This window comes from Neomonachus schauinslandi, chromosome 1, assembly GCF_002201575.2.
Source record: "Neomonachus schauinslandi chromosome 1, ASM220157v2, whole genome shotgun sequence".
In the NCBI taxonomy this organism is placed as follows: Eukaryota; Metazoa; Chordata; class Mammalia; order Carnivora; family Phocidae; genus Neomonachus; species Neomonachus schauinslandi.
The window spans coordinates 111,458,696-111,530,784 of NC_058403.1; the positions used below are offsets into that span (position 1 = coordinate 111,458,696).

Sequence of the window (72,089 nt, forward strand, 5' to 3'; positions counted from 1 at the left end):
AGGATTATTTGTTCCAGCTCTGTGAAAAAAGTTGGTGGTATTTTGATAGCGATTGCATGAATGCGTAGATTGCTCTAGGTAGGGTAGACATTTTAACAGTATTTGTTCTTCCAATCCATGAGCATGGAACGTTTTTCCATTTCTTTATTTCTTCCTCAATTTCTTTCATGAGTGTTCTATAGTTTTCAAAGTCCAGATCCTTTGCCTCTTTGGTTAGGTTTATTCCTAGGTATCTTATGGTTTTTTGGTGCAATTGTAAATGGGATTGATTCCTTGATTTCTCTTTCTTCTGCTTCATTGTTAGTGTATAGAAATGCAACTGATTTCTGTGCATTGATTTTATATCCCGCGACTCTGCTGAATTCCTGTATCACTTCTAGCAATTTTTTGATGGAGTCTTTTGGGCATTCTAAATGGAGAATCATGTCATCTGTGAAGAGCGAGAGTTTCACTTCTTCTTTGCGGATTCAGATGCCTTTTATTTCTTTTTGTTGTCAGATTGCTGAGGCTAGGACTTCTAGTGCTATGTTGAACAACAGTGGTGAGAGTGGACATCCTTGTGTTCCTGACCTTAGGGTAAAAGCTCTCAGTTTTTCCCCCATTGAGAATGATATTCTCTGTGGGTCTTTCATATATGGCTTTTATGATATTGGGGTATGTACCCTCTATCCCTACACTGTGAATAGTTTTAATCAAGAAAGGATGCTGTACTTTGTCAAATGCTTTTTCTGCATCTATTGAGAGGATCATATGGTTCTTGTCCTTTCTTTTATTTATGTAGTGTATCACACTGATTGATTTGCAGTTGTTGAAACATCCTTGCAGTCTGTGGCAATAATTTTTTTAAATGTTTTTTTTAAAATGGCAGCTACTCATCCACTGAAGATAGGTTGATTTTAGTAATGTGGTAAGTAAATAAGCCAGACAATATATTTGAGAATACAAACAAGAAATGAGGTTTGTGTTTTTGTCTGGCCATACTTTATGTGGTTCTACCATCAGCCACAGACACTCCTCATTCATTATACTGCCCTATTTTATAAATGTCATTACCCCCCTAGTGATTGGCATAAGGCTGGGCACATAAAAACTCTCCATAAGCATCCGCTGAATGTTGAATAAATGAGTGAAGACATGACTTCCTATTTATGAGTGTCATTCACATGCACCGTGAAGTAGAAATGGCTCATAGTTGGTAAACAAAAGGGGCAAAAAATTTTTTTTCCAATACAGTTTTCTATTAATCCCACCATTTTATATCTCAGTATTTCTGGCCAGTTGAATATCTCTGAGCTGTACCAGACTCCCTCAGTCCCTCCCCCACAAAAGTCCTTGATTGCTCCTAAAAGCAGGAGTGGGGGCTCTGCTAGTTTTGATTAATCTGGCTATTTAAAATTGTTCTGTTTTCTTTGAAGAACTTTGATTTACAAAATCACTGTTTGCTCATTCTTTTTTTTTTTCAAGATTTTTATTTATTTATCAGAGAAAGAGAGAGAGAGAGCACACAAGCAGGGGAAGCGACAGGCAAAGGGAGAAGCAGGTTCCCTGCTAAGCAAGGAGCCTGATGCGGGACTCGATCCCAGGACCCGGATCATGACCTGAGCCGAAGGCAGACGCTTAACCGACTGGGCCAACCAGGCATCCCTGTTTGCTCATTCTTACAGATACTAAGGGAACTTGGACAGGCGGACTAGCCAGCACTGTATTATCATAGCAGGAAAAAAAAGTTTACTCATGCACAGTTGTGTGATATTTGCATCTGAAAATAGGAAGTAGGAATATTCTGAAGGATCTGCAACGTGGTGTCCACAGAGCCACCAGGTCCTAGTTCCATCAAGTCCTTATCTTATAACTTAGTCTGAAAAGCATCAGCAAAGTAGATAAAATAGTGAAGCAGAGTGACATTCAGGTTTGTGGATAAGGAAAGATCCTTTAAAATAATCTGGCACAACAGTTTGTAATGAAAAGGAAAATGCTTGAAGTACAGAGAGGATAATCCACTTTCTCAACATAGCACATTGTGAACTTGAGCTCTGGAGACCAAATACCTGGGTGTTCAAATTCTGGCTCTGTCTTTCACCAGCTGTACAGCCCAGGGTAGGAGTCTTTTTCTTTTTTTTTAAAGATTTTATTTATTTATATGAGAGAAAAAGAGAGCACAAGCAGGGGGAGGGGCACAGGGAGAGGGAGAAGAAGACTCCTGTTGAGCAGGGAGCCCGATGCAGGACTCGATCCCAGAACCCTGAGGTCATGACCTGAGCTGAAGGCAGATGCTTAACCGACTGAGCCAACCAGGCGCCCCCTGGGTGGGAGTCTTGCCTTCTTCCTGCTTTAGTTGTCTCACTTTCAAGGTTATAGAGATTAAATGAGTTAAACTCATAAAGTGCTTAACACATAGAAAGCACTCCAAAATTGTCATTATTGTTGCTGCTACTGTTTTTCCAGGTCACATAGCCAGTTTCAGGGTATCCTACCATGCATTCATTCAGCAAATATTCATTAGGCACATACTTTGTGCCGAACACTGTTTTAGGTGCTAGGGATACATCAACAAACAAAACCAACAAAATTTTGTGCCCTTATGGAGCTTACATTTTAGTATAAAGAGACACACAATTAATTATAAACCGGATAAAGAAGAAGATTGTATAGTAAATTGGAAGATACGTGCTGTGGACAGAAGGGAATCCCACGTGCTAGGGAGAAGAGAAGTGGAGCAGTTGTTGATATTAAATCATATGGTCAGGGTAGCCCTCATTGAGAGGGTGACATTTAAATTAAGACCTGGTGGAGATGAAGAAGGGAGCCATGAGGATACCGGAGGGGAAGTGTTCAGGCAGAGAGAAGAGTCAGTGCAAAAGCTTTCTGTTGCAGGTGTGGCTGGTAGGTCCGAGGAGCAGCAAGGAAGCAAGCCGGGTCGGAGCAGAACGAGTGAAGGAGAGAAGAGTGGAGATGGGCAAAAAGAGGTAATGGGAAGTGAAGTCATTAAGGAGCTTTGAAAGCCATAGAAGGGATCTTATACTGCAGGAAATAGGGAGTCATTGCAAGACTTTGAGAAGAGGAGTGACCTGATGGAATTTATATTTTTAAAGGGTCACTCAGGCTCCTGTGTTAAGAACAGACGGGAGGGAGGCAAGAGTAGAAGCAGAGAAACTATTTAGGAGGCTCTTACAGTTCCTTGGAGGGACACAACTGTGGCTTGAACCAGGGAAGTATCAGTAGAGGTGGTGAGAAGTGGCTGGATTTTAGGTTATAGTTTGAACAGGTGGCAGACTGGTTGTGAAACATGAGAAAGAGAGGAGCTAAGGATGAATCCAACATTTTTGACCTGGTTTTATTAGAAGACTGGAGGTGCCATTAACTGAGATGAAGAAGGAGGTGAATGGAATGAATGGCTTTAGGAGGATGAGCAAGATCATTCCAGTTTAATAATTCTTATTCTTGTTTCTCTGTAGAGAAGATACTTTCCTCTTCCTAACTTCTTTCAAGATTTTCTCTCTAGATTTGTTCTTCTGTAGTTTGAATATGATATGCTTAAGTATGGGGCTTTGTTTTTTGGTATTTATTCTAGCATTTGTTCTCTAAGCTGCTCGAATTTGTAGTTTGGTATTTGTCACTAATTTTGGAAAGTTCTCGGTCCTTATTATTTCAAATATTTATTTTACTCCATTTCTTTCATTCTTCTCCTTCCGGCAATCCAATTTTGTTATATCTTTTGAAATTATCCCATAGTTCCAAGATAGTGTGTGTGTGTGTGTGTATGTGTTTGTTTTTGTTTTTATTCTTTTTTCTCTTTGCATTTCACGTTTGGAAGTTTCTATTGACTGCTCTTGAAGGTCATTGATTCTCTCCTTGGCTGTGTCTAGTCTAACGAAGCCTCAGAAGCACCTTTATTCCTATTACAGTGTTTTTTGATTTCTAGCATTTTCTTTTGATTCTTTCTTTTAGAATTTTCATCTCCCTACTTGCATTACTTCTCTAATGGGTTTAAGAAAAGTTGTTGATTTCCAATTTGTCCAGTGCTTCTTGTTATAAGGATGTTGGAGCTCAGAATGAAAGTCTTAGAAGTTCATATTTGGGCATGTTGAGTTTGAGGTGTCTATTTGGTTGTTGCTACGGAGAGTATGGTTCATAGACCTGCAGCGCTGGCATCACTAGGGAGCCAGCACAGAAACGCAGAATACTGGGCTCCACCTCAGACCTACAGACTCAGAATTCGCATTTTGAAAGACCTTCAGATTTTTCTGAGGATTCATCTGCACATAAGTGTTTGTGAAGTGCTGTACTAAACAGCTAAGTGAAGATGTCGAGTAGACCACCATATATACTGGAATTAGGCAGAGAGGTCCAGGTTAGAGACACACATTTCTGAATTTTTGTCATGTTGATAATATTTTATTTATTTATTTATTTATTTTTAAAGATTTTATTTATTTATTTATTTGAGAGAGAGAATGAGAGACAGAGAGCACGAGAGGGAAGAGGGTCAGAGGGAGAAGCAGACCCCCCGCTGAGCAGGGAGCCCAATGCGGGACTCGATCCCGGGACTCCAGGATCATGACCTGAGCCGAAGGCAGTCGCTTAACCAACTGAGCCACCCAGGCGCCCCGATAATATTTTAATAGTAGCCATGTTATAGATTTTTTTTCCTAGGGGAAATTAGTGTCAGTGCGCTCTAATCCAACCACAGGAATATGCCTGTAATTGAGTAAGTTGTGTTTATTGCTTGTTGCAATGAAAGACAACACGTACCATAGAGAATCACGGAGTATCTCAGAAAGAAGGTGTTACAAAGGGTTTACAGGATTGGTGCTTGTGTTAGGTGTTTTGAGGGATGTTTAAGGAAGCAGGGCTTTGCTCTGGATTGGATGCAGGAGGGTCGATTCTATGACTGGATGTCTTAAATCTTATCTATAAGTCAGGAGGAACAAAGCCAAGCTAAAGCTATAATTGGTGAAGAAGCATTAGTCAGTTATAGCCAGGATAAGGGAATGCTTGGTTATTTGAAAGGTTTGGGCAATGTTCATGTTCCTCCTGTGTGTTCAGACATTATTTTGGAGTGGACCTATTTTTGTCTTGATTCATTGTGGTCACAGTGGTGTAGTCTGATGTTAGAGTTCAGGAAATTTTATGTCCAATAGGAGAAGAACACCAAGGTCTAACTGTGAGTCCCAGGACAAGGCCCAGCTGATAGTATCAGGCCAGCTCCAAATATCAGGGCCTGCTTTTCTCTTTCCTCTTGGTCCTCAACATTTCCCACTCTTTCCTTCCATGCCTTGTTCTGTGGCCATCTGGTCCCTCATGGAGTCTACCCCATACTATAAAAGCTTGCAGTTTACATAGTTCCAACCTGAGAAGGACACAGGGCTCTAGCCTAAGAGTACCTATCTGCCCCAGCTGCCTATTGCTCTACTTATTTAAACTCTTCTGATCTGGTTGATGGTTGCTCAGAGTTGCCCAGAGTAGGAGGTGGGGAGTTTAGTAGTAAGAACATCCACCAGGCTTTAAGGTCTGTGTTTAAATTTGACAATAACACCTACTTGCTTTGGTCAGTTCTTTAAAACCCCCAAGTTCTAGTTTCCTCAACTATCAAAAGAACTTAATGAACTTTCCTTTCAGGATTTGCTGACACAATTAGAGTTACTGTTTAGAAAATGACTAAGGACCATCTGACTTTCAACAAATAGTGGTTATTGGCAGAAGAAACAGAAAGAATGGAAGTGGATGTAAATGTTGCTAACATCTTCCTCATTGTCTTTAAACTCCCCATCCTGTCGCCACGTCATTTATATCCCACTGGTCTGCTTTGTTGGAAGATAAAATTAGAGTTATATGTTCTGAGCAAAACTTAGCATTTATTAATAATGTAGAAGTATATGCACTTAAATTATGGAAGCCAATTAATAAGGTCACACAGGAGAAACATTTGATTTGGAATCCAGGGATTTCTGTTTGAACCCTGGCACCATAACTTGGAAGTGTGCATCATGCAGTGAGTTCCTAGACCTTCTGAGCTTTAGATACTTCATTTATTTAACAGGTATAAGAATTGAGGTGAAGGAGAGTGTTTTGAAGATTACATTTTGAAGAATAATTTTTTAAAGGTAATTTTTATATATTGTAAAGCTTTTTTGCAAACAAGGTACTAGTGTCATTAGAACCTTATGCGTATTTTCATGTGCTCTATTTCTGCTTAAACAATTTTCAGCTGTGGAATGGAAAAACCAGGAAGGAATCCAAATTTTCCTCCAAGGTGTTTGAACTTACACCTTTGGGCCAAATTCAACAAAGCTTAGCTAAGTAAGTTGCCTTATGCTCTTGGGCTACAAACCAAGAAAATAACCAAATAATGGTGACCAACTTGAAATACTGCTGTACCAAAAGACGGATCTATTGAGGTCTATGCAGGAAGGGAAGGACAGAAATTGTCATCTTTCCAAGCCATAAAATATAACATCACCTAAGAAAAAGTGCTGCCTTCCAGTCTCACCCATCCACCCCCACCCTCACACACACACACAAAGCCAGTTTCCCTAGTTATTTCTTGAGAAGAAGAACAGTGAGTGTTTACCAACACCATTTTCACTGTCTTGGGGAGAGGATGCTTAACTTTCTTTGATAGGCTAGAAGGTAAGTCCTCACAGCGGCCAGGAGCTTTAATTGTTACTACCTTTCTGTTATAGATAAGGGGACTTGGGTTCAGAATGATAATGCAACTCATCCCAAATCACATAGCTAGTATATGGTGGAGTTGGGAAGTGGGGATACATCTGTTTGATTTGAATACACTAGACTTTGCACTTCTTGGGGTGCTTACTAAATAAAAAGAAGAAAAAAAGGCAGCTGAATGGATCTTCTATTATCCACGTTCCAAAGTAAAATCAATGTTTCTGGGAGGATGAGGAAGGAAGTCACAGAATTTCAGGATAAAGGGACACTGGAAAGCCCACTGAAGGAATCCCTCCCCCTGCCTGCTGCGTGGTGGGTCTTTCACAGCTCCTGGTCTAGGCTACAGTGACAGGGAAGGTCATAAGGTTCTTCCATATACAGAGCTAAATATGTGAGACTAGAGCTTCCAACTATTCCAACCCATGGGTCTCCTCCTTGAGGCCAGAGAGGCTGTCTCTAATCCCTCTCTCATGTGAGACCCAGCAGGTCTGATGTGAGTCTTCTCTCCAACCCTTTCAATTGTTTCCCCAAGGGTGCCACTTGTGAAACCCTTCCTCTTCTTGATTTTCCTGTGGGCAGCTTTTCCACACACCGAGGTCCCTCCAGGCTTAGCTTTTCTGAATTCCTTCCAGCATCTGCTGGTGACATTAAAACCTGCCAAAGCAGTGGACTGTTTACCCAACTTGTTTTTAAAACTCACCTATGAATTCACAAATGTGAATAATTTTTGTGATACAACAGCCTAGAAGTTTTGATTTCTGTAGAATTTAGCAACTATTGCTTATAAGGAAGATTCAGAGTCCCGTTATTTTTTAATCCAAGAAAGAAAAAATGCAAATACTTTGTTGATTTTTTAAAATCAAGTAATATAAAAATGTATCCTCCTTGTAAAAAATAATTTAAATATAATAATCCTCTCTCTTCTCAGAGCTGTATTTAGTTTGATAGGTACCCTTTTGGGCACCTCCTTAAGTGTGTATAGACATCTGTATGTGCACCCAGGAAAAATATACTTTGATTTTGTGTGTTTTAAAAAATAAATGAATTACATTCATAATAGAAAAAAAAATGCTACCATTGGAATGAAGGAAGTAGACTTCTAGGCAGTGATATATAAAGGTCTCTAAGACACGTAGTTGAGGAATAAAAGCAAGCTGCAAAATAATACATGTTATATGATTGCCCGCCTTAATATTTCTAAGTGTGGGTTTCCAAACCTCAATCAGAATACCACTCTAACTGTTGAAAGGCGTTGTGGCTTTCCAATTGTAAAGTCTCAAACAAGACCCAATGGTAATAGGTATCCCAATAAATGATGATATACAAATCAGTGACAAAGATTCCTGTTCCTTTCCTTACGTACTGTAACTGTAGCCAAGGGACTTTATTTATTTGTTCCTAAAAATTTTTACATTTCTTCCTTGACATTTCTAGAAGATACACAGAATAAAAAGAAGTAATCTCTAGGATTTATAATCTAATGGTGGTAGAGAAAATACATGTATATTTAAACAACAGTACAAAACTGTGTAGTTAATTACCAGGCCTGGACACAGCTGGTGAATTCAGAAAGAGAGAAGTGTCTATAGGCTGAAATAATCAGGGAGGTCTTCACTGAGGAGGTGAAGTTTCAGGAGGCTTGAAAAATGGGGACAACTTGGATAAGCTGTGTCCCTAATAAGTCAACTTCCCCGAGGGAAGGGGTCCTCTAAGTGAATTATGCAGATGAACGTGGAATATCAGATTAGGGGCAGATTATGGACAGTCTTAAATTTCAAGAAATTTGAGAATAAAAGTATCAAATGACAAGGAATTTAAATTAACATCTAGATCAACGAATTATTAAAACTAACATGCAATGAAGAATTTGGGAGAACGCGGAGGCTGGAGAATAAATTGGAGATGATTCTTATAACCTAGGAACAGATAGTAATTGTTGGGGGATGGTGTCGGGGGATAATCTGGTAGCCCATCTACCCAGTAATTCAAGCAAGCTCTGATACCGGCCAAGCACCAGTATTCTCTATGGGTTGTGCAACATTTCACTCAGCCTGACTAATGAAAACTAAATGCATTTGGAATGGAAATGATGTATGTGTAGATGAAACCTGATGGGCTCTTATGCAACTCCTACTTATTATGTAAATGGACACAAATAAAGGAAGAAAGCCTGGATTATAAAAGAAAGGCAGGCATCACTCACTTAGACTCTCCAGGATTAAGGTTTGAACATGAAGGCCCTTTCACCATTGATCTTTCTGGTTTTTATTAGTTCTCCAGGTTGGGCAAAAGACAGGCACTACAGCATTGGTATTAAAGAAACCACTTGGAACTATGCTCCTACTGGTAAAAATATGCTCAATGGGAAGCCTTTTTCAGAAGATCAGTAAGTAATACCTTTGCAACGAAAAAGTCACTCTCAGAAACAGAAGTTGGTAATTGTTATTCACTGATAAAATGCTAATGAAGAATTTCCCATCGTTGACCCTTTAAGGGCACATTTGCTATTAGAACTGCTTCCCTTGTTTTCTTGATAGAAATCAGAAATTATTCTTTCTGAGAATTGTCGCCACTTCTGCCAACATGGCACAATATTTCAAGGATCATTTCTAATTCTGTGCTTATCATCAATTTTGTTTGTGTGGTGCTCAAGATATAAAACAACACTTTTCCTTCTGATATGGAGGGTATGGCAGAGATTCTAAAACTGCAGCTCTGTTCTTGATTTCTCTTTTCAAGTAATTGGGAGGGAGAAATCTAGTGGTTATGCGTGGGGGTTTGGATTTACCCTGTTTGTTGGCCAAAAAGACCCTAAGTCTACCAGCAAATCCACAAATCCGTATAAATGGGTAAACAATTCTAAGTCACTGGGATTGATCTAATGCTTGAGATCTAAAGTGACCTTCAAGTGGGGTTAGAAGCCTTTTTGTGGCTCTGTGTGGAGAGTTTGGTAAGTCTTGTAAGCCAAAATGCCACGCATATTACTTGCTACACTTGTATTTGATCCCTTCATCATAGACTCCAACGTTCTCCTTGCTTACACCACCTTTTTTGATTCCCTTCACATTTTCTCCCGTGTCTGACTTTTGTCTATCAAAATTAGGTTGTAAAGCTTCTTACTTCTAGTTTCAGTTGACTTAACATTTTTTTTCTTTCCTGTCAAACTTTATTAAAGTTCTCTCTTTTTGTTTCTTTGTTTATTTTTTACAGAGAGTTTCAGTCCTATAAATATCTAAAACAAAGCCAAGACAAGATAGGATCTGTTTATAAAAAGGCTTTGTATTTTCAGTATACTAATGACACATTTCAAACAATCATTAAAAAACCATCCTGGCTGGGATTTTTAGGGCCGATAATTAAGGCAGAGACTGGAGACATGGTTTATGTTCATGTAAAAAATTTTGCTTCAAGAATGTATAGTTTCCATCCTCATGGACTCACCTACTCTAAAGAAAATGAAGGTAAGTGGATCCTTTTTTCTTATATTCCTGAGCTGTTGCTTATGGCAAGTATGAGCCCAAGACCTCAGGGAAAGCAGGGTAATTATGAATTGGGAGTAGTTTGGGGTGAATGCAAACTCTTATTTTTGATGTCTTTAATGTTTATACCTGACAATCCTTTTTCAATTTTTCATCTTGAGTAAGTGCCCACGCTTGTGCAATTCTTAGGAAAGAAAACACACTTTTCACTCACAATAATAATAATACAAACTAATGAACATTCATGGCTTACTAGAGAAAGCATGGGCCACATTTTTTTTTTTTTTTTTTGGTAGGAGATGCTCGTGAGCAAATGTTAGGTTGGCAGAAATACTATTCTACCCCCACCTCATTTCATTTTCTAATAGATGAGGATTTGCCTCTTGAAAACATCACTGTCAAGAGAAATCATTATTTTCCAGGAATACTATTCTACCCCACCTCATTTCATTTCCTAATGGATGAGGATTAGCCTCTTGAAAACATCACTGTCAAGAGAAATCATTATTTTCCAGACAGTATCTTGTCTCCTAGACATCTACACTCACAGCTGCCCAATGGTGTTAGAAAAAGAGAGGGAAGAGAAAGCCAAAAAAATAAGGTTTTATGTTCGCCATGGAGCAGGGGGGTGCTGGGATATGGGTAAATATGAGAGGTTGGCCATGCTTCAAAGTCTTCTATTGAATGTAAGAACTTTATTCATAGTTATGAGGACTCTAGCCTCAAGAGATAAAGATCCGAGGTAAAAATTCTAGGAAAAGAAGAAAGAAGGAAGAGAAAGGCCCCAGATTCAGAACTGGGGTAAAAGCTCAGGGTAATGTAAGCTATGCAGAGGGCCACTTTTGGGCTCCAGTGGTCTACTTGGAGGACACATGAATACCTCTTGATGCCCTGGGTCCCAAGTGTGAAGAAAATATGGAAGGCCTGTCAGGAGTCTAGGTTTCTGTATCTGAGGTCTAGGCATATAGTAGATATACAGTAAATAGTTTTGGAATCTGTCAATAATGGTGATAATAGTCTGCAATTATACTGCCTATCTCATTCCGGTTTCGTCTAGAAACTAGACAAGCTGGATATTCAAGTGGAAGTCAGCTAAGGAAGAAGAGACAGGAGACAGCAAAGAGGAGGGGAGAAATGCACACTTGATTCCAAAAATAGAAATTAACATACATTCATGGCTTACTAGAGAAGGCATGAGTGATATTCAAAATACTGTTGCCCAATGGTTACTGTGACCGCAGTGTGGATTATGTTTCCTAGGTGCCCTCTATCCTGATAATACTACGAGCGAGCAAAAGGAAGATGACCGTCTGCAACCAGGGGCACGATATACTTACAAGTGGTTTGTAGAAGAAAATCAGGGGCCTGGCCCCGATGACAGTAACTGCGTGACAAGGATTTACCACTCCCACGTAGACACTCCAAGAGACGTGGCTTCGGGTCTTGTTGGACCAATTCTGACTTGCAAAAGAGGTAACATATTTTTTAAATCTCACTGTAGCAATAGAACCAGAATAAGTGGGCTCTCCCCCTGCTCTCCTCGTGGAATTTTTCTATCAGATGAGCTCCCTTTTCCTGCCTTGACCTTGATTCTTCAGTCAAGAAAGTAAAGTTGCCCTCTCAGACTCCGAGCACTAGATGGCGATGGTGAGTCCAACACCTCAGTTCAAGTCCAGGTTGGTCACTAGATGGTAGTCAAATCCAGTGAACTTCACTTTAGCCGCCTTTTCACAAAATGACTGACACCTTTCTCCTATAGAGAAGTGTTCAATCAGCAGGGTTGAAGAAAGTAGGAAGCTGAGAGGCTGTTTGCCTGTTCCTTGCATGCATTGTTCCTTAGAGTTCTGTCTGTAGGTGTGCAAGATTAAGTTGAATCAGTTAGAATCACCAGTTTATTTCATGGCAAAAATAATTATTGCAAAGAGCAAGTTTTGTTGTTCTTTATGTTTCAGGCACACTGGATGGAGACACCGAAAAAAATATCGACAGGTCTTACGTTTTGATGTTTTCCATAACTGATGAAAACAAAAGCTGGTATATCGATGACAATATTAATGCATACACTGAATCTGGCAAAGTTAATGCTAACGATCCTGACTTCCAGGAGAGCAATCTCATGCCTTGTAAGATTAAAGAAAGCTTTCTTATTCATCATACCCTATAATTCTAACTTCGGTGATTCTATTTAGTGATTTCCTTTTGTTCAAGTTTGTGTGGTTGAGTTTACATTTTCCAGTTTTCCCTCAAGGTACGCTGGTTGATATGCAAGGCATCTAGTAAATTTTGCTAGTTTGCAGAGTTTCATAGCATGTAAAGTTAGGTAGATGCATTTGTTTTCTAAAGTCTGATCTTGATCAAAAGGAGATGGTAAAAAAAAGGAAAGGTATAATTTTAAGGTAATAAAATATTATGGAAGAACAAAAACATAACTGACCAGGTATTTTATGAAAATGTGTTTCTTAAAAAAAAATGTTTCTACATAAGATTTTTTCAGAAAAGCCACTCTCATTCCCTCAGTCACCCATCCTTGTTCTCTTCTTTCCGGGACTTAGCTTCTTTTTATTCTTTTCCCCTCGTCACTGACCTCTGCCCTTCACTCACTTTTCCTCCTCTTGCCTGTAATTTCCTCCTCTTGCCTGACACTTTTAATTATATACAATATTTATGGCCTTTTCATGTTTGAAACACCAATCAAATCCCATGTTAGATTATGCATGAGAATAAAGCTGACACTGTGAGGTTTGTGTATTGAGGAAATGCGCTGAATGTATAGCATATGGGGCGCCTGGGTGGCTCAGCTGGTTAAGCGTCTGCCTTCGGCTCAGGTCATGATCCCAGGGTCCTGGGATCGAGCCCCGCATTGGGCTCCCTGCTCAGCAGGGAGTCTGCTTCTCCCTCTCCCTCTGCCTGTCTCTCTGCCTACTTGTTCTCTCTCTCTGTCAGATAAATGAATAAAATCTTAAAAAAAAAAAAAAAGAACGTATAGTGTATGGTCCTCATCTACCGTGTGTGAGAGATTAGCACACGTTTATTTTCTTGGCTCAGTCAGGAGAGCATGCAACTCTTGCTATCAGGCTCATGAGTTCAAGCCCTGCTTTGGGCGTAGAGTTTACTTAAAAAATAAAAAAAATAAAATAAAACATACATTTGTTTTCAGCAATAAATGGATACATGTATGGAAATCTGCCCAATCTCACCATGTGTGCTGAGGACAGGGTCAAGTGGTATTTTGTGGGCATGGGTGGTGTGTTGGACACACACTCCATCTATCTGCATGGACAAACTCTGATATCCCGGAACCACAGAAAGGACACCATTACTGTCTTCCCTGCCTCACTGGAAGATGCCTTCATGGTGGCCAAGGGCCCTGGAGACTGGCAGCTGGGATGTCAGATACACGGTAGGGATTTGTGATCTTTACATAACACAGCGTCAGAGAATTTTCAACGTTGCAACCCCTCACAAATACCTTCTCTTCCAAATGATAGAAAGTGATTTCTAGGGAGGTGATGGGGTTGCCTTTTGGAAAGGCAGTGACAGGATCAGAACTGGAAACCGGGTCTCTAACACTTAACTCCATAGTAATGAACGCTTCTAGGTATATAGGGGTGTTTTGTTTTGTTTGTACAAAAAACTTTTATATTTATTAGCCAGCGAGCCTTACAAAAAGCCTGAATGGCAGAGCAGGTATTATTACTGTTTGTTTTTAAGTTGAGGAAACAAGTTTCAAGAGGTTAAAACATGTGTCCAAAACCCTGTAAGAAGAATTGCCAGGAATATTGTGGGACTAAATGATACTAATCCAGAACTCAGGAAACCTTTGTATTTCCGTTTGTTTCCCTCTTCAGTCACACCGTCCATTGAATCATATGATAGCCAGTTATGAAGTCATTCATCTTTTCTATACTTAAATATGACCAAACTCTACATATAATCATGCACTCTTTTGTCTTACCTTTCGATCAAAACACACGGTTGTTATTAAAACTGAAGAATTCACTTTTCTTTTTTTATACAAAAATGGGTTTACTTCTGTGATCAAACCTGCCTTTTAAGTCTCATACTTTGGTTAGAATCATGCTTCCACTAGTTACGGAAATAACTACACAGCAAGTATTTATCAGGATTTCCTATGTGCTGGGACCCTCGAGGGCTCTGGGGAAAAAGGAGAACCACTCGCAGCCACTGCAACTCGAGGACTGAATTTAATGGTGAAAAGTTTCTCACTTAGAAAGGAACATCATTTTCAGGTGAAAATGTACACTCAATCCCACTCTTCTATTTACTGACTTTGCAGATGGTGCCTTCGAGCCACATCTGGCCCTCAGCTCTGCAGAAAGAATAGGGTCAGCCCTTGGCACAATTGAGAAGGTTCTGAGAGTTCCTTGGTTGATTTGATTGACTCCATAGCTTTCCCTTGTATTTAATCTCTTCCCGTGTCCTAGAGTTATGTGTGGTTTTTAAAATTTACTTCCAGTCTTTTTAAAATTTGTATTTAAAATGTTTTTATTTAAAATTTATTTAAAATTTTATTTTATTTTATTAGTAATTACAAGAATACATGAATAGACTTTGGCTGGAAAGAAAGGAAGGATGGAAAGAGGAAGGAATGAGGTGGGGGAAGGATTGAGGGGGTGGCCAGTAGGCAGAAAAAGCAAAAATCTAATGTGATGAATGGGAGCCAGCTCATACCAGCTCAAGAGGGCAGGGAGTTAAGTCAGCCAGCTGGTAAACTCTTGGTAACTTCAAACTGGTCACAGTGGGAGTGTTTAGACCACAAAAATTAGCAAAATAAATCAAATATGTGTTTTGTTGTCTTTAGAGAGCCGGTTTAAGAACACACCATTAGTCCAACCCTCCCAACGCCATCTTCGTTCCTCCCCAGAGAGTAAACACTAGGTGTGAATACTTGAAAACCTGTTCACTATGCATTCTCACACAATATATATGAACATGTAGAAACAAAAAACACATTGCTATATTTTGTGTTTTGTTTTACATAAGTAGATCACGCTGCATATAATTTTCTGCTGTTGCTTTCTTCACTTATCAATGTTTTGAAATCTTTTTCCTGACATTCCACATACATCTAACTTATTCTTTTACACTGTTGTATAGTTTTCCACATTGGGGATGTATCTATCCTGAGTTATTTACCCAATTGCCTACCGATAGGCATTTAAATTGCTTCCACGTTTTTTGCTTATTAACAATGTTATAGTTAACATCTTTTTATTTGTATCTTTTTATGTTTTAACAAATGCTGCCCAGATTGCCTTCCAAAATGTCTGTCCTAATTTACACTCCCACCAACAGTACTCCAAAATCAAAGCACAGGACTGGTGCCCTCGTGGAAAGTTACCTGCCTTGATTTTCTTCCTGCCTGCTTCTAGTTAATCTAATAAATCAGCTAATTCATTAGTGACTAATGGTGGTAATTCTATACCCCTGAGGAAAGATGTTTTTGGCCAAATAGAATCTCAAATTCTTCTCGGTAGACGGGCAACATCTTCATCTAGGGACTGGTCCAAAGGTGGTGATTATTCTCCAGTAATATATGTTCCTCTAACCTTTATCTTTGCATCCTGCTTTTTGTATTTGTTTCATACATTTTAGGTTTTTACACAGATTCCGTAAGTAAAATGCCTCAAATTTCTCCAAAAAGGAGAAGTTGCAGTATTGTTGGCTAAAATATAAAGTATATATGGAATAAGAAAAATGTTGCAGTAACATTCTCTGCTTGGGTTTACTGTTTTTCAGATAGTATGAAGGCCTTTTTTAACGTAAGGAATTGCCGAAAACCTTCAACAGATGTTCATGGGACACATGTTATATGTTACTATATTGCTGCTGAAAAAATTGTTTGGAACTATGCTCCCTCTGGTGTAGATTCCTTCACTAAAGAAAATTTAACAACATCTGGAAGGTAATAATTCAGTGATTAAAATATTTATGGTTAAATAAAGATAATCGAACTTTTTCATAACCAGCTACTCCTAAGAAGGATTTAGGCATCTTGTCATAAAAAGATACCGATAAAACAAAAGGAGAAAAATAATTATATCAATAATTAGAAGATGTTGAATTAAAAGATCACTACCACACAAAATTTTTCTCTAAATGCCTTGGCAGCCAGCGCGAAATAAAACATACTGCTCATTTTTTCCCCTGGCACTGTTTTAAAATAGATTTATTATATGTAATTATGAGGCAGTGGATAATGTTATCAATAACAATTTTATAAAAATTCAAAACATTCCTCATGTATCATTTATACTTTCCTGCTAAGATCTGAAGGCATAATTAAATTATTGCCCATGACATTTTTTATTACTTTTTTCTTTCCTATGACATTCTTAAATCATGTTTTTGTTTTTGGGTTTTTTTTTAAGATTTTATTTATTTATTTGAAAGAGAGTGAGAGAGAGAGACCATGGTGGGGGAGGGTCAGAGGGAGAAGCAGACTCCCTGCCGAGCAGGGAGCCCGATGCGGGACTTGATCCCGGGACTCCAGGATCATGACCTGAGCCGAAGGCAGTCGCTTAATCAACTGAGCCACCCAGGCGGCCTTAAATCATGTTTTATAAATATTTTTTATTTCAACAGCACCTAAGAATATATTACCAATTACTATTTTAATGACCAAAAACTACGACCAAAATACATTACCATGGCACAGCATTTAAAAGTACACAAAAAGTTTTTTTGATAGTCCAACTGCTATATTTACCAACTCAAAGATTACAGCAATTTTAAACCTTCTGGTCTATTGAATGGAAGTTATATGTCAGAAAATATCAAGTTCTGAAACCACCAAGCAGTGTTTCCCATGGTAATTATTTTTCTCTAATTTACTCAGAGAAAATTTGTGAAAACTAAGAATGTTATGTCGAGTGAGTATTTTCACTTCTTACTTCAGTTCATCAATAAATTATTCAATCTGTGGGATGGAAATTTTATATGAAGGATATCTGGGCTTAGAGCAAAAATTAGATTCAGAGTTAGGTCCAACTCTCATTTTATATTGACTAAAATAAGTATGAATTAATAGATTTTTTTTCAGCTTGCTTGATTGTCCTGGCTATGAAATTCTATGATGTGTTAGCATGACAAGTCCCTACTTCACTGCTAAGAAACTCTTTTTCTCAGGGGACCCCATTTAATTTTATTATAATAAAATTTATTTTTTTGATTTTTTAAAGATTTTATTTATTTATTTGACAGAGAGAGACAGCGAAAGAGGGAACACAAGCAGGGGGAGCAGGAGAGGGAGAAGCAGGCTTCCTGCGGAGCAGGGAGCCCGACGTGGGGCTCGATCCCAGGACCCTGGGATCATGACCTGAGCTGAAGGCAGACGCTTACCGACTGAACCACCCAGGCACCCCTATTATAATAAAATCTAAAAAGAAGAATGACATCTCTCATCTTACTATTCTAACATCTCTGCACATAGTTGTTTTAGAAGTGGTGTTTGTTACTACCTGACTGGAAAAAAAAAGAACCTGTGTTCCAGAAGAAAGTGTGTGGATAAACCACCAAGTAGACAGGCATAGATACTTTTATACACACACGCATAGATAAAAGACTGAAAAGAAATCCATGGAAAATGTTGACAGTGGTTATATGTAGATAATGGGATTATGAAGATTTTAATTTTGGGGGGTCAGTTTTCTTCTTATTTTTCGAATTTCCTACAATGAGCATGCATTGCTTTTATAAATATATTACAAGTAATTTAAAACAGATTCTTGCTTTCTTTTCACGTGATCACTGTTAACTTAAAAGTTCTTTGTGTATCTGCTTTCTCTGCGCAGTGAATCCCAGCTACATTTTGAACGAAGCCCAACCAGAATCGGAGGATCTTACAAAAAACTAGTTTACCGTGAATATACAGATGCTTCCTTCCAAACACAGAAGGCAAGAGAGGAGCACCTTGGAATCCTTGGTAAAATTCTCTTCATAGCTCTGCAGGGTTATAACCACCATTTATACATATTCTGTGCAATCAAAATAGTATTCACATCTCACAGTTTTAGAGATTTTAGGCTGTCATCTTACAACCTTATGAAAACAGTACATTCTGATTCACCCAATTTTAAACTACATTCTTTTGTCCCTATGCATCCAATAAGAGTAATATATTCATGTGATCCAAAGTGACTTTCTGAGACCGTGAATCATCTAGAGCTCTTGCAGTCAGAGGCATTCCTGGTTCATAGCATTGTCTCTTTAATTTGTTCCTAGAAGAAACTTACTCAAGTAACACACCTGACAATTGTTTGTGAAAACCGAGGACAATTACTAATTCTGTTGGTCTCTAGGCCCTATTATTAAGGCAGAAGTGGGACAGATCATCAAGATCATTTTTTATAACAAGGCTTCCATTCCACTCAGCATTCAGCCTCATGGACTACGTTACAGAAAGAGTAATGAGGGCTCCTTCTACAAAACACCTGGAGGAAGTAAGTAATGTTTGAGGGAGGCCAAAACAAGCCACACTGCAATATAATGTCAGCTAGAAAATAAAATTTCTCCTCAAATCATGATGCAGCCCACTTTTCACATCATAACAGCACTGTGTCCTAATTATGGCCGTGATTCCTTCAGCCCCTTTCAACTGTCCCCCGAGGTGCTACAAAGTGAGCAAGATACGGTCCTTGCTCTCAGAGATCTAATAGCCTAGACTAGGGTACTTCTGGTCCTAGGACCTATTTTACCAATATTTATTTCTTACTAGGTACTCCTCCACCCTCCTCACATGTAAATCCTGGCAAGATATTTGTCTATACATGGGAAGTTCCAAGATATGTGGGTCCTACCTCCTCAGATCCCAACTGTCTGACCTGGTTATACTATTCCTCAGTAAATATGATAAGAGACATCAACAGTGGCCTCGTAGGGCCTCTGCTCGTGTGCAGAAATGGAAGCCTTGGTAAAGATGGCAAACAGGTGAGTCATGGATCTAGTCCAGATAGGCCTTGGTGAGAGGTTGCCTGAGACAGAACTGCAGAGGCAAAGCAATGTGGCAGTCGGCAGGTTCAGTTTCTTCTGTGGGCTGATTTTCTCAATTCTATCCTTTTCTGAACTCCAGACCTGCATCTTCCTCTGCCCAGTGAGCACCCACCCTAGCGTGTACCAGACACCTCTATTTCCGCTTGACTGCTTTAACTCTTCATCTCCCTCTGGACAACCGCTACCTGCCCCTCTCTCCTTCACTCTGTCTCTTTTGTTAATGACACCACCCAGCCCAGGATTTCCATCAACAACAACTCCTTTCTCACCTCCAACATTAGTCATCCAACTCCCAATACCACTGCCTTCTTGGGAGGTACCATCCCCTCTTTCCTTTTTTTTTTTTCTTTTTTAAAGATTTTATTTATTTATTTGAGAGAGAATGAGATAGAGAGAGAGAGCATGAGAGGGGGGAGGGTCAGAGGGAGAAGCAGACTCCCTGCTGAGCAAGGAGCCCCATGCGGGACTCGATCCTGGGACTCCAGGATCATGACCTGAGCCGAAGGCAGTCGCTTAACCAACTGAGCCACCCAGGCGCCCCACCATCCCCTCTTTCTGAACTCCTTTAACCTCCTGACTCCTGGTTCCACTCTCACCCTGCTTCACTGTAGCTCCACATCGCTTCTTTTCAAATCCAACTCTAGCACGCTCCATACTCTGCAGTTGGCTGGCTCAGAAGTCAGCACAACAGACCCCTGTCGGCCCCCCCAGATTCATGCCTCCTTCCTTGCCACACTGTGCAGAATTAGCTTGTTAGTCCCTGAGGAAGAAAGGCTCATTCACATCTCTTTGATTTTGCCCTCTGCTCTCTATCGGGAATGGCCTCTCCTCACGGCTTTGCCTGCTGAGAGGGGAGACATTTTTAAAACTCCAACTGAAAGTTCCTTCCTGTCCTTCAGACAATATTCACTAACTAAAGTGGTTTCTGTCAGTTACCATAGTTCCTTGTGTATGTTTCCACTGGAGCACTTATCCATGCAATTGTATTTATTGGCCTTTCTGTCCCACTAGACCATAAGTTCCTTGAAACCATACGTGAGGGTTTTTTGTTTGTTTGTTTGTTGTTGTTTTGTTAATTTTTTGTGAAAACGACTGACCCTCTCTGGCGTGTAGTAGGTGCTTAATAAATGTTTGAGGGATGAATTTCCCCTGTTCCTCACTCACAAGTGAACTAATATCTAATTTCTTTTTTGCACTTATAATTTATAAGGTAATAAAGCCTAATAAATCTCCCCAAATAAATATATGTCTAATTGAATGTATATTTTATCTAAAAAATGAGATGATATATTAACAGGCATCCATATAATTCAAGCATTATAAGTCTCATAATTCTTATAGCACATGTAATCTTTCTATTTATCCAAAAATATAAATATGTGTACATATTTAATTTCTTCATAAATGCTAAAAATGCAGACTTTCTAGAATTGAAAACATTTTATTTAACTCACTTTCTACAAAGCATCCTATGAAAAGCCACTATAAACATCTATGATCATAGAGTTTAGTTTTATGAAGTTCAGTTGTAGGGGTCCCTAGAGTAAGAGCTTTATATGAAAACAACTATAGATAATTCTCCTAACTTCTTAGTTCTGTGATAAATCCATTCACTGGGATTCATGCCTTTATCTGTGCCTGAATTTTCAAGGAGTATACAAAACACCTTGTGTAGGAAATCCTGTATGCAGATCAACTATTTGACTAGACTTTGTATATAGAGCATCTATATTTCATGTCTATTTCTTTTTCTATTCTCATCCACAGAAAGGAAAAGACAAAGAGTTTTACCTGCTTGCCACAATATTTGATGAAAATAAAAGTCATCTCTTAGATGAAAATATCAGAACATTTACAACAAGGCCTGAAAATGTGGATAAAAAGGATCCAGACTTCCAAAAGTCCAACCAGATGTATTGTGAGGGAACATGCAATTTACAAAATAAATGCATTAAGCACTTGTTTAATTTCATTATGTCTAAAGAATTACAGATTAAGAGAGACATACATTTTTCCCCAAGGATTGGCTAATATATTTCATGTTTCTTTTAAAGATAATTTCTCAACAAAAATACTATCTACTAGGATGATTATGTTAAATTCAACTTACTAAATACTTAACAATGCCTTGTTGGTGCACTATATTGTTTAGCTATTACTAAATGTGAGATAGAAAAGTCATGTATTTTTTTACTGCCAAATTTAGAGACACTGGTGGATGGAGTGTTTATTGAGTTAGGTGGTTGATTGGTTGGTTGGTTGGTTTTTGAAGACTGCAGGTGTAGGGGGAAAGGACTGGTCTAGAATCTAAAGACTTGGACTTTGATCTTAACTGTTCCAAAAATAAGCTTAATGACACTGGACAAGTAATTGCCTCTTTGGCCTTAGTTTCCTCAAATCTAAAAGGAAGGGGTGAACACAGATAATCTTGAGATTATCTTACATGATTGAGCTGCCTTAGGATTAGTCCTTTGTTGAGTTTGAAGAGATGCCAATTATCAATAAATTAAATATTCTTTTCTTTGTCCCCAATGTCTTGTAGCCATTAATGGATACATGTATGGAAATCTGCCTGGACTGGACATGTGCTTAGGAGACAACGTTTCGTGGCATGTTCTCAGTGTGGGATCAGAAAAAGACTTACATGGGATATATTTTTCAGGAAATACCTTCACTTCCTTAGGATCAAGGGACGACACCATAGCTCTGTTTCCCCACACCTCTCAGACACTTTTTATGACACCCGATTCCATAGGTAAGTAGTAGATCTTCTCTTTCACACTGAAATGTGCCCAAATTATGAAAAACAGTATCTTGACATGCATTGAATATTGTTCGTACAGAAAAAAGGGACCTTATATAAACAGTGTTTAAAAAGCCTTTCCCCTGCTCCATGTAATTTATAGGAGCAGTAATATATCATTTCCCAGATCACAAAAATCCCCTCCACCCCTCTTGGTTTTCTCTTCCTGGGCTCCAGACTCTAAATCAATCCACACTCCTCAAAAGTGATGAAGATGCTTTGAAGCATTTTAACCTGTTTTCACTCTATTCTCTATCTGTTTGTTTCCCAGACCCACCGGTCTGCTTCTGCCTTCTCTCTACTCCTCTCCTTGCTGGCTTGGCTCTCTAGGGAAATGTTTTCATTTCAGTGAGGTCGATTGCTGCTGTGGCAAATTTTTCTTAATCAGAATACTGTTAGGGGTGTGAGAGGAACCTCCCCTCTGCTCTGAACTTAATACCCTCATTTGTAAAATAGGGATTGCAATAATTTACAATCTGCAAAAAGGAATAGACAAGGACCAGGTGAGATAGATGCAGCATAGTAAAGTGCCTGGCGTGTGTTAGACGTTCAATAAAATATTAGTTCCTTCGTTTATCCTGCAGATCCACCTTCACCAAAATAAAATAAATAAATAAAACACAAATCCATTCATCTTGGTCAAAAACTACTGGCAAATCAAATGCTGGCTACACGATAAGCTAGCTACTCCATAAATGCCATGGGTTGGTATCTGAACTCTTGGTGATACCACAGATTCATTTGATTACATTTTCTACATGTAAAAATTTTTTTATTTTACTTTACAAACAAGCAGAGCCTGGGATTAAGAGCACTCAGAGGGAAACAAGAAAGAAATCTTTTCCAACACTCGTTCTCCTCTCCGCCCTGTGCACTCACTTGGTGGCAGGTGATTCCCTGCCCCCGCCCGCCCCACTTCTTCCTCTCCTTTTCCCTGGAGATGTTTTCCTGGACTTAAAAAAAAAAATTGCTTCGTTCTTCATCTCTTTACTTAACGAGATCAGCTGCAGTAAACATGTGGAGACACCTGCTATGTGTCAAGCGCTGTGCTCTATGGGCATCAGTTCATTCTAAACAAATGCTTCTTCCCAAATCCTTGAGTCTGAAGGTTTTGTTCCTTGTCGGTCTTCCTGAATCTTACCCTCTGCAAAAAGTAACAGCAACAACAGAAACACGTACAGAGACAGAAGAAAGTATTGGTGATGATAAAGGTAACTGAGAAACAGCGTTGGCATGCGATGAGCATAAAATTACCAAAATCAAAGAAAGACAGCTTGAATTCAGGTGGAATATACTGGTCTGAACCAGGCTGGAGTTTTTTTGTTGTTGTCATTGCTTGGGGATTTGAAAGTGTGAGTCTGATCGCCTTCCACTGCTGCCACTCCGATCCAAGCCCCACCATCTCTCATGGATTACTTCGTAGCATCCTAACAGGTCTCCTTCCTTCCACACTTGCCCACTACCATCTGTTTCCCAAGGGTCCATGGGACCCAGCCCTCCAACCCACACCAAGCTTGTCTCCTCTCGCCCTTGCTCACTCCACTCCAGACCCACAGACCTCTGGGATGGTCTGCAGACACACCAAACAGGCCCTCAGCTTAGAGATTTTGCTGCGTGTTTCCTCTGCCTGGGTCGCTCTTGCCGCGGATCCATCAGTCACCTCTCATCTTTGTCCAGGTGTCACCCTTCCATCAAGGCCTACCCTGATCATCCTATAAAATATTGCTCATTGCTCCCTGGAGCTCCCCCCTGCCCTGCCCCACCCTGCCCAGCATTCTCAATCCTTCCCACACCGGTCTGCCTTTTTTTTAATCCATAGCACTTACCAGCTTCCAACATCCATTGATGTTACCTGCTATGTTTATCTCGGCAAAACCCACCCACCCTGCCATATAAACCCTTAGGACATGGATTTTTAACTGTTTTGCTCACTGATGTTTCCCAAGTGCCTAGAAATAAGCCTGGCATAAAGAATAAGTATCTGTCAAATTAATGAAAAAAAAAAAAACCAAATGGACTATCTTACTGTATTACGTTTGGGGGTTTATATCTTCTAGATGACTTCACAGAGAAAAGAAATCTGAATGCAAAGCTTTATGCATTCTTTTCTTACTCATCTCCAGGAACTTTTGATGTAGTTTGTATGACAACAGAGCACTATCTAGGAGGCATGAAGCATAAATACCACGTGAGGCAGTGTGAGAAGCCAAACCCTGATCAAACACAGTATGAGGAAGAGAAAACCATTTACATCGCTGCTGAGGAAGTTCTGTGGGATTATTCTCCTAGCAGGAAGTGGGAGAAACAACTGCAACATTTACAAGGAGAGAAGTATGGCAGTAACTTCCATCTCTAACCGAGAAGGGCTCCTTCTGGAGTCCTCCACCCTTTCTTTTCAGTCTCACACATGCGTGCACGTGCGTGCACATGTGTATTTGTGTGTATGGTGTGCGTGTGCATGATGGGTGTGTGTGCATGGTAAGTGCGAGGCACGTGTGGGCTTAGGATACGTTCCGTTACGAATCACAATGTATCTGTGTATCTTACCTTCAATTATAAATGACTTCAATTCTTTCTAAATATCTGCATCACTTATTTCTGTCCTTGTTTCTCGCTTTCTTTTCTTTTCATTCCTTGCATCCAGTCTTCCTGATGTGTGTTACCATCCAGCCTGGTCACTCCAAGGTGTAATAAATATCACTTCAGCTACATTTAACATGTGGCATCAGTCAGATTTTCCTTTTGTCTTCATTTGTCTCTGTCAATCTCTCTTCTTCTGGGAACCTCAAATCGAAGACCTTTGTTTTTCTTTTTGTAAAACTTGATTTCTCTCTCTGATTTTCACTTTTGCTATTTATTCATTTATCAAAACTAAAATTTCATCCAGAAAATATGTTTTAAAGTACAGAATGAATATCCAGCCATCTTACCAGTATTAATACTTTTTTTTTTAAGAAGAAGAGGTGAAGTGGCCTCTAGACATTAATCAATTGTGTTGTTGCAATAAGGAGCTCTTCCATATGAGAATTTGTCTAATTTAACGGTTAAATTAACTAACTTTGTGGTTTTTTTGGTTTTGTTCTTATTTCCTTAAAGTAAAACAAGCATATATTTGGATAGAATTGGGACGTATCTTGGGTCCAAATACAAGAAAGTCATATACCGTCAGTATGATGATATCACATTCAAGAATCTAACACAAAGAACTGAAGATGAAAAACATCTGGACATACTAGGTATTGCTACACGATCAGACTGGTCTTCAGGTTTTTCTTCCTGTCCTCAGCCACCAGAGACTGTTGCACACCTTGAGGATATTGTTAACCTCCACCTTGACAGAGGAAAGGGTCTATAATGTTAATCCTAATTTGTTTGCCGATAGGCACTTTTACTGGGAAAAGAAAACTGATTCAAGTGTTGTTTCATGGAAATTGAAGGGACCATAGAAAGTGAATGTGGTCAGTTTCAGATTACCTGGCTTCTTAGGACTCAAGAACTCTAGAGAGACTTCAGAAGTAGCATTTAGAGATCATTTCACTGATATTAAAATGAAGCCCAGAAGCCCTACTATAGTGAGAAGGGGGAACTCTTTGTTTAAATTTAAGTGTTTAATTTAAAGATTTTATTTATTTATTTTTATTTATTTGAAGAGAGAGATGTAGTGAGAGATGGAAGACAAGCAGGGGGGAGCAGGAGAGGGAGAAGCAGGCTTTCCACTGAGCAGGGAGCCCGACGTTTGGCTCGATCCCAGGACCCTGGGATCATGACCTGAGCCGAAGGCAGACGCTTAACGACCGAGCCACCCAGGCAACCCTAAGTGTTTAATTTAAACACTTAAAGTGTTAATATTTAGTTTCATCTTCTGTCCAAGAGTGAGGAATATTGCAGCCCTTTCTTCTACCCTTGACAGGTCAGCTAGGAAAATTACAAGTCACCCCCAAGCACCTACATGCAACATTTCCCTAAGTCCCACAGCATTTCCAGAGGTCACATGATGTTTTCATATGTCAAATGACATGTCTGTATGTTGCGTAATATTTCGAGAAGTCACATGGCATTTCCATATGCTCAAATTTTATTTGGCTCCTGATATCTAAGTGTCTATTGGAGACTATTTTCTTCTTCTTTTTTTTTTTAAGATTTTATTTATTTATTTGTTTATTTATTTGAGAGAGAGAGTGCATGCACACACATACGTGCACACATTCGTGCGGAGGGAGGAACAGAGGGGGAGGGAGAGGGAGAGAATCTCAAGCAGATTCTGCACTGAGTGAGAAGCCCAACATGGGGCTTGATCTCACAACCCTGAGATCATGACCTGAGCCAAAACCAAGAGTCAGACACCCAGGGTCCCCTATTAGAGACTATTTTCTGATGTGAGACCCTGAGATTTACATGCTGTTGGAGAAATTCTTACTCTTACTCTTCTTGGCTCCTCATTGACCTCTTGAGCTTGTCCCTTTGCGACCCCCAGAAGGAGGTCTGTGCTGTCCAGTTCCCCCTGCTATTGGGCGGGCTCCTATCTTTAGTAACAGCAGGATGTTAGTTTTTGCTAGGATTCTGGCTGAATGCATCAAGATAAATAACACGACATGACCCTCTAGATTCCATTATTATTTATACGAAAAAAGAAAAAAACAACAACCACTTTACAGAAAAGGGAAAACAATTCTCTAGTGTTTGGGAAGGTGAAATGGCCATGGGGACAAAGAGAGGATGTCCCGAGCTAGAATCTAATGTCCAGTACGTATCTTCAGGGCTCTGATTTCAGTAATTATAGTACAAGTTTGAAGAGAATTCTTACTGCTTATTTCATCTCAAAACCATCCCTGTTTCAGAATTTTTAGAGTCAGTGACATAATCTGCTTCTAAATAGAAAGAAGATTTAAAACAATTTTTTTTTTTACCTCCAGTTCTTGGTCTGGGATGGAAGGGAGAGTGAATATAATGAAGGGGTCTTCAGTCTTGAGAGAGAGAAAAAAAAATCACTATTGGTCAGTAACAAGGCCTCCAGCTCCTCCTAACTCTCCATTAAGGTGAAGGGGAAAAGGATAAAAGGTTTAAGTGATAGGGTTGGTCAAGAAAGAAAATAAAAGATTTCATTTCTAAATTGTGTGTTTTTGTAGGTATTAACTGATGCTCATCAAAGTACGTTTTCTAAAGACTTAAATTTTCCAGGCAAAAACCATGTTTCATAAATCATCAATGATCCACTTGTTAAAAGTGTGTTTTATTTGGCTTGCATGTTAAGGAAAAAGGATAAAAATAAGTCGCTGTATAAATACTTAAGAGGACAGATGATTCATAGTTTAAAATAAATAACAATTTCCACACATTTTCCTTTTTATATTCCCTAGGTCCTTTAATATTTCTCACTCCTGGTCAAAAAATCCGAATTATCTTTAAAAATAAAGCCTCAAGACCATATTCGATTCACGCTCATGGAGTGAAAACAAACTATTCCACTGTTGTTCCAACACAGCCAGGTAACTGCTTCAGAAGAGGAAAGAAAGCTTCAAAGCTTTTATGCAGGACTATGTGCTAATGTCCTTTCTTAGGTATAGGTGTAGTTCTAGATGAGAGAGACCAGTGGACTAGTAGGAAGGGTCTAAAGAAGGAGTTGGGGAGCGAGTTCCTTTCGCAAGTCTTGAGTTTGCTTACAGGATGGGTGCCATGAGCAAAACTCCCCCGTGTATACAAGTCTCTTCTAGAACCACCTTCCCTCCCCTCTCTCCACCTGTCCAGCTGCCAGGTATTCTTAGGCTATAGTCCATCTCTCCAATTCAAGTGCTAAAGTAGGAGTTGAGTATACGATGCAGTGTGTGAAGAAGGGGGCAGGGGAGAGAGTCACTAAGAGGAAGTAATGAACCTCATGTATTAACATTTCTGTGGCATCACCACTGTACGGCATGCCATTCCACATACCTCAGACAAAAACAAATGCTTTTTAAACAAATTTTATTTATTTATTTGAGAGAGAGAGAGCACAAGCAGAGGGAGAGAGAGACTCAGGCTCTCTGCTGAGCAGGAAGCCCAACGCGGGGCTCGATCCCAGGACCCCGGGATCATGGCCTGAGCTGAAGGCAGACTCTTAACCGACGGAGCCACCCAGGTGCCCCCAAAACAAATGCTTTTTAATATTAATGCCCAGGGAGCAGATCCTGAAATGAAAATTTGTGGGCAGATAGTGCTCTTGGGATCAAAGACAAAGAAACAGAATTGGGCAGGGGGAGAGCTTATGCAGAGATGCAGCCTCAATAGAAATCCCAACCACCCCTAGAAGTTCTGAAGAGTGGGTGGTCCTCAGCTGTCCTGAGTTGGGGTGAGAAAGCTGGGCCTTTCTGTCCCTGCAGCTGTCATTGGATGTAAGCCTGGGTAAGGTGACTCTCTCCCACCAAGGCTGTCTCAGGAGAGGGTGGACAGCCTGTGGAGCAAAAATTCCTTCATTCTCAAAGGGGAACCTGGGAGGGACATCCAGAATCCAGTTGCCTACCAAAACAAGTAGTATCGAGGAAAGAGCCAAATTCAAAAAGGGAAGATGTGTGGGGCAGAGGGAGGAAAGAGAGATTTTGATGGCAGGTGAAATATTCCCTTTTGATTTTAAAAAAGAGACAGTCCCATGGTAGTGCCAACATGAATCTCCTATCCAAGGAGTTTGTAAGTCAGCACTCTGCTCTCAGTAGTCAGAGAAAGATCCCATTGGGTACATTCCACAAACACTGCTGAGTGTCTGCTGAACCCAGGCACTGTGTGGTGTGGTGGAAGGGGAGGGCTGGTTCTAAGTAGACTGATTGTTAAAGATTTGGAAGCAGGGAAGTTGGGGATAGCATCAGTTAGTGGAGGTGCTTGGGAAAATTAATTTAAGCCTCTGGAGGTGGGAGATGCACGATTATACAGCAAGGGGCAGGAGTGGAAGGAGGTGTCCCAAAGAACTTTTCTGAAATAGGCAAGAGTATAGGACTTAGATTCCGTAGGGCTCATGCAAATGCTCTGGGAGCAGGGAAGAGCCCCATGTGATCTATAAATTGGAAGGTTCAGAGCTGGAATTCAAAACAAGTCTGTCGCGTTTCAAAGCCTACATTATCTTCACTGCAATAAATATTTGTTGAACAAATAAGTTAGATATGTAACGACTGACATTTTTCAATGGCAAAATCACTATAAGGTTTTGATTCAGTAACCCTGAGAACATGAGAGCCAGCTGTGATAGTTATATCAGCTTCACCCTGGGACCCAAGTAATGCCTTATTTGGACCATCTTGTCTAATCCCTAAATTCCCATTTTATGCTCAGGAGGAAACAGAAGGCTCAGAAACTGTAAACACATTGACCAAGACCACAAAGCTAGGAGCAGTAGAGCCAGAAGTGAAAACCAGGACTATGCTGCCTAATATTTGTATAGCTTTGGGGTTTGCTCGTTATCTGGTTCTCCACAAAAACATGTGCTTTAAAAGATTCTGTTTATATACACTGTTATTTGTCTATTTTAGGAGAGATCCAAACATACATTTGGCAGATTCCTGAAAGATCTGGCCCTGCCTCAAAGGACTTTGAGTGCATACCTTGGTTTTACTATTCGACCGTGGATATGATTAAGGTAAACTTTAAATCAAGTCATCGTTTTCCTCCTATCTCTTCTTAGAAATTATAATGGAAGAAAGAAGGAATTTGTGTTAAAAAAAATCTTAGTTTTATGTAATCTTTCATTTAAGCAACGTAAATACTGCTCAGCTTTTAATTCTACAGATGTTTGCATTTTCCAAGAGCAAAATCATTGCGTTATGGTTACTTCGATTCACGATACTTTCCAACATGTCACTGTGAATTGGAAAATACAATATCCTCTTGTTTTGTTGGATTTGGATTACAGAAAACAGTATGGAGTTAAAAGTCTCTGATGAATGAGAAATAAACACATACAGATGTATATATTTTTTTAAGCCATCAACGCTCGAGTTCAGTTTATTTTCACTTAACAACAACAACAAAAGGCTCATCTCCAGACTTTTAGTTATTTTGGCTTGCTTTCTGCCTAGAACCTACACGGACATTCAACTCCAAACCAAAATGAGTATAAACAAACTAAGGCTCTCAGCTGGAAGCGGCTCTGGGAGCAGGGGTATCACATGGCCAAGGATCCCAGACCTTTAGACTTCGCGGCTGGCCAACTCCAAGGCCGAGAAATTCTAATTAAAAACAAAGCTCTGGGTTTCTTGTTGTTGTTGTGAGCTAAATCCACTGAGGAATGTGACTAAAATCCCTCTCAGGAGTTAGTGGTTCTCATCAGACTTCAACTCGAGTGAGTGAGCTGACCGCTTTTCCTTTGTCAAGGATCCAACATGTCAAACATCTTCTTCCTTACTCTCAGAATCCTAGTAACTACAAACTCAGGATCTGACCTCGCTAGAACTCAACCTTGATTCGACTCGTTTCTCTGGTTGGGGGACATTTTTAGTTTTGGGCACAGCTGACAATCTTGCTTTTCCTCTGCAGGATCTTAACAGTGGACTGGTAGGCCCTTTGATCGTATGTCGCAAAAACACCAAAGCCAGCATAGTTCACCGTGTGCTCCACTTTATGATTTTTAATGAGAACAAATCCTGGTACTTCGAAGAAAATGTTAACACCTATTCTTCAGATCCGAACAACATAGACAGGAATGATGAACTGTTTGACCTCAGCAACCAAATGCACGGTAATGTCCACTAGCTGCCTCAGCAGCTGGAGCCTGTGGGGTGTCCCACACAAAGGGAGCAGATGAAGGTTCACCTTTGGCTGACTCAGCAGTTTAGAGAAAGCAATCGCATGGGGCTGTGTCATAGATCCTGTGGACCAGGGGCTGGTAAACTTTTTCCATAAAGGACCAGAGAGTAAAGAGCGTAGACTTGTAAACCACACAGTCCCTACCAGAGGCTACATTATACTCTGCCATGGGGCACAAAGGCAACCACAGACGAGACATAAAGAAATGGAAGTGGCTACGAGCCAATAAAACTTCCTTTATGGACACTGAAGTTTGTATTTCATATAATTTTCACATGTTGGGAAATATTCTTTTTGGTTGTTTGGTTTTTTCCAACCACTTGGAAATTTAAAAACCACCCTGTACTCATGGGCCACAGAAAAACAGGAAACAAGAGGGCTGGATCTGGCCTAAGGGCTGTAGACTTAGCAGTGAGGCAAATTCCAACGCTTCTGGAACCATGCAGGTGATGTAAAACCAAGAATACCAGCTATCATTTCTGGAGGGATTTCCTACACACTTGTCTAAGTGTCTTACCTGAACGGATACAGGGAGAGGTGGGGCTTGCAGCAAACTGGAGAGCACATGGCCCCATCCAATCTTCCCACCAAGCAGAACTTTAAAAAACTCCATGCTCATCAACCAAAATTCTTTTGTAGGTGGCTTGTGACTAGGCACATCCTGCTTTTTTATGTCCCCCCTCCCATCTAGAATCATAGTAATGAGACAATTATTCAAAGAAAAAGCACATAAACAATCTCACTGAATTATAGTCACATTCAGTCAGACTTCTGGTCCCAGTCCTTTCACTGGAGGAAGCTTGGGGACGCGACTAGATGAGGGATCCTTAAGTAAGGCAAACCCAAATGTGATCTTTTTCAACTTCTTCATTCCCCCCCCCCCAAGATACATATAGTAAATTTGAAATTAATTCAAGGACTGCATCCTTGCTACCCATCATCTTTTAATAAGCCTCGTGGAGGGCACAGAGCACTATACTCGTGCTGAGGAGATACGAAGGCCAGTTAGATGAGGCATCTTCTCTCAAGTTGCTCACAGAACAGGGCCAGCCTATCTCTGCTGACTTGGCGGGGGCGGTGGGGGAGGGGGGTTGCTATAACAGAAATACAAACACAGTGCTCTCTCACAGAGAGAGAGAGAGCACAAGTAGGCAGAGCGGCAGGCAGAGGGTGAGGGAGAAGCAGGCTCTCCGCTGAGCAGGGAGCCCCATGCGGGGCTGGATCCGAGGATGTTGGGATCATGACCTGAGCTGAAAGCAGACACCTAACCAACTGAGCCACCCAGGAGCCCAAGTTGAGTATTTAAAGATGCATGGGAGTCTGTCCAGTAGAAAGGGAGGGGGATGACATTCCATGTAGCCGGAAGAATGTGACCTAAGAAAGAAAGAAAAGAAAAGCCTACAGAATTGTGTAAGACCTTGACTACCCTGTTAAGGATTTAGACTCGATCTAAATTGGGGTTTCTCAAGCCTGCCACTATTCATATTTCAGTCTGGTAACTATTGTGGGGGGCTGTCCTGTGCATCGTAAGATGTTTAGCAGCATCCTTACCCTCCAACCCCCGGGAAGCCAGTAACACCCTCCCCCCAAGTTGTGCAACCTCAAAATGTCTCCAGGCATGGCCAAATGTCCTCTGCAGGACAAAATCCAGTCCAGAACCACTGTGCCGAAGGCACTAAAGGCACCGAACGAGGGAACAGCAGGAAGAGGTGTGTGTTGGAGGAACGGCTCTGGCACTCAGCTAGGCCTTTGTGCTCCACCTGTAGTCCTAGCAGCACGAGCATCACTTGGGAGCTTGTTAGAAATGCGGAATTTCAGGTGAAACAGACCTAGGAAGTCATAATCTGCACTGGAACAAGATTCTCAGGGCACATGCACATTAAAGTCTGAGAAGCACGGTCTAAAGCAGAGTCTCCTAGTTTTTCCTATTATATCCCTCCATCAGCTAAAAGTTAGAACCCAACCTCCCTAGATATATGGTTATAAATTATATATTTGTACCACTGTATTAATGCATTTTTGGCATTTCAAAAGATGAACACAAAATAGAAAAGTAAAAAGGAGGAAATATATATATAATTATATATATAACTATATATAACTATATAATTAAATTAACAATGATTATATAAAGTATTTTATTAAAATTTATTTTAATATTTATTTATTTATTTTTAAAGATTTTATTTATTTATTTGAGAGAGAGAGAATGAGAGAGAGCACATGAGAGGGGGGAGGGTCAGAGGGAGAAGCAGACTCCCTGCCGAGCAGGGAGCCCGATGCGGGACTCGATCCGGGGACTCCAGGATCATGACCTGAGCCGAAGGCAGTTGCTTAACCAACTGAGCCACCCAGGCGCCCTAAAATTTATTTTAATATTTAATCATTAAATCTCAAATAATATTTAATGTTTATTAAATAATTATTATTTATATGTAATTATATATAAAATATTAATTATATAATTTATATAATATATAATTTATATAGTTTATATATAACTATATATAATTTATATAGTTTTATATATAATCTATATGTTATTTATAGTTTTTATATAAATTTATATAATTTATATATTTAAATTTAAATTTAATTTAAATATTATATATTTAAATATTGATATGTTGATATCTTGATAGTTATATATTAATCTATAATTTCATTATAGATTATTAATTGTTATATATTAATATTCATATGTTATATACTATATAGTTATATATGATTAATGATTAAATTATATATTACATACATAATTATATAATTAAATTAATATTTTCTTCCTATTACTCTTTGGAAACCACTCCTATAGAGGATTAGAGAGAGAGAGAGGGAAAGACAAAAGGCCCAGACCTCAACTAAAAGGCCATTCTAATCATACCAGTGACAGATCATGAAGGTCTGACTTAGAGCAGTTAAAGAAGAACACACTCAATTTCTAAGCCTCTTGTGACCACTTTAAATATACTTTAAATATATAGACACGTTTAAGTATCCATCAATTTAAGTATCCATAGTGGTGAAATATTCTAGTGCAACCCAATTATTTAAAGCAAAGTCAATGCTTCATTTCCTCAGGCAAGAAAAACTCTCTAGAATTAGACTCACCCACATGAATGGATGGCTTGGTCATGTTTAACAGCTTCCTTAGGCTGACTTTAACATCCTCATGGCTTCCGAAAACATCTGTGATACTTTCTATGAGACGTTTTTTTTAAAACCTACATTATTTTAAATATTTGTTGAATATAATAAATTGTGTCCCCTCACAGCAATTAACGGAAGACTGTTTGGAAATAACCAAGGTCTGACGTTCCACGTTGGGGATGAAGTGAACTGGTATCTGATTGGCATGGGGAGTGAATTTGACCTGCACACAGTTCACTTTCACGGCCACAGCTTTGAATACACGGTAAGAGCCCTGGGCAGCTTTGTTTAATTACTGTTGTGTCTTGTGAAGCAGTTACTGGAGCAGCATGGCAGGATAACAGGACTAGAAAGGAAATGACCCAGCCAGAACTGAAGTTCAATACCTACAATCTATAACATATCAGGTGCATGTAAAAAATTATACATTTAGCTCTTTGTGTCCCATGGACACTCAGTAAATGTCTACGAATGAATGAAGTGCACTTCTCACTCTAATATGGTGTTACTTGATAGGTAAATAAGACTTCTATAATCATCTCGAGTTTCACCCTTTCTATCCCAACTTTTTTTTTTTTCAAACACTTAGTAGCCTAAGAGAAAAACACTTGGAACACTCATACATTTTGCCACCTTTTCTTTCTTTCTCTATTTTTCTGAACCCAATTTAAAGTAAATTGCAAACATCATGGTTCTTCACCTCTAAATACTAAATAAAGCCATATGCATCCTAAGACTAAGGAGAATCTCTGCCCCATCGTGATAACATTACTATACCCCCAATGTTAACATTAATTCAGTAATATAATCTATCATATAATCCATTCAAATAGCCCCAGTTGTCCCCAAAATGCTCTTTCTAACCATTTTGTTTTGTTTTGTTTTTAATTCAGGATCTAATTATCTATACATAGACTTTGGTTGTCATTGTCATCTCTCTCCTAAAAAAGAGGGTTTTTTTTTTTTCCTCGATCCTTCATGGCATTTCATTTTTGGAGTGTCCAGGTCAGTTGCTTTGTAGAATGCCCCATATTCTGCCTTGGTCTGATAGTTTCCTCATGATCAGATCCATGTCAAACATTCTTTTTTTTTTTTTTTAAGATTTTATTTATTTGACAGAGAGAGACACAGCGAGAGAGGGAACACAAGCAGGGGGAGTGGGAGAGAGAGGGGCAGGCTTCCCGCAGAGCGGGGAGCCCGACGTGGGGCTCGATCCCAGGACCTTGGGATCATGACCTGAGCTGAAGGCAGACGCTTAACGACTAAGCCACCCAGGTGCCCCCATGTCAAACATTCTTGACATGAACAGTACATAGGTGATATTATGTGCTTCCCATGCATCACACCAAGAAGTACATCCTGACAACAGGTGCTGACGTTGTTGGGGTTGTTTGATAACTTTATTGAGGTGAGGCCTACAATTTCTCTCCATTTACAAAAGCATCATCTTTCCCTTGTAATTAATAAGCAAGCTGTGAAGTGATTTTTTAAGCATATTTTATTCTCCAAATATATTTCACCTTGTAGTTATAAAAAGAATCCATTGATGATTATTGCCAGAATCAATTTTTACAGTGGGAGTTATAAATGGTAGCTTTCTAATTCTATCATTCCTTCAGCATTTGTTATAAAATAAAAATGTGGAATTAGGTGACAATTGGCTTTGTGGTAACTTTTTAAAATAATTATCTTCATCTTCTTCTCTTTTATGTGTTCTTAGTCTCTTTATATCTCTGTCTGAATTGCTTTTCCCCCACCACACCTTCATATTCTTTACCATTGTTGTTTTACTGACCATCTTTGCCTGACCATTTCTCTAATTTATTACAAGTATTTTAAGGTTTATCCTTCCTCTTTTCAGTGTCCAAGTTAGTGTCATTTATTTACTTAAGGAGCATTTTCTTTATCTCTTCATCCTAGTCCCTTATATAAACATTAATGTACAATTGAGCACCAAATATATCTCATGCATTTGACACCTCATTTAGTCCAGACACTTGGCAAATACAGTCCATCTTTTGGCATTGATAAAAGTTTCACATAAAGCCTTCCTGGATTCTAGATGTATTATGTTCATAGCTTCTGTAATGCTCAGAGCCTATCTTAGACAAATTCAATGAGTCTGCATGACTTGTTTTGCACCAAATTTTTATCAGTGTGCTGCTTTCTTTTCTGTTCTTTAATGAACACATTTATTCTTCTTTAACTTACTTGTTTTGGCTTAAAAACTATTTTTATTATTCTAGGGAATTTTACATGACAAAGTACACAGAATAATATAATGAACTCCTTTACCCACCACCCAGGGGCCAACAATCATGACCTTCCTGTACTTCCCTCTACATTCCTCATATTTTTGAAGGAAAAGCCTTGATACGAGGGTTGTTATTCATAAGTGTTTACATAAGACTTTAAAAATTAGAACAAAAGAGAGAGATTTAAACTCTGGTTATAGTTTCTACAGTACGTTTGATGTTTAGTTCAGATCAGTTCAGTTCAGCAAATGCCTCTGATATTCCTAGAACCATGCCAAGAGTTGTGTGGAGAAGAGAGGAAATCAAAAGAGTTAGCTCTCAGGGGCTAGCTCTGCAAAATGATTATATTATAAGGCATCAAATTAAGTGGAATTTGTGGTAACATTCCTATAATGTTAATTAAAGCTAACCTTGATTAAGTACGTCTTACGTGCCAAATGCTATGCTTAGTTCTTTGCATGGATTTCTCATTGAGGCTTCCCAGAGATAGGCACTATTTTATCACTGTTTTATAAGGGAACGAAATGAAGGATTAACAAGACAAAGAACTTTCCCATAATCAATAAGGGGTAGAAGTAGGATTTGAACCCCAGCTCTAGGGTCCCTCACTCTTAACCTCTTCACAAAATTGCTCTTTTCAGAGCAATCCTATTAAATTTAAGAAACAAAATGAACAAAGAAAAGAAGAGACAAACAGAAAACCAGACTCTTTTTTTTTAAAAAAGATTTTATTTTATTTATTTATTTGAGAGAGAGAGAGCACAAGAGGGGGTAGGGTCAGAGGGAGAAGCAGACTTCCTGCTGAGCAGGGAGCCCGATGCAGGACTTGCTTGACATCTGTCCTCTCCTCAAATAATTCCAGACCCCGTCTTGAGCTGTACTCTTTAACATGCCTCCAATCCTCCAAATACCTCCCATTGCATTATTCAGAGCAATTCATCTCCTTCCTATGCTCTTCCAAATCCATCCTAATCCAGTCAGGCCAGGCCCCAGAGCCTCGTCTTTCAAAATCAAAGTAGCGTGCCGAGGAGGTAGTCTTCTGAACATCTGGTTCTCTGCTTAGGAGAACAAATAGCCCTTAAGGCCCTCAGTCTTCAGTCCCGACCCCAGAAGGCAGATGAACTCCTCTCCCTCCTGTAACCATGAGTTTTCCTGATTAGCTATATCTCAAGAAATGGTCATCTTCACATCACCAACATCCTGAGTTAGAAAAACTTCAGCTAAAGATGAATGGATAAAGAAGATGTGGTATATATATACAATGGAATATTATGCAGCCATCAAAAAATGAAATCTTGCCGTTTGCAATGACGTGGATGGAACTAGAGGGTATTGTGCTAAGCAAAATAAGTCAATCAGAGAAAGACAAGTATCATATGATCTCACTGACATGAGGAATTTTAGAAACAAGACAGAGGATCATAGGGGAAGAGAGGGAAAAATGAAACAAGATGGAACCAGAGAGGGCGCCTGGGTGGCTCAGTTGGTTAAGCGACTGCCTTCGGCTCAGGTCATGATCCTGGAGTCCCGGGATCGAGTCCCGCATCGGGCTCCCTGCTCAGCGGGGAGTCTGCTTCTCCCTCTGACCCTCCTCCCTCTCATGCTGTACCAGAGAGAGAGACAAACCATAAGAGACTCTTAATCTCAGGAAACAAACTGAGGGTTGCTGGACTGGAGAGGGTTTGGGAGGGATGGGGTGGCTGGGTGATGGACATTGGGGAGGGTATGTGCTATGGTGAGCACTGTGAATTGTGTAAGACTGAATAATCACAGACCTGTACCCCTGAAACAAATAATTCATTATATGTTAATAAATAAATTTTAAAAAATTAAATTAAATTAAAAAAAAGAAATAATTCAGTTAAAACTTTTGGGATTTGTAAGACCAGATGTTGTCTGAAATCTAGAGCTTTCTTCTGCAGGAGACCCTGACAAAGTATCTAACACCAAGAATGACACAAGATCTCTTTAGAGTGAGATGTTTCTCTGTGGCCCATTCCTGAAATGTTCTCAGACTTGTTCCTCCTCTAAACCCTCACTTGTACTCAGAGGAGAAGTGCAATGGCACCTAATGCTTTCTAATTGTCATCTAACAAAGCATATTAGAATTGATAGGATGTATAAATGACTACTACCTTTTTAAAGTTATTTAGTGGTGTTTTGTCTCCTTACTGAGGATACGGGACTGTATCGCTCTGACGTTTATGACCTTCCTCCTGGAGTATATCAGACTGTAAAAATGTATGCAAGAGATGTTGGGACCTGGTTATTTCATTGCCATGTTAGTGTTCACATTGAGGGTGGAATGGAGAGCACTTATACTGTAATCGAATGAAAAGGTAAGCCAAATTAATTTGAAGTGATCATATTTAAATAAATTCAATGTTTATATAAGGGTATCTGATCCACTGAACATTTACATGATCCGACACGTGACTCATTCATTCAAAGATTCCTGTTTTGTGGGGTGCCTGGGAGGCTCAGTTATCCACCACCAAATTCAGATTCCACCAAATCAAGTGGTGTCCGACTCTTGATTTCTGCTCAGGTCATGACCTAGGGGTTGTGAGATCGAGCCCCTCATTGGGCTCTACACTCAGCAGGGAGTCTGCTTGAGATTCTGTCTCTCCCTCTCCCTTTGCCCCTCCCCACCACACTCTCTCTCATTTTCTCTCTCTCCCTAAAAGAAAGAAATAAATCTCAAAAAAAACCCCAAAGATTACTGTTTTGAGATGACCAAGAAACTGGTTTTATCTTCTTTCTCAAACTTAGATAACTGTTTCTGATCTGATAAAAGATACTCTAGAGTTAAATGTGTTATTTTCAGATTCATACAACATATGCATAAGGATTTGAACAATTTATAGAAGATGAAACACAAATGATTACTGAAACTATAAAGATATCTAACCTTGCTAATAATCAAATCACTTAAACATTGCATTTAAATAACAGTCAGATACAGTTGTTGGGTAAGTAAGCCATTGATTTGGCAACGATTTCTTTTTTCAAAGATAATATCAGTAACAGTGTGGTGAGATGGGCATTACATATACTCTGGTGGAAGTATAAAGTGTTTCTACAACTCTTGAAAGAAACTGAATAATGATTACATATTTTTTCATATTCAATTGACAATTTCTTCTCATTCTTATCTCCCCTTTCTCCAACACATTTTACTAGCAACTTTAGGATGAAAACAGTATCTTCTTCTCTGAGACTTTCATCAGTTCCTTAGTTACTTAGGCTACCCATGAGGTCATTACCCTTTAGTCTCTTGATACGATGATTGTAATATTTTGACTCAGTTACTTCTTAGAACTTCATGAAACTTTCTTTTCCGCAGCATAAATATCTTTCTCATATGAGTGTTGACAAGTCCATGAGCAGAGCGAAAGCTGCTGAAGAAGAAACACCAGAGATAAAGGAATCTAGGAGGGCCTGGCTGAAGACTCATGGCAATCTACCAGGAAAACGAGCTTGAAATAAATTTTTTTTTGGTCCGTTTTGTGTGTGAGCTGCTTCCTCTTTCTGTAAACGGTGTCACTGGAGTAGAGTCTGTAGTGGTGTAACAAGGTTTTCAACACATAGCAAAGGGTGTGAGCAAGAGGAACAAAGAGAGCAGGTACGATCTGAAGTCTAGCTCAGTTAGAAAAAAAAATACACAATCCAAGACTAACCCTGCACCATCAGCAAGCATCAAAAAAAAAAAAAATGAAATTCTCATAGCATGGTTGAACATTTGTATCAGTCTTTTAAATGCAAATCCATGTATTGTTATTAGACTGCAGGTTACAGACTGTGTAAGTGCCAGTCTTCCAGAGCCAAGAATAAGGACTCATGCTCTGACTTTGTATCTAACAATATGACCATTTGGGATGTGTTCTGCTACAAGTAACAGAAAACCCAGCTACAGGGATTACCAATGGTGTTTGTCTCATATTTTTAAGTAAGTTAGGAGGCTGCTAGTGTTGGTTCAGCAACTTGATGGTGCAAGGGCCAGTGTCTTTAATGTCCTTGGCCTTTCCCTCATGACTGTTGCCTCATGGTTGCAAGATGGTTGTTGCAACTCCAAATATTGTATACACATTGAAGGCAGAGAAGAAGGAAAAAAGAGTAGCACCAACCACATATTCTCCTTTTATCAGGAAAGTAAAAATCTTCTGAGGAGACCCAGCCAACTTCTTCCTGTGTCTCATTGGTCAAACCCCTCTTATATGCTGTTCTTAACTGCAAGGAAGGCTGAGAAAGAGCTTTTGTAGCTTTTGTAGAGGAAATAACAGGGAGAGGGGACTACACATGTCTTGTGCGTTGGCTAACAAACAGCTTATGCCTTAGACAATAAGAATATTTGAAATCAGAAATTAGTTAAATAAAAGGATTCAACGTGAGAATTGAAACCAAAGCCAGACTCTTCATTCCTTTTACTTTTTAACTTCTTAACTTCATAAGTAATATGCAAATACCCAGAATCTTATCAAGCAAATCCCTGACATCATTTCATTTACCCCAAGATACTCCAACTTCTGTCTCCAGAAGAGTACTTCTAAAAATTAATATGCTAATAATGCTATTATAACATTGGGCAAAAGTACCCAATATATATAACAATACTACTTCACTCCCTGCTGTTGAAACTAATAAGAACCTACAAAATATGGATGAAACTAGCCACGCCCCTTCCCCACAAGAAGCATTCCAGTCTGAGAATTTTAAAAGTGTTGCTGATAAAACTACACTATTCTGTAAGAAATTGCTAAAGGTGCTGCCCCAATGTCACCAAGAGTAATGCTTACTTCATCTACTCATTCACTTAAGAACACAATCCTAGGCTTTGGGATTCAGAGATGGACAGTAGTCAGAGTCTAGTAAAATAAACCCTAATTTAATGGATACATGAAGTGTGATTTAGTGAATGGAGTTGTAGGGAAAGGTAGTCAGCTGCATGCATCTTAACAGGAACAGTCAAAGACTAAGAATGCATCAGTGGGATGTGTCTCCTGCACAGCTATTGGAAGGTGCTCTCATTGTGATGATGAGTACCACCATTTCAACAGAAATATTGTTAGTGCAAAAAAAAATTTTTAAAAAGGAATATACTTTAAGAATATACACTCTTTTAGTCAAATTCTATACTTGCCAAGAAAATTTTGTTCCATAATATGATTTTCTAAGTAGATCTATAAACAAATTTTTTAAAAGATCAATTATATGGGGCACCTGGTTGCCTCAGTTGATAGAGCATGCAACTCTTGATCTCAGGGTCGTGAGTTCAAGACCCATGTTGAGTGTAGAGATTATTAAAAAAAATAAAAAAAATAAAAAGACCAATAATATATACCTATTCTCCTTTACTTTTAAATGAATAAATTACTATATTGACTGATTCTCCAAGTTTGCAAAATTCTCCAAAGGGAACCCTCTAAACTAATCATCTTTTTGTAAACTGACAAAATGAAGGTTCTGAATCTGCCAACTGCCAACCAGACCCTGGCCTAAATCCTTCCACAGCACAGAGAGACTGGGAAGCCCAGCCCAACTGTGGTCTGAAGCCATGTTCTACTGTCCTCAGGATCATAGTGCATCTCTGGGTCAGGGAGGACAAACCTGAATTCTGGCTACTCCACTTACTAGCTATGGGGTCCTTGACAAGGTATAAAATCTCTCTTATCCATAGTTTCCTCATCTGTAAAATGAAGATAATAATAATAATAATAATAATAATAATAATAATAATACTTATTTGTGATATTCTGTAAGCAAAATAATGGTCTCCCCCAAAGATGTCCTCATCCTAATCCTCAGCACCTATGGCTATATTACTGTCCGTGCAAAGGTGAATGAAGGTTGCAGAAGGAATTAAGGCTGCTCATCAACTAACCTTAAGATAGGGATTATTCAGGGTTATCAGGGTCCTTAGCAGTAGAAGAGGGGAGCAGAAGAGGAGGTCAGAGTGATGCAATGTCAGGATTCGACCTGCCATTGTTGGCTTATAGATCTCACTTTCCCCCGCATGAACCAAGGAATGTGGGCAGCCCCTAAAAACCGGAGCAAGCTAGGAAATGTGTTCTCCCCTAGAGCCTCGAAAAAGGAAGGCAGCCCCACTGACACCTTGACTTTAGCCCGGTGATGTAGGGGTCAGATTTCTGACAGCTAGAACTGTAAGATATTAAATTTACGTTGTTTCAAGCCACTGAGTTAGTGGCGATTTGTTAAAGCAGCAATAAAAAAAGTAGAAAAAAACAAAAAACTAATACATCTGCCCAATTGGTTATTGTGAAGATTAAATGAAATAAAATTTATAAAGCTCTTGGCACTGCTCTGGCATACAGTAATCAACGAATTGATGTTAGTGACCGTTCCTGTAGTTAACATTTATTCATTCTCTCAATTTTTATTAAGCTGTGTGTCAGGAACTATGCTGAGTGCCTGGGATTCAAGATAAAACAAGGCATAGTCATTGGCCCCAAGAAAGCCCAGTCTAATTGAGGAGACAGTCACATAAACAGATAATTCCAATACGAAATATGTATGAATCATGTTTTTAATTTTCAATATTTTATCATGCTTTGACATCTTTGGGGACCTTGCTAGGTGGGAAAAGACTGCCTCTCCCAGAGCTAGCTAATTCCTAGAGATAGTGAACAGCTTGCCAGTGAGCCAGACTTTCGTATGCAAACCAACCAATCCCTGAATCCATACCCCTAACCAACTCCTTTATGTAACTCACACACCAAGCCATAGTTCCTCTGCCCGAAATCAATCTGGAGCCAAGCATCAAACAACTAGAGACCATTCCTATGCCCCAAAGCCCGCTGAGATTATTCAAACTAGCCAACCATAAGCTATTTACTCTGCCCTGCCTTGCCTTTCCTACACAAATCCCAACGAAGGTTGTGGCCTATGCTTCCCCCAGTATCTGCTTCTGCCTCCTCAACAACGCTGGCCCTGCAAGACATGCGTGCCTCTTGTGTCTAGGGGAATTGTAACTTTTCTTTCAATGGCATTTGCCTCTTTATGTCATCACGGAGCCATCTTTTATAAATTAAGACCCAGGCACAAATCAAAGTGTTAAGAGCTATGCAAAATGTGTTGCCCCAGCATGGAATAGAAGCAAGAAGAAATGAGGTTAACCACAACAAGAGAGGAAGATGTTTCAAGAAAGTTGCACATTGGGGGCGCCTGGGTGGCTCAGTTGGTGAAGTGGTTAAGCAACTGCCTTCTGCTCGGGTCATGATTCCAGGGTCCTGACATTAGGCCCCCAGCCCAGCTCCCTGCTCAGCGGGGAGTCTGCTTCTCCCTCTGCCCCCACTCTCCCCTGCTCATGCTCTCTCATTCTCTTTCTTCCGAATAAATAAATAAAATCTTTTTTTTTAAGTCGCACGTTGAAGTTGTATGTAATCAAACCTTGTGAACAAGCTATTCTTTAACCTTTTATAAAAATAATTCTACTATTTTGGTTCCTTTTCATTGCTAATGAGTCATACGCTTTGATTTCTACATTGTTCACAGTGTAAGAAAACAAGAATGGAGTAATTGGAATCCTTATGCCATTAAAAAACAAATCTCCTTCCCCATTATAATGTAGACCTCGACACCATCAAGGCTTTTGCTAGATGAGAGTCTAGGATTTTTTTCTTCCCCTGTCTGTGACAGCTCTACCTGTCAGAATGTGCTGACCAGAACCTTGACCCATTAACAGGCAGCCAAAAGGGATGGAGCAACCAAAGACCAATTTGATAACCCCCTAAATAGTTATGAACTGAACAATAGAGAAGAGGATCAGCCAGGTTTGTGCTATACTAGTTCAAGTCAAAGCACTCATTATCAGAGTTCTGTATGTAACCACACTCACTGATAAAATTCCAGAGTTGCACAATTTCCTGTGAAAAAGATAGCATCGTGGTGGTCTGACTGGTCATGTAGAGAACGATCTGTGATTTTATACTGTTTCCTGCTGTCACAAAGTGAAAGACTGTCTTCGGTGGTTTGTTTCTTAGTAATTCTGACATGTTATGTTAAAAGCCAGTTGTCATGGATCAACCAAAAAAGAAACTAGAGGGTATAAGCAGGAATAGTGGAAGTAAAGAGAGATTGAATCTTGCCAGACAGAAATAAAGCTGAAGCTTCCTTGATTTTAGCCCTTATCAGCCCCAGGATCTCTTTTTTTTAACCTTTTTTTTTTGAAAGATTTTATTTATTTAAATAAGAGAGAGAGAGAAAGAGAGAGAGTATGAGTTGGGAGGGGAGGGGCAGAGAGAGAAGCAGGCTTCCCGCTGAGCAGGGCCTAACGTGGGGCTCCATCCAGGACCCTGGGCTCATGACCTGAGCCAAAGGTAGATGCTTAACTGACTGAGCCACCCAGGCGCCCCTAGCCCTAGGGTCTTAATTGCTAAATGCAGGTAAGACTCTCCAGAAATCTTTAAGACAACGAAGAAAAGAAATTGTGGAAAGTGATTAAAACTTGTGGTATGTGACTTTACTCAGGTTACTAAACAATTAGCTTGGCTGTGCAGTAATTATTTATAGCAAACTATAAAGGTGTACCCCAGGGTTCTGAGGTAGCAACCTTCTGACAGACGTAGTTAAGTGGATGAGCTATTTGGTCCCATCCAGGTTCCTCTCTTCTTTCTTGCGATGCTCTAAGTCCGCTGAGCCTCTCCTGTGGGTCCCCTGCTCTTCTTGTCTTACCCCAGTTTATGCTGCTGTGACACATTTCTTGAGCACAGAAGTTCTCAACTGCAACATTATTCAAAGTTCACTTTTGAGGTCCAACCCTGGAGTCACTGTAAGGAGGTTTGCAGTAAATGACCCTGTCAATGGCTGGTTGCTTATTAGCCCGCAGTGGCCTCTTTTTATTTAGACAGTACTAAGACTCAGATAATTCTGCCTACTTCCCGCCATTCAGCAGCTATATGCCTTTTAATGGGAAGGGTAACTGTTACAAAACAGGACAGTAAGATGGACTTCATCACCTTCCCTGCATTGCAACATCAAATATTTACTCCCACTGGGCAGGGGTGTTACTCTTTAACCATTTCATTTCGCCCTCAATATATGGGATGCTATGATTATACATTCTGAAGCCCTCAGTAACTACCTGAGCAGTTTTTGTTTGTTTGGGGTTTTTTGTTTTGTTTTGTTTTGTTTTTGGTGGGAGTGGGGTAGACTAGCTGAAAGAAGTGACAGGACTGTTGCTGGGATCTGATCACTGTCCTCACATGCCTCAGGTCTGAGTTTGGGCTTGGAGTAGAGGATGAGAAAGAAAGAAACGTCTGGAAAGCTGCTGGCTCATATAATGGCTTTGTGCCATTCTCCTTTTGGGAGAATGAATTGCTCAAAGATGTCCCCTCCGAGTAGACCATTTGGAAATAGGAGCCCCTCTAGGGCTCCAGTATTTAAAAGGAACAGCACCTTGCAAGGTACAGATTTTGGCCAGTTGTCCTCTCAGTGGGCATGAGGACACAATAGTTAAATGTGGCTCTAGGAGGAGGTCTTGGGACATCCTGGGCAATGTGATTCAGTTGTCTGTATCAGGGCAATTAGTTAAGATATTATGACCTGGTGAGAGAAGCATCTCTACTATGTGCCTTAACGTGGTGAGTCATTTTAATTACCATCTGGACAATAGTCGCTGAGACTGAGATTTTACAGGTGAGGAAACTGAGGCCAGGGTTAAGTATCTTGTCTGATGTGACATGGTGCCATCGGATTTTGATTTTCATCCTGCTGTCTTCCCTGGCACTCATTATTGTCTTTCTCTGATTTGTTTTTCTCTCTAGCACTTGCTGCTAATACTAGCTATTTCACTCTTCATTTATACATTGCCAGTCTCTCACAAGTAGACTGTAAGCTGATGAAGGTAGGGACTCATGTCTGCTGCATCCCCAGCGCTTAGAACAGGACCTGGCGCATAGCAGGTTCTCTCGGTAACACTTACTAAATTAATGAATTGTACAAACATCCGGGTCCTTTCTCCTATACCAGTCTACTTTTATAAACAACTTCGGGCAAATAATAATGCATTGAAAGATTCTAGAGGAAAAGGTTATATTAACACAAAGTGTGCAATGTCACAACGAGGATTTTTTGTTAATAAACTTCTATTTACTTCTGATAATAAAATTCTGTTTATTAAGACCAACCTTTGCCTTTGCAAACAGATTTACTAAGGTCTGATTTCTCTGATGATAAAACAGAATTATCAACCCCTGTTGTGCTCTGTTATTTGCATATAGTAATGCAGAATAATATGGTAAACTTTCTATGAAAGTAAGTGCAGAGCATACAAAATAGATAAATCCTTCAAAATAAGATTCTTATTTGGGGTACTTAAATTTGGCAAGCTAAATATCAGGTTTTGTGGGGTACTTAAATTTGGCAAGCTAAATATCAGGTTTTGTATCAAGTTGCGACTAAGTATTGGTAGCCATTTCAAAAGTAAAGAGTGACATGTTTTAAACCACTTTGCATAATTTCCTCCTAATTTATTAAGAGTTCACTGTGTGCAGGCCACTGTACTGTGGCTTATTGTTCGAGGAACAAAGGGAGCATTTAGAGATGATTTTTACCCTCCTGGAATTTACGCAATAAATGGAAGAAGGCAGAGTTATGCACACTCTAGTGGCTCCAACAATAACTGTCGACTTTTTATTTGTCATCAGAGAAGCCTGGCAACAGAAAACTTTTCTCTCTGGATTTACGAGAAATGAGCTGAAGTGGGAAACGTTATTTGCTTTGACGAAACAATTTACTTTTGTGCAACATTAAGTTGTGTCAAACAAGCAAATAAAGGAAGAAACTTAAAATTGCCTGCTTCTGATTTCACTTCATTGCTTCTCAGGCTCCAAGAGGAAAAAACATGAAGATTTTGTGGCTGAGTATTTTTCTGTTTTTATATAGTAACTCAGCCTGGGCAAAAGAGAAGCATTATTACATCGGAATTATTGAAACAACTTGGGACTATGCCTCTGACAGTGAGCAGAAACTTATCTCAGTTGACACGTAAGTCACTATTTTTATTGTTTATAGACCAAATTTATAAACTATCAATTAAAAAATAAAGGCAATAAGATAAAATATTTTATTAATTTGTTGTAAATTGAAAGAGCAAAATGTGGACTGGATATCCAGGAAACTTTAATAAATCTCTAAATTCCTGGGCATTTTTTGGTGAGGGAGAAAGGCGGCCCTACACCCATCCCCTCCGTCCCAGGGGATCTGCGGGCGCTCCTTGTTACCTCCCCTGGTTATTATTTTGTCTCTCATCAGGGATGAGTCTTCTTGTCTGTTTATGCTGAGGATCCTTAATTTAAATAATGACAGTGTAAAATGTTATGTTAATAAATGTTATATATTTATTGATTACTAGTAGGTAAAAAATAAAATTAAAAAATGTTTAAATAATAAAATGTTTTTTGATCCTCTAAAACATCATTTATAGAAATTAAACACAATTTTAACAACTATGACTGCACCCAGTACTTGTTGGATGACTCCGGACAGTTAATTCAGTTTAATCTCTCTCAGCCTCAGCTTGCTAATCTGTAAAATGGAGATAAAGAATACCTCATAGGGTTCTTGGAAGAGTGGGTGCATTTAAAGCTCTTAGTACGGTGCTTGGTCCATCACACATGTACAAAAAAATGTGAGATATCTATTGTGATGGCCCCCCAAAAAACTCGGTGTGACTTAAATGTTTTCATGTTTTAGGTGAAAGCCCCCTTATTTCAAGCAATAGTCACCATACAGAAAAGCAAGAGTATAGTTCTCCTTGACATTTTTATACTGGAAGTTTATACTGAGGTCATCACTTTTAATAATGCTCATTAATTGTCACCACACTCAATGCTCACTACTTCTAACAATGTATTTTAATGGTGATAAAGCACAAATGAACCCAATGACCATCAGCTGCTAAGATTATATCTTTAAAAATAGCTAAGCAAGTATGCCAATTTTCATAATCTTTGATTATGTTGATGGGTATATGCTATTCTCATTCATTTTATGTATGTTTGAAATTTTTCACAGTAAAAAATAAATGCATAGCTGATAATATCTGTCAAGTTATTAATTTAGTAATATACAATAAGAAAAGTTTCTGACCTAAAAATAACTGATTGTAAACAAAACTAATACACCCTGCAATAATTTTTTTAAAGCCTGGTTTTGAGGTAGCATTCTCTTCTTAGGAATATGACCTCTTTTCATGACTTCACCAAGCTATTTTGTATGGTGGCAGTATTTTCCCTGATTAAATACAATGTAAATTATATGCGGTTTCTATAGGGAAACAAAACACTATACTCCATGCCCCCATCCACCATTCTTCTGCTCTTATTCATGATCAAAAAATCAAATCAGCTTTACTGGACATAAACTAAGTGCAAGACATTGCCCCAAACATGCTTCAATAAAGAAGTCTGTAATTCCAGAAGTGAGAGAAGAGAGAGGGTGTTTATTAAGAATGCTGGGGGAGGGGAACTGGGGGACAGAGAATTTCTTTGGTTTTAAATACTCTTGTGTCTTGTCGGGGCTTAGGGAGTTTGCACAACATTGGTTTGATAATCTGTGGTTTCAACAACAACCTAGAGTCATGTGAACTCTAAATGGCACTGCTCATTCTGCCTGTGATCTTTTTTTAAAAAAAATATATCTGAACTGTGACTATTGAACAGAGCTTTAGCAATTTCACCAATACTCTACTAAACTTTTTGTAAAGATGAGTTTAGGTAGCAACTTGTTTCTCCCTTCTCTGTCTCTGATTACCAGCATGTCCAGCAGTCTTAGTTTGTTCAGGCTGCTAGAGCAAAATATTACAGATTGGGTAGCTTATTAACAACAGAAATTTATTTTTCAGTTTTAGAGGCTGAGAAGTTCAAAGTCAAGGTACCAGCATGGCCATGTTCTAGTAAGAGCTCTCTTCCTGGTTCATAGCCTTTTCACTGTGTCCTCACATGGTGGAAGAAGCTACAAATCTCTCTGGAGCCTCTTTCAGAGGACCCTAATCCCATTTATGAGGGCTCCATTTTCATGACCTAGGTACATCCCAAAGGCCCCATCTCCTTATCCATCATATTAGAGGTGGTCTTAAAACTCCAGAACCCGTATGTATGAAGAGCTAGAGCTCTCATTGTCTATATTATATTCAATGGCACAGTTGCCTTTAAAATAGGGTGATGACTCAGCAAAGGAAACAGTCAACAAAACTAAAAGGCAACCTATGGAATGGGGGAAGATATTTGCAAATGTCTTATCAGATAAAGGGCTAGTATCCAAAATCTATAAAGGACTTATCAAACCCAACACCCAAACCACAAAAAATCCAGTCAAGAAATGGGCAGAAGACATAAACAGACATTTCTCCAGAGAAGACATACAAATGGCCAACAGACACATGAAAAAATGCTCAACATCACTGATCATCAGGGAGATACAAATCAAAACCACAATGAGATACCATTGCACACCAATCAGAATGGCTGAAATTAACAATTCAGGAAACAACAGATGTTGGCGACTATCGGGAATGCAAGCTGGTGCAGCCACTCTGGAAAACAGTATGGAGGTTCCTCAAAAAGTTAAAAATAGAGGTACCGTATGACCCATCAATTGCCTTACTAGGTATTTATCCAAAGGATATAAACATAATGATTTGAAGGGGGCACATGCACCCCAGTGTTTCTGGTAGCCATGTCCACAATAGCCAAACTATGGAAAGAGCCCAGATGTCTATCGACAGATGAATGGAGAAAGAGGTGGTATTATATACAATGGAATACTACTGAGCCATCAAAAAGAATGAAATCTTGCCATTTGCAACAATGTGGTTGGAGCTAGAGGGTATTATGCTAAGTGAAATAAGTCAGTCAGAGAAAGACAAATACCATATGATTTCACTCATACGTGGAATTTAAGAAATAAAACAGATGAACATAGGGGAAGGAAAGGAAAAATAAAATAAGATGAAAATAGGGAGGCAAACCATAAGAGACTCTTAACTCTAGAAAACAAACTGAGGGTTGCCAGAGGGGTGGTGGGTGGGGGTAAGAGGTAACTGGGTGATAGGCATTAAGAAGGACACTTGAGGGCGCCTGGGTGGCTCAGATGGTTAAGCGTCTGCCTTCGGCTCAGGTCATGATCCTGGAGTCCTGGGATCGACTCCCGCATCAGGCTCCCTGCTCCGCGGGGAGTCTGCTTCTCCTCCCTCTGACCCTCCTCCCTCTCCTGCTCTCTGTCTCTCGTTCTCTCTCTCTCAAATAAATAAATAAAATCTTTCAAAAAAAAAAAAAAAAGAAGGACACTTGATGTAATGAGCACTGGGTGTTGTATGCAACTGATGAATCACTCAATTCTACCCCTGAAACTAAAAATATAGTATATGTTAACTACATTGAATTTAAATGAAGAATTTTTAAAAATAAATAAATAAATAATAAAATAAAATAAAAATAGGGTGATGATCTGGGTGTGCCTAATCTAAACCAGAGAATTCCTAGTGGAAGAAGAGGAAGAAGAAGAGATTTGAGGTGATTCAACAAACTGCTGTTGACTCACATTTGGAAGAGGCCAATTGAGAAGGAATACAGGTGGCTGTGAGGAGCTGAGTAAGGTCCTCCATTTACAGCCAGCCAGGAAGTGGGGATTTTAATCCTACAACCACAGTGAACTGAATTCTGCCAAAAACCTGAATGAGTTTGGAAGTGGATTTCTCCAGCACCTCCAGATGAGTGCTCAGCCCCTCCAGCACCTTGATGTCAGCCTTGTGATAACCTGAGCGGAGAAGCCAGTCACGCCGGGCCAGACTTCTGACCCACAAAGCTGTGAAATAATCAGTGGGTGTTGTTTGAAGCTGTTATGTGATAATTTGTTATTTGGCAATAGAAAACTAATCTTCTGTGTCTACACTGATGAAGCCAAGAATCCAGAAACTTTTCCCATATATTACCCATATGTTAGTAATCACGTCTAAACATAAACCAAGACCACTCAAGTGCATTCTGAATTTATGGAAGGATGTAGCATTATTATTGTCTTACTAAGGCAGTATAAATTTTTTTAAAAATTCCACTACCATTAAAAACTCACTTCTGAGTATGAATCTACCAGAAATTGTAAGGGTTGGCTACAGGATTCTAGAAGTTGGGGGGGTAAAAAAGAGGGATGTGATTACTGTAATGAGTAGAAAAGAGCATGTTACAATTGTCAACAGGAAGAACTACAATTAATATGAATTATCTGGTTCAAAGATCAGCTATAATGGATTCTTTTGACTGAATATCTGACTGTCAAACTTCCTGCAAACTTCCAGTAACTGACCCTTGTCCTCAAGCTGTGTTCTTGAAATTAAATAGACATCTTCTTATGACCCTTTGATATTCCTTTGGAGACAGAACATAATTAAATAGACCTCCCTTAGACTATCACATGATATGAAATATTTCCCAATTTGGTTAATTTTATTTCAAAAAAAAAAAGATGGGAAACATATTTCGCATATTGCTGTGTATATAAAAGGAATTCCAAATGTTAAAAACCCTGAATATATGTTATAACTTCAGATCAATTATTTCAAAAGAAGCTTTTGCCTCCCCCAAATCTCCGTGTACAAAGAGTGAATCCCAAGGCTTAGGCAGCGCTCCTCCTGTATCAGGAGGTGATTAATACAGGGGAACTTCTGTGCAATGAAGGCATCCCACAAAACTCACTGCATTTTACTGAAGTGGGATGAGACATGCCTCAAGTGTTTCAGAGTCACATTCAGAAAATATAGATATACAGAGTATTTGAGTGAAGCCTTAAAAATTTGAGGGTCAATGTAAAATGTGTATCAAGAGGGCATTTTAGAACACAGATTAGAATCTCGACTTAAATTATCTCCAGGACTAATCTCCTACCACTAGGAGACACTGGAGAAAGTTTACGCTCAGACTTGGATGGGCCTGTGTAAGACTGAGTGCTGGGGTGACCAGAGAGGAATTCCATCTCCGCGCTGTGAGCTGTGCTCTAGCCGTGTGCCTGACTGAAATTGTACTCCCGTGAACCTCTTCACAGCAGTACCATCTGGATGAATCTGCTTTTAATCTCAGTGGCCTTCAGTGCCTCAGAATTTTGCTGTTGTTAAAACACCTCCTTATTAGGACTCCTCCTGTTCATGCTAATGCTGCAGTGTTAGAGGAAGAATTCACCCCCCTGTCCTGCTGTTTTCCCATGCATATTGATGCCCTTGAAGTCCCCCTGAGCCTTCCTGAATTCGTTTTTCTATTTTATTCTAATGAAATGGAAAGTCCAACACACAATTAGAAAACAATTAGGAGAAATGAAGCAAAAGATGTCACTTCTTTGTGTTCTAACTTCCAGTTTGGCCCCCTTCCCATCAAAAGGGTTCATTTCTCAGTGAACAATTTGAGAGTCCTGGAGTTCACGCAATCCAGGAAAAATGGCATCCTCGGTATATGGTGACAACAATGAGATACTCATTGTCAAAGTCCTCTGGTCAATCCAGGGCATGGTGCTCTGCTATTTCCAGCACCTGCTGCTGCTGCCCAAGCTCAGCCACCAGAACCACTGCCGAGCAGCTACGCTCACTGGCTCCAGTACTCAGATTTAATCTGATGTCCTCATGCAACTATAGCAACAGAAGTCTGGCCACTACCAGGGTAGGGTCTGGAAACAGGACTTGCCACTTTTCTGTCTCACTGTCCCAAGAAATCCCACTGCCTCTGGGATTAAGCAGCTCTCTTCCCCTTCACTTTGGAGTCTCCCGTATTCAGGTTATCCATGGTCCAGCGCTGCCCGCCCCCAACAGAACACACCAACACACTGGGGTGTTTGTTAGTAACTACGGATGCCTGAGCCCCAGCCTAGATGCACACCATCAGAATCAATGGGGCTGGGGCTCAGGAGCTTGTATTTCATCAAGGTCTTCAGTAGATTCCCATGCACATTAAAACTTAAGAAATATTAGGCTGCAAGCCTAGATTTTGGAAGAACTGGGCCTTTAAACTCTGCAGCAACATTAGTCCAGAGCTCCCAGACAAGCCCTCCTCTTGTCTTGAAGAAAAGAAGGAAAAGTCTCTCTCACTCTTTTCATTGAGCTTACAGCTGAGGAAATAAGACAAAGTTTATTCTCCAGTCAGATCTTCCGGCTCCACGGGGACTGAGTAGAAACCGTAAGGCATCAGAGGTCACTGAGGGGAAAGTTGGCAAAACACACACACACACACACACACTCACACCAAGAAATACAAACCTCAGATCATCATCCTGAGTGTTAGCAGTTTTTATTCTACTGGAGGAGATCCCATTTGTGGTGGAGCTTGCCAAAGTCCAGGTTTTAAGTGGGTCCTCCACATGGGCAGATGGTGTAACCCACAAATCGATCTTCCTGAGCTATTCAGAGCCTTCTGTTAAGGACAACATAAGAATCACTTTAAAAGTTTGAATACCAAACTCACTTTCTTCCTTTTCCTTTCTTGTCTTTCTTTCTCCTCCTCCCCCTGCTCCCCTGGCCCAGTTATAATTTAATTTGCTCATATTTTTAGAAAGTTTTGAGCAACTATGAATCAACCACTAAGCAGAAAGTAAACGTTCAGTGTTCAAGTATTTTCAGTTGCAAGGGATTAAAAGAACATAAGAGTAATTTGAATCCAAAGGTAATTTTAAAACCCACATGTACTGCACGCATCAATTCCAATCTTGGTTTAGTGCTGCTAAAAGAAATACAAATGGTAAAATTAATTTAGCATCATTAATTTTATTTATATAGGAAAACAAAATATATGCACACGTTGAAGTCTCAAATATCAAGATTAACTGCTTATAAACTCATTTTTTTCTAGTAGTTGAAAGAGGTATACCATAAGTGAGTAACGTGTTAACTGCTTTATTTTAATATTTCACTTTAATTTTGTATTTTATTTCATAATACCTCTGGGTTTTAACATAAAAATCCTGCAGAAAAATACTCTGGTGGATCATAGGGGAAGAGAGGAAAAAATGAAACAAGATGAAAACAGAGAGGGAGACAAACCATAAGAGACTCTTAATCTCGGGAAACAAACAGGGTTGCTGGAGTGGAGGGGGCTGGGAGGGATAGGGTGGCTGGGTGATGGACACTGGGGAGGGTATGTGCTATGGTGAACCCTGTGAATTATGTAAGACTGATGAATCACAGACCTGTACCCCTGAAACAAATAATACATTATATATTAATAAAAGATTATCAGACCACAAAAAATAATTAATTAATTAATCTCTTAAAAAAACCAAAAACAAAAAAAGAAAAATACTGTTGTAAGATACACCATATTTTTATGGTGCCTTCACACATGATTCTCTAATACACACCTGATGTGGGATGCCTCACTTAATTAAAATAGCAGGGTAAGTACCCACTCACCTCTTCATTTTTTGGAAGCATCCATACAACAGTAGGGAAACATTTAATGTGATATGGTTATTAATCTCTCTTTAGTTACATGAGATGTTACAATTATAATGTTATCCCCCAAAATGATGGCTTCTGATAGAGTTGTCTTCTTTTCCTTTCTAGGGGACATCCCGATACCTATCTTCAAAATGGCCCAAATAGAATTGGAAGGTTCTATAAGAAGGCCTTGTATCTTCAGTACACAAACAAAACCTTTACAACAGTTATAGAAAAACCTATCTGGCTGGGGTTTTTAGGCCCTATTATCAAAGCTGAAACTGGAGATAAGGTTTATGTACACTTCAAAAACTTTGCCTCTAGGCCCTACACTTTTCATCCACATGGAATAACTTACTATAAGGAACATGAGGGTAAGTTCAGCTCATATTCTAGCTGGAATTTCCTCTTAATTCTCAGTAGGAGCACTTTTTTAACTTCTAAGATTATGGCCTCCCTTCCTGGATAAGATCTATAACTTTGTCGTTTAGCTGTAAACGATTTTATTAAGTATTTTGGTTCATCATCATAATGCTGAGTTTCTCTTAGATGTGCTTGCTTGTGTGAAGTGTGAATGTGATGGGACTTCTGGGTAGATGGATGGAGTGAGTCAGTGAGAACTGGGACTTCCCTCCCAGCGCCCCGCACCTCGCCAGCCAAAGAGAATGAGAGAACTAGGCAATGGGAATTAAGGCCTAGAAAAGGCAAACATCCAGAGGGAGGAAACAGGACTCAAGATAGGGATTGTCTCATCTCTGAAGTTCTTACGTGTGAATATACCGTGGCCGCTGTCCTGTCCCATCCTAACTTGGGATAAACTCTGTCCCGGCTCAGGCAGTCTGGGTAGTCTCCTACGACAGCCAAATGGTACACATGGCTGCAGGACCCCAGAGCCACAACTGAGATACAATTAATCAAAAGGTCATTGGAATGTAGGACTTAGAAAACTTAAAGATGGTACAGGAAGAACACAGATTAGGTTTGATGTCTCTGATTCATTTTTAGTACTCAATGATGGTAATGATGATGGAAAGAGGTGGTGTTTTGCTGTGGATAAGAGCAAGGGCTCCGAAAGTAATAGACCAAGTTTCAAGTGCAGCCTTGCCTTTTATTGGCTGCATGATCTTAGGCAAGTTACTTACATTCTCTGTGCTTCAGTGTCCTCATACATAAAATAAGTACAATAATAGTACATAGTAATAGCTCAATGAATGTCAGGTATTATCATAAGTGAAAATGAGGAGGCCATGCTAATTGAAATTATAAGGATTAAGTCTAGAAATGAAGATTAAATTAGATTTTTTTAATAATTTTTTTCTTTTTTAAAGAGGTATTGCTTGAGAAGGTGATTGTTTTGACCATATATTTTTGTTTGTTCTTCTGAAACAAACAAATACATTCATAGCATAGAAGTTGACTGCTGTCTTATTTCTTTTTTTACAATTTCATGTTATATTAGGGCATTACTCATTTTTAAGGTATGGTAGTTATACTGTGCTTCTGTTAAAAGAAAAAAGAGTTCTTATCCTTTAGAGGCACATATTCAAGTATTTATGAATGAAATGAGATGACGCTTTAGAATAATTCAGTGGTGTTGGAGATAAGAGTGGTGGGGGTAAGGATGAAACAAGATTGGCCTTGAGCTGATCATTGTTAAAGCTCAGGTGATGGGTACATGTAAGTTCATCATATTATTTTCTCAACTTTTACATGTTTTTGGAAATTTCCAAAATTAAAAGTACAAAACTTTAAAAAAATCCATAGTTACTTCATGGGCAAAAATTTGATATCATATAAGATGTTTCAAATTATAAGAGAGAGTAGCCATTTTGCTCATGCTTCCATACCATGACCCCAGAGCAAAAGTGGTTCTTTAAATTGCAAACCAAAAGTCACTATTCTCTATCTATTACTACTCCCTTAAGATTCAGTAAGTATAAAAAATAATAACCAAATCTTCTGTGAAGCTTCCAGACCCCCTAATCATTAGCCTCTCACTCCATTCCTCTCTGTTCAAATAGTACATCACTACATTCCCAAGGGGGCACATACTAGAAATTGACCAAATGTTTGCTGAAAAAATTAATGGACCATCTATTCTCTCATTTAAGTTCAAATACATTCACTTTGTAACTTCATCGCATATTGCTTCCTAGGGGCCATCTATCCTGATAACACCACAGATTTTCACAAAGCAGATGACAAAGTGTATCCAGGCGAACAGTACACATACATATTGGATGCCAGCCAAGACCAAAGTCCTGGTGAGGAAGATAGCAATTGTGTGACCAGGATTTACCATTCCCACATTGATGCTCCAAAAGATATCGCCTCAGGACTTATCGGACCTTTAATAATCTGTAAAAAAGGTACATTTTTTCATTATTGATCGCAATGTATGACCAACAGGGAAGAGATGGGGTAGTTTGCTTTTTTAAATATAAGTCAAGTCTTCTGTGTTATGATTGAGTAGGTAAGGTTGAGAGGGGGTGAATCTAGAAAAAAGGAAAGAAAGAGCAGGGCAGGAAAAGAAGAAGGAATAAATGGAACAAGCATTCACACACATAGGTAAACTGCAAGAAACATGCTTTCCTGGAAGACAGTTTTGCTGTATCCAATTTCCAACAGTGGTGGTTGAAGAGATGTGTGACTTTACTGAATGTGACTCCCTTAGCGGCACTCCATGGTGATAGGTCTGTAGTTACCTGTATTGTGTTGGTAAATATAAGATCACAGTATCTATTTCTAGCATCATGAAAAAGACAACATAGCTCAAGAGCTTGAAATCTAATTCTTACTGGAATAAGGATTTACCTGCAAAGACTTATTGTCTTAGCTTATGGCTGTATGTTATACACACAACTTTAGATTCCAACCTTCACATTTGCCAAAAAGTATTGAATAGTTATGTGGTCAGTGGACATCCAGATATATAAGGATCTCCAAGCCCAAGATACTGAACATAAAATTTCCTAGTATTTCCATGTCTGTAAAACAGAAGTGACTAATCCAGATTTGTGGTTTATAAGAAAAATAAATCTTTAAAGCTATAAATCACCTGCTAAAAATACACGCTAAAGATTAACTACTACTAAAATAGTAATTTTCACTTCAGATTCTCTGGATAATGAAAAAGAAAAAAATATTGACCAAGAATTTGTGGTGATGTTTTCTGTGGTGGATGAAAATCTCAGCTGGTACCTAGATGACAACATTAAAACCTATTGCTCTGAACCAGAGAAAGTTGACAAAGATGATGAAGACTTCCAGGAGAGTAACAGGATGTATTGTAAGATTATAGAAGATGTGTTAACTTTATCTTATTTTTCTTTATCCATTAAGTCTGCTAGGTTTATCCTTCACATAAATAAGTAGTGTGCTTCTTTATTTTTTTTTTTTTTTTAAGATTTTTACTTATTTACTTGTCAGAGAGAGAGAGACAGGGAGAGCACAAGCTGGGGGAGCGGCAGGCAGAGAGAGAAGCAGGCTCCCCAGTGAGCAAGCAACCCCATGTGGGACTCGATCCCAGAACCCTGAGATCATGACCTGATCCGAAGGCAGACGCTTAACCAACTAAGCCACCCAGGCATCCCTAAGTGGTGTGTTTCTAGTCTGTCCTTGATAAGAAGGTATATTAAACATGCAACTTCATATTCATATTCATACTGTGCCTCGTAAAACTGGACATACCAAATTGTTCCCAAACTAATAAGGAGAAAACACCATCAATTATGTTTTAATGTATATGTATGTTATATTTATTTATATATTTGTTTATCCTCCAAACTCATTCCAAAAATTATTTGAGGCAGCCTAAAATTATTAAACTAAATGCTGAAAATTATACTTATATCATAAAGCATTGAACTGTATTTAGGAAAATAGTTCAAACCACTAGTTCTAAAAGGTATTTCTCTTACATTTTTCCTCTGCATCATTTTTTTCTATCTTTTAATTCACTTTATTTCTTCTAGAAATGCTTTTTTTACTGCCCAGGCTTCTCCTTAATTCTTCATTGTGCCCCCAGACACAAAATAATGAGCTTAGTAAGGTTGTCTATCACTCAGAATTTGCATAAGAAATCACATCTCTTAACACCAACTATACCAGTAAGTATAGATTTTTGTTTGTGTTTAGCTTCTTCAAAATAATCTTTACTCAGAAATTGAGGATACAAAAATAACTCCCAAAGCAGAAAAATAATTAACGAAATACAGATTTTTTTCCCTAACTTTTATTTATTTCTGGCTCGAAGGTCCTCTTTCTATACTTTAATCCTGCCTCTGTTATGCACTAATCAAAAATAGATGTTAGAAAAAGATCCTCAAACATCTCGTCTGGGTAGGTCTGGTTATTCCTCTGTTGTATCAGGTGCATTCATGGTGCTTCCCAGAACCAATGTCCACCTTACTTCTAGGACCACTGAGTGTGAATAGTGATCCTAAGTTTCTTCAAAGGGTCTTAGATCATCCTGCTTTTGGACTTTTAGGGCTTTGTGGTTCTGGTACCAGTCTCTACTATCCTTCCCCTGCATTTCTTCTTTCCTCCTTCACATCTCTTCTAATTTTGTCTTCCGACCTTTAAAAAAGAAAAAAAGAAAGAAAAAGCTTTCCTTGTGTTCTTATTACAAAAGTAATTCGTAGTCACTGTAGAAAATTGGTAGAGTTCTGATAAGCAAAAAGAAAGCAATGAAATCATTCATATTACCACTATCATCATGATACATGATTGAGTTCTAAATAACCTTCAGTCTTTAAAATTTGTGTCTGTACATTTTGTATGTGTGTATGTATATATGCATATATATGCATGTATTTATAAATACACATACACATATACACATACTAATGTGTCTAGCTTATAACAGAGAGAGAAAACAGGTTTCATCTTCAGTGTTGTGTTCATCTGCTAATGCTGTGTTGACAAAATTCCTGAGGCTGAATTCAGGTCTAAAGTAAGAGCGCTGTGATTGATTAGCAATGTCTGATGTGGGTACAGGAGGGAGAGGAATAGCAGCAGGATGTATGCCAGGTATTTTCCATCCCCAAATCATTCAGCTTCTATAGAGGTGACTATTACTATCCCAGGCACCAATGTCTGTGAGTCACGATCCCTGCTCTTGGCTTACAGCTGTGAATGGATACACTTTTGGAAGTCTCCCAGGACTCTCCATGTGTGCAGAGGACAAAGTCAAATGGTATCTTTTTGGTATGGGTAATGAAGTGGATGTGCATGCAGCTTTCTTCCACGGCCAAGTGTTGACGAATAAGAACTACCGGATTGATACAGTCAATCTCTTTCCTGCTACCCTCTTCGAAGCTTTTATGGTGGCCCAGAATCCTGGAGAATGGATGCTTAGCTGTCAGAATCTAAACCACCTGAAAGGTAAGGCATTTTTACCTAAAATGAGCTGTCAGCTGAAATAAGCATCATGTCTCAGTTACACCACTAATGGGGTGATTATTGGGAATCAGAATGTAAAAGTTAAATATCTTTGGAATAATCTGAGCCTTGAACTGGTAACTTAATTTCATTCCTATGACGCTATGCATCATAATGTAATAAAAAAGACTGAAATACTGGAATTTTATAAAGTAATGAAATCTGAAAATATATTAATTTTGGGAAAAGAACAACTGGTTCTGAATGTGTAGTCCTGTCCTAAAAGTATAGTTCTGTATATAACTTCTCAGCTTTGTAAAATACACAATATTGTAAACACCAGAAGATTTGCATGTGGAGTTGAAAAGTAGCTTTTTTTTTTTGACTTGGTTCCATCAAATATAACTAACTTTGTTCATTGAGTCTAGTTACTCCTTGGCTTAACTTGCTAAATCCCTCCTACATCTCTTCAATATAAAAACAGTCTTGGGGCACCTGGGTGGCTCAGTCCTTAAGCATCTGCCTTCGGCTCAGGTCATGATCCCAGGGTCCTGGGATCGAGCCCCGCATCGGGCTCCCTGCTCAGAGGGAAGCCTGCTTCTCCCTCTCCCACTCCCCGTGCTTGTGTTCCTGCTCTCGCTGTCTCTCTCTCTGTCAAATAAATAAAATCTTTAAAAAAAAAAAAAAGAACATTCTTAGTTCTTGAAAAAAATATTAGTTTGTAATATTGATCTTCTGAAGAAATTAACTTTAATCTGGGTCTTTTGGTATGTTAACTCTGACCTTCAAACATAACCTCACCTATTAAATATGACCTTGGCCTCAGAAGACCCAACACACTGGGTGAATAACCATTTTGATTTTGCCTGAGAACAATAATCATGTATGCTCATTCTATTCCTTCTCCTCTACTCCACCCTGCCCTTAAAGTATGGCCAAACCCCTCTTCATTAATTATCTATTAATGTGTCTTTTTTTTTCTCATCAGAAGACCTCCCAAGTGAAACTCCACAGAACTTGGTACCACATTTTTAGAAATACTAGTGTTTAATATCTCTTCTATGTACCATATAGAGAAGTTTTGAATTTTCTATCAGTAATTTATTTACAACTATTTACTATAATTTGTAATACTGTTTCTCACTGTTTCTTCAATTTCCATCTGTTATTTCATCAGCAATGATTACGAGGCAATCGGAGGGAAAAACCATTGGCTGCATTAACCAATGTCTCCTTCCGTGTGGTTTTCAGCTGGTCTCCAGGCCTTTTTCGAGGTACAAGACTGTAACAAGCCTTCATCAGAGGACGATATCCACGGGAAACGTGTTAGACATTACTACATCGCTGCTGAGGAAATCATCTGGAACTATGCACCTTCTGGAATAGACATCTTCACCAAAAAAAACTTAACAGCACCTGGAAGGTAATTCAGAAAAAGGACTATTATTTCAAAATAGGACTCCCTAAAAGAAAGAAAGAAAGAAAGAAAGAAAGAAAGAAAGAAAGAAAGAAAGAAAGAAAGAAAGAAGAAAGAAAGAAAGGGCATAAAAGATGGATTCAGCAATTAACATTTTAATTGGTACCTGAAACTGAGTAACAACACTGCTAAATATTTACTAAGGTGTTTGGTATGAGTCCCAGTTTGAAAAATATGATTTTTGAGTTCATGAAAGAAAGTGATTTTAAAAATTATCAGAGGCTCAACAAATTCCTCAGAAAATACTGAAAACAACTAGACTGATCAATGCATTAGCTTTCCTTTCACGAAAACACAGCAATATACCTTGGCTAATTGAATTAAAATAAAAATTAATTAATTAATTAATTAATTAAAAAGAAAAGAAAATACAGCATTGTGCAATCCAGCAGGGTTAAGTACATTCACAAAGTTGGGGGCGCCTGGGTGGCTCAGTCGTTAAGCGTCTGCCTTCGGCTCAGGTCATGATCCCAGGGTCCTGGGATCGAGCCCCGCATCGGGCTCCCTGCTCTGTGGGAAGCCTGCTTCTCCCTCTCCCACTCCTCCTGCTTGTGTTCCCTCTCTCGCTGTGTCTCTCTCTGTCAAATAAATAAAATCTTAAAAAAAAAAAAAGTACATTCACAAAGTTGTACCATCATCCACACTATCCATTTCCAGAACTTTGTCATCATTCTGAATAGAAAGTCTGTATCCATTAAACAGTAGCTTTCCAATCCCTGATAACTTCTACTTTCTGTCTCCATGAATTTGCCTATTCTGGGCAATTAATACAAGGGACATAATGCAGTATTTGTCCTTTTTTGTCTGGCTTATTTCACTTAGCATAATGTTTTCACGGTTCATCCACGTCGTAGCATTCGTTCCTCCTTGAGGCTCAATAATATTCCATTGTATGCATGTACCATGTTTTATTTATCCATCCGTTGATAAAAATTTGGGTTGTTTCCACTTTTTGGCTATCGTGACTAATGCAACTATGAACATGGAAGGACAAGTATTGTTTACATCCCTGCTTTCAATTATTTTGTGTACATACCTAGGAATGGAATTGCTCCGTCATATGACAATTGTATTTTTAATTTTTTGAGGAACAGCCTTACTGTTTTCCACAGTGGCTGTACCATTTTACATTCCCACCAGTAATGTACAAGGGTTCCAATTTCTCCACATCCTTACCAATATTTATTTTCCATTTTTTTTATCATAGGCATCTTATTGGGTGTGAAGTTGTATCTTATTGTGGTTTTGACCTGCATTTTCCTAATTAGTGATGTTGAGCATCTTTTCATGTTCTTGCTGGTGATTTGGAGAAATATCTGTTCAAGTCCTTATCCCATTGCTGAATTGGGTTGTTTGTTTTTTGTTTCTGTTGGTGGTGGTTGTTAAAGTCTATGACTTCTTTATATATTCTGGATATTAACCTCTTATCAGATATATGGTTTGCAAATATTTTCTCCCATTCTATAGGTTTTCTTTTCACTCTCTTGATAGTGTCCTTTGATTCACAGAAACTACTCCTGTCCATGTCCAATGACTTCCAGAGCCTCCCAGCCATTCTTCCCTGCTCAGTCTTCCTTTCCTACTGTCCATCCTCCATAAAGCACCCAAAGTAAGCTTTCAAAAATGTTGATGAGATTATGCCACACCCCTGCTTCAAGTCTCTACTCAGACATCACCTCCTAAGAGAAGCCTTATTTGCCACCCAGCTACTTGGAAAGGTCAAGTAACTTACTCAATGACACACAACTGGTCAATAGCTGGGCCTGTGATTTTCAGCTGGTCTCCAGGCCTTTTTCCAGGTACAAGACTGTAACAAGCCTTCATCAGAGGACAATATCCGTGGGAAACATGTTGGAATCCCAACTGGGTCTGTGATTCCTGAAGCAGAAATTTAAGCCCCAGTCTACACTGACATCCAGATGCAATGATTCCAAAGCTGCAGCTCAGCCCAGAAGGCTCTTGTAAATTGTAGACTTGCATTTCAAATTGCTTAAGAGACACCCCATTTGGATGAGGCCCTCCAAATCAGTATGTCCAAATCTGAACCTATTGTCTCCCCCCATATATCTGAGCTTTCTCCTCTCTGTGAATGATATCACTACGCATCATCAGTCAAGCCCGAAACCTGAGTACCATCCCTGACTCCCCACTTCACCACTCCCTCCTTCCCTCCTCATCAGTACTGCCTCATTATATCCTAAATGTTTCCAACAATTATCTACTTTTCCCCCACCTGAGGCATCCTCTTAAAACACTGCTCCTGAATGCTCACATCTTTTAAAGCTTTCCTACTACTCTGGGATGGAGCACTGAAACTTTAACTAGGTCCTGCTGCCCACCCCCCCATCTCCCCAAGCCTCCTTCTCTCTCTTCTGCCTCTTTCTCTCTTGTTTGCCCTTCCCTGTACACTTTGCTCCTATCATATTTTGTAAAACATGCCATATTCACCCTTTCCTCCAAGCCTTCCATAGGATATTTCCTCTTTGTAAACACCCACCCCATTCTCCCCACCACATATACTTCATCTTTTTTAACTTGCCTCTCCTCTAGATAGTTTTGAAAAATCACTTTCTTTGGAAAGCCTTTGGGGCCTCTTCCCACCACTTTCTCCAAGCCCAGGAGAACTACTCCATAATGCCCTGTGCTTATTGCATGTTATTATGTTGATCGGTACATAGTCTGTCTTCTCTGATCAGTGTAAAGTCCTTGTGGACAGGGATGGGTCCAGCTTGCTTATGGTTATGCCATCAACATGTAACAAGGTTCCTGGCAAAAAGTAGGTGTCCAATACATTCGTCAAATGGGAGAAGAGATGAATGGAATGACTTTGGCAAGTCAAATGCCTTTCTGAAATTTTTAATTTTTTCATTTGTAAAATGGGGAGAATAATGCCAACTTTGTTGCCTTATCATGTGAGTTTCAGATAACAAATGAAAGCTCCTAAGTACCCAGCTGGTGCTGATATGCAATTAACAGTAGCTACTGTATTTTTAAACATTTCATAATTTGTTAAAAAGATTCTATTATAGAACACTTAATAACTATCGGGGGTTGACATGGGCCATCTTACAATTTTTCACTTCACTTGAAAAAGTGAAACCTCCATACCATGATACTCCACTCATTAATTGAACATCCTTCTATGACGTGCCTAGTACCATCTGCTTCTGTTTGAATATTTGGCAAATCGTACATAAGAATTACCTTTGAGCACTGGTCATAATTTTGCTCTTCAATTTGTCCTGTGTGAATGCCTGCTTTCTGTTCTGCTTTCGACTCCAGTGATAAACCCTTTTTCTTTGGCAGTGCTTCAGAGGTATTTTTTGAACAGGGTTCTACAAGAATTGGAGGATCTTATAAAAAGCTGGTTTATCGTGAATACACAGATGCCTCCTTCACAAATCAAAAGAAGAGAGGCCCTGAAGAGGAACATCTTGGCCTCCTGGGTGAGTCCATGCAGAATATTTGTGACTGTTGTACTCTTGTCCTGAGCTACCCAACCTCAGAAGAACAGAAACTTCAGGACCTGCAGTACGATTTCTACATAGAAACTAGGTACGTGGAAGGTCATTCAATAATTAAAGGTAGCAGCTAGTTACTTTTCCAATGTAAATTACCAATAGTAAATCTTCATCATTGAAAACTCTGCTGACTTCAAATGATGATTTTTTTTTCTTCTTCAAGAGGTAAGGAGAGGGGTGCCTGGGTGGCTCAGTCGATTAGCATCTGCCTTCGGTTCAGGTCATGATCCCAGGGTCCTGGGATTGAGCCCCACATCAGGCTCCCTGCTCAGCAGGGAGTCTGCTTCTCCCTCTCCTCCCCACTCTTGCTCTCTGTTGTGCTTTCTGTCTCTCTCTCAAATAAATAAATAAAATCTTTAAAAAAAAAAGAGGTAAGGAGAATTGTGTTTATGGCTTGGCTTAAATAGACAGCAAAGCTGTTATCCTCTATTCTTAGCTGAAATTACATTCCCCTGGACATAAAATCCAGGCTACTAATGAAAAAGGCTGGGTCAGTCTTAGAGCCTTGTGCACAGCCTAGAGACCTGTTCTCACTCAGACCTTCAGACAGAATATAGTGGGTGAGCACACAGAGTCTGGATCCAGACTATCCTCACTCCTCACCTATTAGCTGTGTGACTTCTGAAAGTACTTAGTTTGCTATGCCTGTTCTCTTTCTGTGAAAGGGGAACAATAATAACAATAACAGTCCTGGGGCACCTGGGCGGCTCAGTCAGTTAAGCGTCTGACTCTTGGTTTCGGCTCAGGTTATGATTTCAGGGTTGTGGGATCCAGCCCTACATTGGGCTCCTCACTCAGCGGGGAGTCTGCTTCTCTTTCTTTCTCCCTCTGCTCCCCTGCCACGTGTTCTCTCTCTCTCTCTCTCAAATAAATAAATAAATCTTTAAAAAAATAACAATAACAGTCCTTAACTCATAAAGATGCTGTAAGGATTAAAGGAGTTAATACACATAAACACTCAGAAAAGCACATGAGAAGCTCTCAATAAATACCATTTTATATATTCCATAAAATATGTACTATATATCTATGTTTTTATTCTATATTTGGTAACAATATTGATTTTGGTGACAGAAAATCCACAAAAACGTTACTCTTTACATCCAAGACAATTTAACTTACCCTCTTTGGGTGGTCAAGGTTTAACTAGCAGCCCCCTGACTCTTGGGACAAATATCACACATCTGGCAAATAGAAGGCTAGGATAAGGAGAGTATAGACACTGAAAAGTTTCTTGTCAATGTATAAAGCTGGTGAACCGACTTGGATCAAAATGCTAACAAATTTCCTTAACCTGAAGTTAAATCAAAAAGCCCTTCTTGGGCGCCTGGGTGGCTCAGTCGTTAAGCGTCTGCCTTCGGCTCAGGTCATGATCCCAGGGTCCTGGGATCGAGCCCCACATCAGGCTCCCTGCTCCACGGGAAGCCTGCTTCTCCCTCTCCCACTCCCCCCGCTTGTGTTCCCTCTCTCGCTGCGTCTCTCTCTGTCAAATAAATAAATAAAATCTTTAAAAAAAAAAAATTCCTTCTTATCTCTTTCTAGCCTTGCCATGTCAAGTTGATACGAGACTTAAAAAAAAGATGTTCCATTTGCCATAAATAAGATGTTGCTTCCAGCAGTTTCTGCCAGAGGACAAGCCAAAGAAAACAACTGTCTTAAGTATTCTGTATGTTATATACCAAGGAAGACTAATAATGCTCTCTTTGTCCCTAGGTCCTGTCATTTGGGCAGAGGTGGGAGATATGATCAGAGTCACTTTCCATAACAAAGGAGCGTATCCCCTCAGTATTGAGCCAACTGGGGTGAGGGTCAGTAAGAACAACGAGGGCACATACTATACCTCACTTCACAACCCCCTGAATGAAAGTGAGTACCACCTTCTATAACCACACAACATTTAATAACCCACTGTGCTGGTCAGCCAGGGAAAACTGCCCTGCAAAAACTGAAGGCAGGAACTTCCAAGGAAACCGCTCGTATATCATTCTTAGACATCACGCCAGGAAGTAAGGAAACCTCTTCTCCTTCCATTCCCAACTGCTGTATGGAATTTTGTCCTGCCTTGATTGGATGATTTTTGACAATGCTGGTAGTAACTTATTGGGATTATATCAATTATACATTTCTGGATTACTACTTGGGTGATTTTTAGATTTGAAAAATGTTCTTGCAATTATAAGATTAGATGCTCATTTTAGAATATTTGAAAAATATAAAAAGGTACAGCCAAAAATATTATCTACAGTTCTATAGATAACCACTATTATATTCTTATATAACCCCCCACTCTTCCATCTGTGTACATATAATATATATTTTGAATGTAGTTGAGATCATAGTATATAATACTTGTCATTGTGTTTTTGTACTGAGTTTGCTTCCTTAGCATTGTAAGCATTTTAATATAACTTTAATAACACAAACATTCCATTTTATGCATGCATTTGGGTATTTTTATATGTCAGGGTGACCGATGAAGATGAGTGGCTTTGCCACTTCTTGCAGTATGACTGTGGGCAAGTTATTCAGTCTTTCTGGTCTCAGTTTCCCCAAGTATAAAATCAGGATATTTGAACAGGATCATCTGCATTTGCCTTTTAGGTCTGAAGTTATTTTCAATTCAGTTGTGTTCAATAGAAAATGTATGGATTACCCCCTCTTTTCAGGTGTTGTTCTAGCAAAGGAAATATAGAGACGATGCTTGCTTCAGGAAGGTTACGTTCTATTTGTGGGGAAATATACATAATCTAACATGAAAAGTGCTGGGGGCATCATCAGGGACTGTGAGAGCAGCCCTATCTTAGTCTGTTCAGGCTGCTGTAACTAAATACCACAGACTGGGTGTCTTATAAACAACAGAAATTTATTTCTCACAGTTCTGGAAACTGGAAGTCCAAGATCAGAGAGCCAGCATGGTTGGATGAGGACCCTCTTCTGGGTCTCAGACTTCTTGCTGTGTTCTCATGTGGTAGCAGGGGCTAGGGAGCTCTGTGGGATCTCTCTTGTAAGGGCACTAATCCCATTTAGGGGAGCCCCAGTCTCAAGGTTTAATCACCCCCCAAAGGCTCCACCTTCTAAGACTATCTCATTGGGCATTAGGATTCCAATATGTGAATTCTAGGAGGACACAAACATTTGGACCGTAGCAGCCACCAACCGCAGACTGGTTAAGAGGAGGCTTCCTGAAGGAAATCACACCCATCTGTGACCTGACACAGGAGCACAAGGGGGACGCCATTCAAGTAGGGTTTCATTCTAATTCATAAAAAGGAACTGAGAAGTGGGTTGTCTCAGACGAAACCCAGTCCACTTGGTGGCTCAAATGACCACATTAGAAAGCATACTTAACCTCTCCAATGTGACATTTCTCACAGGTGTGCCTTCTCCTTCAGCTTCGCATGTAGCACCCAAACAAACATTCACCTACGAATGGACTGTCCCCAAAGAAGTGGGACCCACTTACAAAGATCCTGTCTGTCTATCTAAGATGTATTATTCTGCTGTGGATCCCACCAAAGATATATTCACTGGGCTTATCGGGCCAATGAAAATATGCAAGAAAGGAAGTTTACTTGCAAATGGGAGACTGGTGAGTCCAATGAGGGAAAATATAAATGATTTCCCAATCCCTTTGAATTATCATTATTATAAGGAAAATTCTGGGTTTTGAGAGAGTGAGGATTTAACACACACTGTTTATTACAAATTTTTCTCCAGCTCATAAGAGCTCTACTATGCAGAGGTTCTCTGGCTAACATGATTATTTCAAATGAGTTGGAAACAGACTTTCCTTGAAACCCAAGGTCTTTTATGATACATTTAGACTTCAACACACAAATAAAAAATAATTGGTCACTCAACATTCACTAAGGAAAGTATTGTTTAAAGCATTTTTAAAGGAGGAAACGACCATTTGACCAGAAAAGAGAAATACTTAACTCCATCATGTTTTTATCTCTAAGTATTGTAATATGAGCCTTTAAAAGATAAGGGCTCTTTAAAAAAATGCCTTCAATATAATTATCATACCTTAGAATCATCATCATAATAATGTTAGTATCATCAATTTTTAATCAAATTGTATCATAACATTTCCAATTAACGTTCCCCTTTTTCCAGCTGCCTCTTAATTGTTTCAAGTTTGTTGTTTGAATCAGTACCCAAAAAATGGCGCTCATTGCAATCAGTTGTTGTGTTTCTCAAGGTTATTTCCTTGCATTTTTCTGTCTCAAGGGTCATCTATCCTATGGAAGTTTCCCACACCTGGATGTACTGTTCGTATTCCTGGGGTGTCATTCAGCAAGAAAGTTTCTTCCTCTTTCTCTCAATTTCCTATAAATCAGTAGCTAGATCTACAGGTCTGATTAAATTCAGGTTAGATTCTTTTTTTCAATACTACTTCGTGTGTAGTACTGTGTACTTCTATCAGAGAATATATACTATACAGTTGGGAATGTTGTCAGCCCCTGAGAACCATTTCCTAGATTCGTAAACTAATCAGGGATTGCACAATAGTAACATCCTGATCTCATCATTCTTCTTTATTTATTAGCCAGTATACTTCCTTAAACAGAAACTTCCCTTAATGGATTATTTGGTTAGCCTGAGGTACATATTCTATAAGAAAGGAATGACAAATGCTTGATTCTTTCCCTTTAACTACAAGTTTTCAAAGTAATAGTTCTCTAACATACTTCAAAGATTCTTAATAATTTATTTTCTTGTTAAGTGCTATTGTGAACTCATGGATTTAAGAATATTTGGTGTGTTTGAATTCATTAACATTATCCCTATTGATGCCCCAAATATCCTACTTATTTTTTGCTACTAAGAGGATTTGTTCAGGTTGATTCCTTCATTTTTACACGAACTTGGTAGTCTTTGAAGCTTCCTTGATTTTTGGTGTAAAAAGCTGTTTTAAGTTCATATTACACACTTTCTGAGCCAGACCTGAAATCAGCCATTTCTCCCAAGAAGCCCTAGTTCTTTTCAGGAAGAAATTATTTTTAGAACCACAATCTGGGCACTATGGGTACTCACTCATTTCTATTGGCTTCATCATTGTTTCTAGGCCTTTTCAATGGACAGAACTGGAGAAGGAAATTTTTTAAGATAAAATTAATCATGAGTTCATACTGATACTTTCTATTCAAAGTCAGGTCTAAGGATTCTTATTGTTTTTTACTTAACTTTATTAATCTTACATCTGTATCTCCCTTCAACTACACTGAAAAATCTTAGTTCTCAATGATAACAACATAAACATTCACTCAATTCATCCCACAACATACATACAACAGCCTCAGAATCACAATTACAACACTACAGCCAGCAATATAATTACTGAAAACAATTTAAGATTTGTTTGCAGCGCTTTTTGTCCTTAGAGTAGATCCCACTAGGGATGTTCAGTCAAATTACAAAGTTAAAGTCACTTGGAATAGTTCCTCTCTGTAGTTTTGCTACGCACTAGATACACAGGTTTATTTAATTAATTTTACTTCTATTTCTTTTAGGGATTGCCTTTAAAGTTGTAATATTATTTTATAATAATGTAAAATATTTACCTGGTTCCAACATCAAATCTACAAAAAGAGGCATATTCAAAGAAGTCTGGCTCCTATCCTTTCTCCCCTGTTACCTATTCCCTTAATACCAGCACCTTTCATTTTTAGCTTTACAGTTCATTTTTAATTTTTTTTCATTATTATTTTTGTCAACTTAATTTTTCAGAGCACTTTAAGGTTAACAGCAAAATTAAGAAGAAAGTAGAGATTTCCCATATATCCCCTACCCGCCCCCCCCAGCTCCGCCCAGCCTCTCCCAATATCAACATTTCCAGCAGAGGGGTGCATGTGTTACAACTGATGAACCTACATTGACACAGTGTTATCATCCAAAGTCCATAGTTTACACTAGAGTTCACTCTTGGTGTTTACATTCTATGGGTATAGACAAATGTATAATGAAAGTATCCACCATTATGGTATCATATAGAATATTTTCACTGCCCTAAAAATCCCGTGTTCCACCGGTTTATTCCCTACTCCCGATACCCAACCCCCGGTAACCACTGGTCTTTTTAATGTTTTATAGTTTTGCCTTTTTTCCAGAATGTTGTATAGTTAGAATCATACACTATGTAGCCTTTTCAGACTGGCCTCTTTCACTTGGTAATACACACTGAAGTTTCCTCCAAGTCTTTTCATGGTTCAATAGTTCATTCTTTTTTAGTGCTGAATCATGTTCCATTGTCTGAATGTACCAGATTGCTTATCCATTCACCTACTGGAGAACATCTTGGTTACTTCCAAGTTTTGGCAGTTATGCATAAAGCTGCCATAAGTATCCATGTGCAGAGTTTTGTGTAGACATAAGTTTTCAGCCCCTTTGGGTAAATACCAAGGGGACCAATTGCTAGACTGTATGGTAAAAGTGTATTTCGTTTTGTAAGAGAACACCAAACTGTCTTCCAAAATGGCTATACAATTTTGTATTCCCATTAGAAATGAACAGGAGGTCCTGTTGTTCCACATCTTTGCCAGTATCTGGTATGGTCGGTGTTCCAGATTTTGGTCATTCCGATAGGTGTGTAGTGGTATCCCACCATTGTTTTAATGTGCATTTCTCTAATGATATATGAAGTGGAACATCTTTTCATATGCTTGTTTTCCATCTGTGTATCTTCTTTGGTGAGGTGTCTGCTAAGGTCTTTGCCTATAGGTTAATTGTGTTGTTTGTTTTCTTAATGTTGAGTTTTAAAAGTTCTTTAGTATTTTAGATAACAGTTCTTTATCAGATGTGTCTTTTGCAAATATCTTCTCCCGTTCTGTGGATTGTCTTCTCACTTCTCTGGACATTATCTTCTATAGAGCATAAACTGTAATTTTAATGAAATCCAGCTTATCAATTATTTCTTTTACAGGTTGTGTCTTTGGTGCGTATCTAAAAAGTTATCGTCAAGGTCATCTGGATTTTTCTTATGTTATCTTTTAGGAGCTTTATTTATTTTACATTTATTTTATTTGTTTTGATTTTGGTTTGTGATCCATTTTGAGTTGATTTTTGTGAAGAGTGTAAAAGCAGTGTCTAGATTCATTTTTTTTTTTGCATGTAAACATCCAGTTGTTATGTCACCATTTGTTGAA

The 72,089-nt window shown here is 39.1% G+C and overlaps 2 protein-coding genes across 3 annotated transcripts in view; both read left to right on the forward strand.

Annotated features, from left to right (window-relative positions):
* The first annotated feature begins 8,891 nt into the window (after nucleotides 1–8,891).
* On the forward strand, nucleotides 8,892–39,637 carry LOC110576741 (ceruloplasmin-like). Its single transcript, XM_021685950.1, has 19 exons — nucleotides 8,892–9,055; nucleotides 9,880–10,130; nucleotides 11,409–11,621; nucleotides 12,101–12,271; nucleotides 13,306–13,548; nucleotides 15,909–16,074; nucleotides 17,963–18,093; nucleotides 18,470–18,610; nucleotides 18,886–19,097; nucleotides 20,928–21,078; nucleotides 21,703–21,915; nucleotides 24,087–24,294; nucleotides 25,060–25,199; nucleotides 27,321–27,449; nucleotides 29,454–29,560; nucleotides 30,457–30,658; nucleotides 34,002–34,141; nucleotides 38,308–38,470; nucleotides 39,478–39,637. Exons 1-18 carry the CDS (start codon nucleotides 8,901–8,903, stop codon nucleotides 38,464–38,466), a joined length of 3,132 nt encoding a protein of 1,043 aa, XP_021541625.1. The 5' UTR covers nucleotides 8,892–8,900; the 3' UTR covers nucleotides 38,467–38,470; nucleotides 39,478–39,637.
* Nucleotides 39,638–46,964: 7,327 nt separating this feature from the next.
* Nucleotides 46,965–72,089, forward strand: part of LOC110576783 (ceruloplasmin) — a 47,142-nt gene continuing 22,017 nt past the window's right edge. For both annotated transcript variants that reach the window (XM_021685985.1, XM_021685984.1), the window contains exons 1-9: nucleotides 46,965–47,135; nucleotides 54,688–54,935; nucleotides 56,718–56,930; nucleotides 57,677–57,850; nucleotides 59,692–59,946; nucleotides 61,195–61,366; nucleotides 64,727–64,866; nucleotides 66,655–66,807; nucleotides 68,316–68,530. In XM_021685985.1, coding sequence (XP_021541660.1) covers nucleotides 46,993–47,135; nucleotides 54,688–54,935; nucleotides 56,718–56,930; nucleotides 57,677–57,850; nucleotides 59,692–59,946; nucleotides 61,195–61,366; nucleotides 64,727–64,866; nucleotides 66,655–66,807; nucleotides 68,316–68,530 — 1,713 coding nt within the window. In that variant the 5' untranslated portion in view covers nucleotides 46,965–46,992. The remainder of the gene's footprint in view (nucleotides 47,136–54,687; nucleotides 54,936–56,717; nucleotides 56,931–57,676; nucleotides 57,851–59,691; nucleotides 59,947–61,194; nucleotides 61,367–64,726; nucleotides 64,867–66,654; nucleotides 66,808–68,315; nucleotides 68,531–72,089) is intronic.

What these genes read in the sequence shown, in the direction of transcription:
- LOC110576741 (XM_021685950.1), top strand. Translation starts at nt 8,901, where the DNA reads ATGAAGGCCCTTTCACCATTGATCTTTCTGGTTTTTATTAGTTCTCCA. An exon ending in GCTGGGATGTCAGATACACG is followed by an intron (nt 13,549 to 15,908) that starts GTAGGGATTTGT and finishes ACTGTTTTTCAG; the next exon opens with ATAGTATGAAGGCCTTTTTT. An exon ending in CAACATTTACAAGGAGAGAA is followed by an intron (nt 24,295 to 25,059) that starts GTATGGCAGTAA and finishes ATTTCCTTAAAG; the next exon opens with TAAAACAAGCATATATTTGG.